The sequence below is a fragment of the Sphaeramia orbicularis genome, chromosome 6 (assembly GCF_902148855.1).
Source record: "Sphaeramia orbicularis chromosome 6, fSphaOr1.1, whole genome shotgun sequence".
NCBI lineage: Eukaryota > Metazoa > Chordata > Actinopteri > Kurtiformes > Apogonidae > Sphaeramia > Sphaeramia orbicularis.
The window spans coordinates 37,760,682-37,832,770 of NC_043962.1; the positions used below are offsets into that span (position 1 = coordinate 37,760,682).

At 36.8% G+C, this 72,089-nt stretch overlaps 1 protein-coding gene and 1 long non-coding RNA gene across 2 annotated transcripts; both read right to left on the minus strand.

The window, feature by feature from the left end:
- Positions 1–17,520: 17,520 nt before the first annotated feature.
- On the minus strand, positions 17,521–36,581 carry LOC115421487 (uncharacterized). Its single transcript, XR_003935687.1, has 2 exons — positions 36,536–36,581; positions 17,521–17,604 (listed from the first exon to the last, which is right to left on the minus strand). It is a non-coding gene; the product is annotated as an uncharacterized LOC115421487 (long non-coding RNA).
- A 20,837-nt stretch (positions 36,582–57,418) lies between these two features.
- On the minus strand, positions 57,419–61,141 carry LOC115420372 (uncharacterized). The gene is made up of 4 exons (XM_030135608.1): positions 61,054–61,141; positions 60,451–60,566; positions 59,683–59,775; positions 57,419–57,739 (listed from the first exon to the last, which is right to left on the minus strand). Exons 1-4 carry the CDS (start codon positions 61,139–61,141, stop codon positions 57,419–57,421), a joined length of 618 nt encoding a protein of 205 aa, XP_029991468.1.
- Between the last annotated feature and the right edge of the window lie 10,948 nt (positions 61,142–72,089).

Consider the following 72,089-nt stretch of genomic DNA (forward strand, 5'->3'; position numbering starts at 1 on the left):
TTTATTTGCATTGACTATCATGTAAACTATTTACTGTAATAACTGTAATGGCAACGTATCTGATGTAAGCAGATGTTTGAAGAAAGGGGCAGGTATTAGAAGTTTTCTTCATCCTGCTCCTTTATCATTTAGATTGGAATGAATGAAGAAAATGAAAATTAAATGTATGAATTATTTTTTGGTCATTTCCACATACATAACAAGATAGTGACAGCAGCAGGTACAGTGAGTCAACCATCTCAGGTCCAATATGGTCTACAGCGGGGGCATGGGCAGTGCCCCCCAAGAACAAGCTCTTCCCTCCTGTGAAATGCCCTGTCCAGCCTTCCAGAGCCGAAAGATTTCTTTGTTGTTGTTTGTTGTTGCTAAGTGTTTATTTGCTTCATCTAATTTTATAAGGTCGAATTTAGCTTTGCGCTTTCATCTCTCCAAACTCACCATGCTGCAAACCAACAAAAAAACATGCAAAACCCTCATTTAAATTAGGTATGTCTCCAACACGTTTGTACCAATTATGCAATCTCAACCCCACATGCAAAATTCTAGATTGGGCATGCAAATTAGGCTGCATTCCAGGCAACCCGTAACTCATATTTTTCCAACCTCCTACTGGTGAAAATCCCCTGGAATGGCAGTTAAACCTGTGACTTCCCACCCACGAACTCGTACTAGATCGATCCGAGCTTTGATGTCACATACACAACAATAGTGGCCCCTATGGATACGGTGTTATGCAAATTGTTTATTACAACAAGGTATTGCTCTGACGTTATTTATCAGCAAATGTTCTGCATCATCAGCAGCTTGTTGAGCCGCATTATGTAATAAATTCCCATTATGTAACAAAAGTTCAAAATGTAATAAGAATGTCACGTCATCTTGCAATAAAGCCGCATTATGTAATAAGCTGAAGCATTTTGTAATAAACTACGTCAACATATTATATAGTACATTTTTTCACGTTATGTAGCAAGTTATTACAATTTGAGAAATTTATTACAAAATGCACTTGACACATTGTTATTTAAAAAAAAATAATAATAACATGGTTCATTATGTAATAACAATCTAAATTAATATAATTTCAGAGCAATTTAGAAGAAATTAGTCACAGGAGCTACAGGTAATGGAATCAGAACTTTAACCACACAGTTTAAAGATTAATTTAGCACATTACATTTTCCTGAAAATAAAAATGTGTCAAGTGCATTTTGTAATAAATTTCTCAAATTGTAATAACTTACTACATAATGCGAAAAAATTTGCTACATAATGCATTGAGGTAATTTATTACAAAATGTGTCAGTTTATTACATAATGCGGCTTTATTACAAGATGATGTGACATTCTTATCACATTTTGAACTTTTATTACATAATGTGAATTTATTACATAATGCGGCTCAACACGCTGCTCCAGCGTTTGCTAGTTTTCAGTCCATTGAGTGCAAGAATAAATCAATACCAAATACGTATCCAAATATACAACTAACGGAACATAAAAGGGATAATAGCTTCTATTGCCTTATGCACTATTTTTACTCCTCTGTTTCCCTCAAATAAATAAAGAGCAAACACCTTTGGCGATAGAAATGATTGTAAATGAGCATAACATACGGCCCACCATTCCAGTTTGTTTACATCTAACTACCACAATTCCTTGCACTCAGGCAGTTCAGTGTGATTTGCCTGGAACGTTACAGAGTCGTGGCTTGAAGTCTTGATGTACAAGCTCAAAAACCTGCCTGGAACGCAGCATTAGTACACGCAAATTGGGATCTTAGTAGATCTGGCCCTGAGGCTGAAATTTTGTATTTCCCTATAAAGGGTTAAGTACGTACAGCCTTGTGTTCAGCATTTACATAGAAGGATGGAAACCAAAATAGATGTCACCAGTAACTGTCTAAATACACATAGACAGTGCAGCTGCCAACAGTTTCAGACAGTAATTTCCCCTTTGTTGCAGTTCAGCAGTGGAGTGTTGTGGCTGACTCGCTGCCAAACAGATACAGACAAAGATCCCCGCTGACCAATGTTTCTTCTGGAGGAAAAAACACAAAGCTGTACATGTTACCCAGGGAGCGTGGCTGACTGTGGAGCCTCTTGAATTTTTTGTCTCCATTTACTGTAAAGTGACCACAGCGTTCACGTCCAACACCAGAGGTCAGTGACATGGTAGGGATTTTTGACAATGTCTGCCAGCTGTGCAGAAAAAAGGCTGTAGGACAGACAGGAAAACAGGTACGAAAGAACACTGGACAGTCAGGCAACAGCTTCCACAACAGCTTCTTCCCAGCCACAGTCAGACTCGTGGCACAAGACATTAAGGAGGGAAGGAAGTACCCCAGGACACGTGTCCCCCACACCATCACAGACACTTAACAAATACCATACTTTTAACTGAATGTGCAATAACCTGCTCTACATCCCAGTACTTTTAATTCAAATGTGCAATAACTTGTTTGTTACCTCTCAGGACTCTTACAGTTTTTCTCAACTGCTAAAACACATTTCATTAAATTTTCCCCCATTTTTCCAAAACTCTAAACACAGCACACTTTTCTAAAGCTACATCAACAAAACTACACCTTCTCTCTTCAAAATTCAAACTTTCACTCCAAAACAGTTGCTCAAAACCTGCAAAAAATTTAAACACTATACACATCATTACACACTACAAAAAAAAAAAAAAACAACTGAAAACACAGTGTTCAGTGTGTGAGAATGTTCTTTTTTTCCACAACTGCCAAAGCATATTTTTAGAAACCTTACAGCATCTGTTCTCAGAATATATCACTGTAAAGTACTGGGCCTTCATAGATGTGTGTGTCATATGAACAGTATGGAAATCTACAGAAAATACAGTATGTACACTACTGTACTATATCACAACTCTTTGCAAACACTACAGAGGATCCAGTACACACAACAATACTCATTGAAAACAATGTTCAGGGTGTGATGTTTTTACCTCCTGGTGGAGGTAAAAATTGTGATCGCTTTGCTTTGTGTGCGTGCATGCATGTTTGTTTGTTAGCAAGATAACTCAAGAAGTTATGGACGAATTTTCATGAAATTTTCAGGAAATGTTGATACTAGCACAAGGAAGAAATGATTACATTTTGGTGGTGATCAGGGATGGGGGGGGTCCACGGGGGGTCAATTGTGTCTTCATGTGAAATGTGTTTATGGTTTTGGCAAACGGGGGCTACTTTTATTAAATGTGTTTAGAGGACTGGTCATTTGGTTTAGAGAATTGGCTTTTGTGTTTTAGCAACTGGGAAAAACTGTAATATTGATACTATTACTCTTTTTTATAATACTCTATTTTACAAATGTGTATCTGAGCTGTGTGTGCAATAACAGTTTTTTTTTTTTTTTTTGTATGTTTTAGCTGTGTTTATGTTTTGTATCTGTCTGTTTTTGTCATATCTTTACTTTTTCATCAAACTCACTTAATAGGTGCAAGTGTGATAGTATAGGTGTAATAACAGTTTTTGAAGTATAAGTGGTATTGAAAAGTCATGGCCAGATAATTTCATCCTGAATGGGCCTTATTACTTTGTGGCTTACTGCACAATAATACAATACAATAAGACATGTAGGCTACATTCCATAATGTACTAATAATGTTCCGTACTGTACATAATGAAAGCTCGGCCCTGCAAAATGATACGACATACAGTATTAAGTAGTGAATATGTGCGAAACAGTTGCACAATGTCACCAATTTTATAGCAGAAACTGCAACTTAAAAATGTATAGATATGCGAAAAGCTTAAATCTTACCTTTTCAAATCAAACCTTGACTGTTTGTACTGCTGCGGAGAATAAGTCGCAGAGGTCGAATTGCAATACACTCTGCACTGCCTCTGTAGCAGCTTCAACAGCCTGTTGAATAACAGTGTCATGGCGTCAAGGCTCTTCCAGATGGATCTCTGAAATGACATTTATTTAAGTACACTGCTGCACATAAAGATGGAAAAAAAAAATATAGATATTTTTACATCTACTCATGAAATAGTTGTGGCAATGTGATTTATTCTTGATGGATAAAGTGTAACTGAGACTCAGCATGTAATCATTGTACCTGGTCAAAGGTGATTACTGATGTGTGTAAATAGGAATAAAAAGAGCAATATGTCTGAAAACAACATTTTACAACTTTATGGGCAATGGTGTGGTTAAATTTAGAACACTCAGAAACACATAGTTAGAGTAAAATAATGAACAGAGCATGATTTAAAACAAAAAAAGATGTCATTTAAAAAATACACACAGTGTGTTTGGTGACATTTTATTTTTTATTTTATTTTATTTTATTTTTTAAATAGGGACAGTGCATATTAATGAACATCTACAACAATTGCAGCTGTAAATATGCCAGATTGTAGCAGCAGTGCTAATTTCCATCTGTAGTCCCTAGGCAGGTGACAAGAAAGACAGCTGACAAAAAGGCAAAATATTGTAAAAGACATCATAAAAAGACAGTAGACAGAAATGCAAAACATCCTATAAACACACAGAACAACACAGTGAGAATGATCTACTGATGGTCACAGGCTTGGCTTTCCTTCATCCAATGTTCAAGTTGTGATTTGAAGGAGGCATATGATTGTGAGTCTCTTATGCTCAGCGGTAAACTGTTCCAATATTCAGTCCCAGTGACTGAAAGTGTAGTTTGTCCAAATGTAGTGCACCTACGTGGCACCTCACAGTCTCCTCGAGCTGTGGCCCTGGTGACCATCCCACTGACAGAGCGGGATTTGATAAAATCTGTCAAGGGAGGAGGGGCAAGTCCATGCAAGACTTTATATATCAGGCAAGCATTTTTAAAATTCACAAAATTATTAAAATTAAGAAATTTATATTTAAACCAAACCAGGATCTTCTGACCCTAGTTTAACCAATAAAGACCCAGTGCTACTTTTGTGGCAGTTCCCAAATATTTTCTCCATATTTAACCTTCTAAAGTAATTTATCACCATTTATTGTAATACCATCCTCTTTATTTTGCTTTTTTGCAGTGAAAACCAGGTATTTTTCTATATTTAATTCACTGATCACGTAGATGTTCATAAAAGCTTAAAGTAAATTCAAAGGTTATTATATCAGAAACAGAGAAAACTGAAGAAAAAGTGACTTTTTCAGCAAAATATATCATTAACTGATCATAAACCAAGTGTGTCCATCCCAGTGGTGGCTGCTCGTCTTTCAGAGAGGGGAAGCTCATTGTCGGCTTACATAAAAAAAAAAAAGTCAAGTTATTTAAACATAAATTCAGCCCTCTGTTCCTTTTTAAGAAAATGGTCAGTGACCTTATCGTACCAACTAAACAAGAAAACGTTGAAATTACGTTAAATTGAAACAAGGAAGTACAATGAGTGTGTTTTATTTACAGTGCAAGAAATGAACAAATAATTTCATCGTGGTTTCTCTCTTGATTTCACAGCAGAATGCACGATGGTATTAAACTATCAAGTGAAGGAGTAGATCTCAAAATAGCTGTCAATCAAATGGGATTCAGCCTTTCGACTGATCCTCCAATCAGCACGTGGAATCCTAGCGTCTAGCCCAGCTGAGCTCCGCCCACAGCTCCATTCACCCCCAGAGACGCCTGGCGTCTGGGGGTGGGACATCATGGCATTTATCCAATTACCGTCCAGTTTTGAGGCAATGAAAAAAACTGTTCCACTCAGTCCCATTGAAGTGCATGGACGCTGAGCGTCTACAGGCAAATGCACTGAGCAGAGATCGTATGAGAAAACAGCGCAACGGGAATGTATGAGAAGTGAACAACATCGAGTCCGCTGATTTGTGATAAAGCTGATTCTGAACAAACTCGTCTGTGAGATGAAGGTGTTCTAACATATTCGTAGTCAATGAAATGTCAACACAACCGTACATATTTAACCATTTAATTTTTGTAATTTTAGGGGAAGCTGAGCTTCCCTTGCAGTCTATGAGAAATCGCCACTGGTCCATCCACTGTGATTTATCCAACTCCATGGGTTTTACTGGTGAATTAATGTTGTAGAAGATGACAGTGTTTCCATGTTCAGTACGGAGCCTCTGAACGTCCAAATGGGTCATATCTGATGACCACGAAAGGATGACCAACTATATTTTACACCAATTACTTACATGGATTGATAGGATTAGTGGATCAACAGGCATTACACATGTTAAATGAGCACATGGTTTTGGTTGATAGTGGATGCTTGGCTCTTTATGGGTTCAACTTCAAAACCTCAGGATGAGCTTAGATGAAACTCCGCTGTCTGGAGGAACATACTGGGTGTAATATATCTACTCCTGCCAGTTGAGGAAAACTTTCCTGACTCACTGGGATTTTCATGATGCTGTGGCGAATCATCACTCTCCTCCTTTCCTTTTCTGAATGTTGTCAGTTTGACATTGCCCCCACAATGTGAAAGAACCTTTGAGCTGCATCTACACCCTGACAAAGCCCAGTCTTGACAAACACCAATGTCTTTTTATTCTGTTTTCTTTTATATACCAACAGTGATTTGTTTCCTTGGATACGTTCCGTCAAACAGCTTCTTTCCCAACACTATTTTTCAAAGTTTCTGCCAAAGCATCCTGTGCTCAGCGCCACCCAAGAACTATCCAAACAAACCAGACACCTTTCAACCCTGTTCAAGAATGTTTGTGTAATTTGTAATTCATGTTTTTCAGGGACACAATAATACATTAACCTCAAAACCAGGAAAGATTAGTGCAGGTTTCCAGCCCTATCTACTGCAAGATAGCGTGAAGATCAGTCTGGCTGTGCAAGAATACAGGAAAAATAGATTGTAATGAAAAGTTCTGTTCTGATTATACGTATCTGGGGTTTGAGGAAACATTCAGTTTAGTTGGTGCAGAATGCTTACACTTAGATAAATACATTACTGTTTTTGCAGTTTTGTTTATATGTATGTTTTAACATCTGTGTGGAGTTTACATTCTCCTCATTTCCTTCATTTTAAACAATTTTTCTGTGGTATTTTTAAATATTACTTTCCTTTTGTTTTGCTGTTGGATGTGCAATGTGTTAACCCTTTACAGGGCACTCATACAAATACTCTGAAATTCAAAATGTCAACCTTAGTGTGTTATTGGAGAACATAACATGATTTTATGACGTTTGTGAAATTCTGCAAACTTTTTTATTGTTGTGTAAAAATCTAGGACAGTGAAGTTACCATATTTGGTTCCTTACGCATAAGTGGAAAAAACATCCAAGAATATAAAAAAAACAAAAAAAACAATAAGAAAAACACACGTAAGGTGAAATGAACATGTGTTTTAGAACATTAGAACATCACTTTTAGAACATCAGACAAACATAAGTGCTGATCCGGACCCCTGTCCACATCCACATTATCCCTTTGAACATCATTCCTTACATTAGTACCATTCCTTCATGGTACCTAACAAAGCAGTAATGCTGTGTTTCCACTACATGATACTGGTTTGACTCTACTGAACTTGGCCTTTTTGTGTTTCCATTATGTAAAAGAAACTGGAGTCTGGAACCCGTTACTAGTTTTTTGGTATCTGCTGGGCTGAGGTTCCAAAACTGGCAGACAAGTGATTGGTCAGAGAGTTGTCTCGGCATCATTGCATCATCAATGTACAACCTGCCATTTTTAAAAAAAAACAAAAAAAAACAGATTCTGAAGTTTATAGAAAATATACTGGTAGGTTAATCCACATGATGACAGCCCGTAAAACTACACCGTGATCAGTGTCGAGGAGGTTCAGACATTTCTGTCCTTGGTGGCCAACAAAAAAATTCAGCATGAGCTTGACGGGGCAACACGCAATGAGCGAGTTTATCAACAACTCTGAGCAGACGTCAAGGAAGTTACGTGCCATGTCGGTATGATCTCCAGGTACTCTAAAGTCAGTAGTATCCTGTAATGGAAAGGGCCTCCAGGTGTCACCACTGAACACAGAAGTGAGAACCCAAACGCAAGACCCGGAGTCAGATTTAAAGATCCCAAAAAATAATTTAATAATGAACCCAGAAAAAGATGAGTCAACGGCGGTCGTCAGCAAAACCATTATCTGTGTTAGAAATCCACCGACGCAGGTGAGGTGCAGACGTGTGGTAGATTACCAGACAGACAGGTTCAAACTGGGTTTCTGAGCAGAGGCACCGACCAGGGACAGGCAGAGTTCAGATAGGAGGCAGGCTGGGTCATACACAGACAAGCAGGGAATCAGACTGAGGCACATATGAGGGACAGGCAGAAAACAGAGTACTGTAGTAGGCTTGGGTCGATCACAGGGATGACAAAATAAAACAGGAAATGACAGGACAACACAAAAACACTACTGTCTGGTAGGGCTGTGCATTGGCAAGAATGTGGCGATGCAATACAAATCACGATACTAGGATAACGATACGATATATCACAATATATCATGATACTGTTAAAAAGGAAATTTTTTGTTTGTTTCTTTTTTAAAATGATTATTTCCTTGAAGAATTAAATTACCCCAGAAATATGCACAAATACTAAACACATTTTTATTTGATCACAACAGGATCTAATACTATATCACAAAATGTTCCTGTGTTCAAACTTGAATTATGTTTTACAGACATTGCAGTTTAAGATCCTGTTCAAATGTTCATATTCTATTAGTTCAGAACTAACATCAGAACATTATTTTTGTGCAATCCCAACAAAGGAACTAACATTATTTAATAAAAGAGTGTTAAATAATAATAAATAAAATATTAACAAAAAAAGAAAACCTAAAAACTAAAATGAACCTCCACAATATCTGCATTTAAATAAATACCAAAAAATATCGATACAGTACTTTTTAATATTGATACAGTATTGTGAAATGAAATATCGTGATATATTGCAGAACCGATATTTTCTTCCACCCCTACTGTCTGGGAGCAGATGTGACACCAGGAATAGTACCTGGTACCTGAGTTGAGTCAAGTCAAGCCGGTTCCATGTCGTGGAAACGCAGCATTACACTCCCTGTTCATGCAGAGGTGGACCTTACAGACCCTGTCGACCACACTGGGCCTGTAGATTGTCACCTCACTGTCCTCACTGTAACTGCTGCTGTCACTGTCTTGTAATGTATGTGGAAATGATCAAAAATAGTCACTTGTCTGACAAAGGGTTAAGTAGTAGGCTTCACAGATTAGCCGTTAGCTTTGTCACACTTGAATATTCTAGAATAGGGGTGTCAAACTCATTTTCTTCTGGGGGCCACATTCAGCCCAATTTAATCGGAAGTGGGCCGGACCAGTAAAATAATAGAATGATAGCCAATAAATAATGACAACTCCAAATTGTTTTAGCACAAAAAATAACATTCATTTATGCCAGTATTTACATTTACAAACTATTCAAACAAAAAGGAAGTGAATAACCTGAAAAAAGTGGAATTTGTTAAGAAATATAAGTACAATTTTATATATTACTCATATACAGGGTGGGGAAGCAAAATTTACAATGAACATTTAGTTGTTTTTTCTCAGCAGACACTACGTCAATTGTTTTGAAACCAAACATATATTGATGTCATAATCATACCTAACACTATTATCCATACCTTTTCAGAAACTTTTGCCCATATGAGTAATCAGGAAAGCAAACGTCAAAGAGTGTGTGATTTGCTGAATGCACTCGTCACACCAAAGGAGATTTCAAAAATAGTTGGAGTGTCCATAAAGACTGTTTATAATGGAAAGAAGAGAATGACTATGAGCAAAACTATTACGAGAAAGTCTGGAAGATACTATTAAAGAAGAATGGGAGAAGTTGTCACCCGAATATTTGAGGAACACTTGTGCAAGTTTCAGGAAGAGTGTGAAGGCAGTTATTGAGAAAGAAGGAGGACACATAGAATAAAAACATTTTCTATTATGTCCATTTTCTTGTGGCAAATAAATTCTCATGACTTTCAATAAACTAATTGGTCATACACTGTCTTTCAATCCCTGCCTCAAAATATTGTAAATTTTGCTTCCCCACCCTGTGTGTATATATATATATATATATATATATATATATATATATATATATATATATATATATATATATATATATATATATATGTATATATATATATATATATAAATAAAATATTCTGCCTCAACTTATCATTTATACATACGCATTACAGATCAGATCTACAAAGGCACAAAACATTTAGTAACAGGCAGACTATTGTTAAAATTGCACTTAATTTTCTAAAGACATTTCAGGTTGATATTTGTTCAAGTTATTCACACTTAAAAGGATAGTTTGTAAATGTAAACATTTTCATAACTTAATGTTTTTCGCACTAAATCAAAGAGAAAAATTGGTGTTGTCATTATTTATAGGTTACTATGATATTATTTTTGAGTTTGATGCCCTAACTTGCACTTTGCAAATTCATCCTGCAGGCTGGATTGGAACCTTTGGCGGGCCGGTTTTGGCCCCCGGGCCGCATGTTTGACACCTGTGTTCTAGAATATGATTTGTAATAACAAAAGCCTTATACATTCAGTTGTATTTGAATGCATATAAAGATAATGTCTTTGCCTCAACAAATAAGAGATACTGGGGTTTCTACTGATATTACAATGGCAGGACTTTTTTCTTGGTAACTGAGTGGAGTTGCCATATGGGAATCAGAGACGTGATTGGCTGACATGCTGAACTGTTTAAGTACTGTATATAAGTACTATGTCAGCACAGTCTAGTACACTGTGACGTGGATACGGCTTGTTTCAATGTGAGTTTTCATCTCATGCTCTGACCTCAAAAATGACTAAAAATGATTAGACAACACATTTCTGACTGGAGCTGAGGTGATTACTTGACATGACATGGCCTCACAGCAGTAACGTACGAGGGCCATTCAATAAGTTCATGGCCTCACCCAGAACAGAACAACACAGACTGATAATTTATATTTTATTTTTCAACATAATCTCCATTTACAGCAATGCACTTGGAACATCGATGTTCAAGCATCACTATCCCATCACGAAAGAATGTAACATCCTGTATTATAACAACCAGTATTTCTGGGTGAGGCCATGAACTTATTGAACAGCCCTCGTATAGGCTGGACCGATGCTGCTGACAGTCCAACCATTTCACTGCAGAGGACAGAGATGAGGGTATGTATAAGAGTCAGCCTTCACACACTTCACCCTCCTCCCTTTTCTTCCTCTTCTGCTGATCCGCTGCAGATGCCAGCCTAGTTTCTAGTAAAGTGGGGCTGTGGACGGTTTCATTCTCTGAGGCTTCCAAAAATGCACCAGTGGGAAGTTCACAGTCTGCTTTAAATCTGTGCCAGCCAGAAACATCACAGAACATTAGCATAGAGTTTTATGTAAGTGTTAGAATACCATCTGTGTCGCGGATGAGGATCCAGTTTTAAAACCATTATTACAAAAACCCGTAACTCTCTAAACAGCTGCTAATTATACATAATGACTGTTCCCTTGTTCGTCTTTATACTCGTCACATTTCAAAACCTCCCAAATAAAATTTGACAGATGAATACGTGAAATTCACAATCGGTGATCATACTGCTTTACATGCAAACTGGCCTATATGAATTACCCACTTCAAAAACAGAAGAGAAAACAGAAAAGTGAAAACTAGAGGCAGTCGAGTCTATCCCTACTCAGATCTTTTGCCCAAATTCATGATTCATAATGATCCTCATTTCCACATTCATTATATCTTATTTGCCGTATATAAGGTCTGTTATTATTTAAGGCCATTGTTCATGTTCTTTGTTTATTGTTCTTAGTTTTTTTTCTTTTATAGAATAGTATTAATTACCAAGATCCACTGAAAGGATGGAAAACCTTTTGTGGAGATGTAAACATCCATGATACTTCTTACAAGGTAAATGTATTTTATTAATTTCATTAAACATAAAAATGATCTTGAGAGTAGGTTGTTAATATCCCAAAGGTGATGAAAGGCCCAATCCCAATTCACCCCTCGGCCCTCCCCCTTACCCCTCCATTTTGCATGTTCACGTGAAGGGATAGGGGTTTCCCAATTCCCAATGAGTCAGAGGGGAAGGGCTAAGGGGCTCTAGAAACAGAGATTTTTCAGGACCACTCTACAAATGGAGGGGTAGGAGAAATCTCCCGTAATTCTGTTTGAATCATTGGCAAGATGGAGGTAAAATCAGTAAAAAAAAGTGCAGCAGTGTGATGAAAGAAACACACAAATGTACGTATTTTCTTTGTGTAGCATGGGGGGCGGAAGATGGAGTATGGCAGTACTTCATTTTCCTAAACAAAAGATTGACAACGCCACCTGGGGAGAAGGCCCCGGGACCTGTATCAGTTTACCAAATGGCTGCGTAGGTGAAAGCAGAATAAGTCAGAGGATGTGATTAATTACAAACGATAATCTTTATTTTATAATAACACTTTTAAAAATAGACCTATTTATTTTTTAGCAAAATTAAAATTCAATTATCAAAACAGGACAGTCAGAGAATAATAAACCAATAGACAACACAACAACATAACAGTAAGCAAAGCAACACCAAATATTTCAAGCAAATAAATCACAGCAACATGCACAGCAAAATTAAACAGCAAAATACGATAAACTAAGCAAATAAAGAAACATGCAAAGCAACAACAGTAAAATCACACAAAGCAAATTAAGCAACAAATAACACACACATGCAACCTCACTCACCCTGAACATAGAATAAATCCAACTAAAAAAAAAAAGACAAAAGGAATTAATTAACCTCTGATGTTGCTTCAACACACGCACGCCGGCTGTAGCGCAACGGCATGTACGCGCACCTGACGCACAGTTGCAAAGACTGGGGTCCAAAAGATGGCACTCAGTGTAGGGACCCCATTGACGTGCAGATGGGCAAAACAACGGCACCTCTTGAGGAAGGCAGAGGCAGCGGGTATGAGCCAGGCCAAGCGCTGCAGGTCCTGTTGGCGAAAGCACGTGCACGCGTGGGCTGCAGAAGGAGGGGGAACGCCGCACGAAACCACGGCTTAATCCCAGCAACAGCCGGAGAGGGAGTTGTGGCGACACGAAGCCGGCCAGACACACACCGGCCGGAGAGCGAGGAGGAGGGGGTGCGTGGTAGCCACCCGGTAGTTGCACAAACAGCTCTGGCTGGAGATCAGGTACCCAGTGAGGGAGTGATAAAGCCCCAACAATAACTGGTTCGTACGCGCTGCTTCTCCGAAACCCACCTGAGACTGAATGAATGCGTGGACTACCCACTACGCCTTATAGGCTCTGTTGGTGCCACCCACTAATCACCTAGCAGGTGCGCACCAACATGCCACATTTGTAAACAACTTAATAATTTGATCGACATTTAATGCTGTTTTAATGTGTTATAGACCACATTTCTGTGGTTTATAGTTGATAGCTGCAAAAAGATGACCAAAGCCCATGGAACAGAGACGGTTACAGCTACTGACGGCATGGGGAATACTTTCGGGAACAAAGTTGTCGCATCTTTTTATAGTAGCATCGATGACTGCTGATAACAGGTCTGGAAGGGTTGTCCCATTTCAGCTCTGTTTCAAGGGGTAGTGGTGTGACAGGTTAAAATGCCTTATTTTTTTTGTAACTTAAAAAGCACGTTATTTCTTTGAGATGTTCTTAATGGGTTATTAAGACATCTGGTTGTTCTCAGGTATTACTATAGATTTGTATGTATTGCTACTGAAGTGCATGGGTGCAGTATAGTTACATTTCTGTTTAGTTAATGAGGGAAAATATGGGTTTATATAAATTTAATATTACATTTAAAACTGTAGTTATTAAAATCATTACATATTTTGTTTAAAAAAAAAAAAACTAATGCATTTACAAATGTTTTATGTGAAATAAGCGCTACACTGTTTTGTTCAGTGTTTCATGCCTGATCGGTTCATACTGTCTAGGAGGAAGTTGCTGTGTGCATGTGTGTCGTTGAGTTGAGTTGAGTGTTGTAATGGCGGCTGTTGAATAAATCACGGACGAGTGAGGACACATAGCGAGGCCGTGGTCATTTCAATCACACATACAATGCAGCCATCTTCTTCGAACGTCCGGGCGGAGAGCGCAACAGTGGCAAGTGCAAGGGCCAAGGGGGAGGGCCAAGGGGTGAATTGGGATTGGACCAAAGTCTTCACTCTTCTACTCTTCTATTAAACATATCGTCCATGCCCTCGGTGTCTTTTAGTGGCCTGTGAATTGCTCTGACAGGTCATGAAACAACATTGTCTCTTCTATCTTTTGTCAGTGCAGTTTATATTTCTTGATTTTTTTTTTTTTTTTATTGAAACTTTTAACCCTCTGAGTCTTAAACAGCCACCGGCATCCAAAAGCCACCATCAATGTTTAATAACTGTTGAACCATTACTCATATCAGTACATTTAAATCATGTAATAAAATGCAGTTTCTCAGATGTGTATTTCTTGACGTTCAGAGGCTCTGTAGTGGACAGAATGTTCTGCAATATTGATTTACTGACAAAACTCATTAAGTTTGATGGATGTCACTGCTTGTCTTTTCATTCAGTTAGTGATTTTTTCTGAAAAAAAGTCACTTTTTCTCCAGTTTTCTCCATTTTGATATCATTATCTTTATGAACATCTACATGATCAGTAAATTAAATATAACAAAATACCTTACTTTAACTGAAAAACAGAAAATTTAGTGAATAATATTATAATACATGGTGATGAATCACTTGGGAAAAGTTAAATATAGAGGGGGAAAAAATCATTGGCCTGAATAAACACAATTAAAGTGAGTAGTCCTTGAGGGTTAAATAAGGCAGTTAACTCAGATATTGATTTTAGATTATATTTGGCACTGCTGAGCTATGTTGTGGGAGCTAAATAAGCAGATATTACAGTTCTAAAATTGATTGACCTAAAGGTGATTTATTTTTAATAAACAGCCACATATCTAATAGCAGAGGTGTCAAACTCATTTTTAGTTGAGGGCCCACTTTCAGTCCAATTGGACCTCAAGTGGGCTGGAGCAGTAAAATAATAACAGTGAAAAAAAGTCAGACTACATCATGAAAATGTTTACATTTGCAAAGTACCCTTTAAAGAAAAATAAGTGCAATTTCAACAGCGTTATGCCTCAGTTTATCATGTACACATGTACAGTACAACTTACAGATCACAGTGGATCTACAGATACACAAAACATTTAGTAACAGGCAGAATATTGTTTAAATTGCACTTACTTCTATTAAAGAAGTGATATTTTGCTTTTTTAAATAGAATTCTGCATTTTCAAACATTTCCCTGTGGTCTACATAAACTGTAAATGCTCTGCTTGGGTCTGAATTCTTCATTAATTCAACTCCACAGGTCCATCTTCAACCCTATTTCTGAGTAATGACACCAGAAAGGTCATTTTGAGCGCTGGCCCTTTAAATGCAAATGAGCCACTTCACACCCCACCCCCTCCAGGTTGTTGACTGTGCTGCTCTGTCCCATTCAGCCACTTGTGTTCATTAATACAACCCACAACTGAACAGTTTAGGTAATTGGCTCAAAGTTTGGACATATTTTCAGTATGGACTACAACCGCTGCTGCTGATAAACAATTATGTCGTATTCGGAGAAATGTTCGTCTGAAGTCTTGACCTTATATGTGCAAATGTGACGTAACTAGTTATAGACATAAATTATGTAGGAATTCAAATAGGTTGTAATAATCCACTTGATTTTAACCCAAATGAATATAAAGATAGTTTTGCAGCACCTGGAGCTGCTGTTGCCTTAGCTAGAACATTCTTATAAAAGATATTTTTAATGTCAACAAGCATTTCTCCTCATTAAATAAAGGTTAATGAAACATGTACTAATGGGAATCTTCAGTAAATAAATAAATAAATAAACACACAATTAATTAACCTGCCCCCCCAAAGGGGAGGCAAGGGTTATTGTTTTTGATTGGGTTTGTTTCTTTGTTTGTTAACACTCTAGTAACAGAACTATTAATTGAATTCAAAACAAATAGAGTTTATAGATTACCAGTGACCCAGAGTAGACATGGTTATATTTTGGGAAAAGTAGGTCAAAGTTCCAATTTTTTATGAATTTTTAAAATCTTTTTTTCAATCTTTTTTTTCTCCCATTTACTTAGAATGGGTGAAATTTCAAATGTCTATAAAAACATCAATTTTGTTTCAATTTACTTCAAACTTGGCACATATAGAGGCAATTGATGTGCTGACATCAGCACACGAATAGACTTGATGACAACAGCTGGATCGATGCCAAAATAAGCTACAATAGATGTGAGGGGTGGGGTTTGTTGTGCCTGGAACCACTTGTTTGTAATGACATGGCTCATGGCCTATGACAAAGAAACAAGAAAGACCAAACTTTAACTGAAAAGTGTAAAAAACTAATGTGTGAAACCTCAAAATAACACTTTCATGCATAAATTATGAGAGCCTTAATCAATCCCCCCCCCCCCCCCCCCCCCCCCCCCCCCGAGTGCTTTTATCCCTCTTTAGGCATGAAAAAAAAAAAAAATGCGGTAGACATTTTCTTATGAACCTATTTTTCATGGAGTTGCAAATATGTCCACTCAGCTGGACATCATGCATTTAATTTTTGAAGCAAACAAACATGTATTTACTGATATACTGTGTGAAATCTATGAAATAAAAACCTATGTAATGCTGCTAACTTGACAGCCTCCCATTTTAACATACTCTAATACTGGTTATGACTTACTTCATGGAGATAATATGCAAAAAAAAAAAAGTTCATTATAGTCTAATAACAATACCAAGCAATTGTTTTACAGTCAAACATGTTACTGCAGATCAGGTTTATCAAGAACAGTAAAGTTACAGTAATGGTATGAATTACAGTGTATGGGATGGTGCATAAGCGTCCACTGTGTTGGCTGATATGGAACTAAAACAACAAAACCCATGAATATACAAGAACTGTCCACTGGAGTGACCACTATGCATGAAAGGGTTAAGTTAACAATGTGGGGTTTGTAAATCAGTGTTATTTATCTGTGTGTCTGTTGTTGAATGAGTGTTAACTGATGGAAGATAGTTGGGTTTTATACACTCTTAGAACCTGCAAGACAATGCACACAGGAAAACACATCCAGCAGGTCCTACCAGAACAACACACGTATTAATATACAGCAGACACTAGTCGCTTTTTCATTGGACATCTGTGCAAAACTTTTCCAATATTTACTAAATGTCAAAAAAACAGAAGTACGTAATGTCGTTTTTTTTCCATTAAATCACAAATGTGATTTGTTTATTTATTATCATGAGATGACACGAGAAGTCATTCCATAAACACGGCGATGAATGTAAATATGGTGTTGATTTACAGATATATTCATTATTATTATATATTACCCCTCTATCTCATACTAAATTAAAAATGTTTGGGTTTCCTGGTGTGTCCACACATACCGCACCATGTTTCTTCTTCTTCTTCGCTTGTTGTAATGTCTGTCAACATCCGATTTGTTAATTCACCTGACTCAAGTTGGAAAAAAAGGTCTTTCCTTTGCAGGTTTGCATGATACACCATTTGCACCACGCCCGAAAAACCATCTCTTTTAAAACTTTTAATCGAAGAATGAGACTTTTGGCGAAATAGTTGTTTTTTTTCAAAAATATAAGTAAGAACTAACATATTTTAACACAGGTTAGGTAACAAAAAGTCAAAAATTATAATGAAATTGTTTAGGAGACTTATTTGGAGCTGTTATGAATTGCCAAGAGAATCTGATGTGGAGAAGGTAAGAAGATTGCTAACGGCTTGATGTGTAAGAGAAAGTGTCAGTATAACAAAGAAAAAAGTAGTCGCTTTTTCATTGACCCTCAAATTGCGCAAATATAACTTGCGCATAAAAATTTACCTAATGGAAAAACAACAATTTTGCCAAAAGTCTCATTTTTCGATTTAAAGTTTTTGCGCTGGCAAGAGGTGGTTTTTCGGGTGTAGCGCAAATGGCATACCACACAAAACTGCAATGGAAAGAACTTTTTTCGCAACTAGAGTCAGGTGAATTAAAAAATGGAAGTTGACAGACATTACAACAAGTGAATAAGAAGAAGAAACATGTCGCGGTATGTGTGGACACACCAGGAAACCCAATCATTTTTTAAATTTAGTACGAGATAGAGGAGTAATATATAATAATAATGAATATATCTGTAAATCAACACCATATTTACGTTCAGCATCATGTTTATGGAATGACTTCTCATGTCATCTCGCGATAATAAATAAACAAATCTCCGCATTTGTGATTTAATGGAAAAACCGACATTACGCACTTTTTTTTTTTTCAACATTTAGTAAATATCTGTAAAGTTTTGCGCAGATGTCCGATGGAAAAGTGACTACTGACAAAATGCCTGACTCCTACAGCGGCCAAACACTGTTTCAGCTGCGTATTCCTCTGGAGGCTGAAACCACTTCACCTCATTTTCACCAACATTGTCTTAACTAAACATATCTGAATTTCACCTACAGCCAAACTTATCACTAACACGCATTAAACACACTTTGCTAAAGGTTTTGCATCATTATCCTATGAATACGTTTTATTCTCTGCTCAATGACAGCCTACAGTTCAAATGCAGCACTTTCTCTCTTTTCCACCTGTTTCTTTTGTAGCTCCGTGGACACCATGTTATTACCATTTTACACGCTATTTCAAGTTTTATAGAAAAAGAGCTCAGTTTTTGGCAATTAAACACCAGGTTGGAAAAAGAGCAAAAGCTGTGTTTACAGATGAAGACGTTCCCTGATGTGTCTTATTGTTTTGCTTTTCTCCCGGAAGCACTTTGTAAGTTGGTGGAGAAAAATGCTACAAAGAAGTGTGTTAAAATATCAAAGACAAAAAATGACAATCGTAACAACACATCACATGAAAAACTAAGATTAAACGAGAGAAATTATCCACACTTTACTCGGGGTTAGTCTCTGTGACTGAATAGTGGAAAACGATGGAAATAGCTGCCCAATTAGAACTGAATAAATTATTTCACAAGCATCTACATTATACTGTCCTCACATTCTTTCTTATGTAATACTTTTTTGGGTTCAGTTTTAATGTGTAGGCTGTGTGATTGAATAGTTATGCAATGAGAATATTAATACTTTCAGTTTATTATCATTTTCATTTTATCATCCAACAATGACAAGTTACTTATTTGCACATTACAAAGCTGCATGAAGAAGATAAAATGCAGAACAGCAGATACATTAGATACAGTAATCTATGCCTCTATGTCAGTGACTTGTATGGTGATGCAAGGTTCTGAGGAAACTTAATGGGTTAGAGACCGTTAGTGGGTCAGTGACATTCATTAGTGTTAGTAATCTTTGCCTCTCTCTTGATGTGAGGTCAATTAGGCTACCGGTTAAAAGTTTTAGAATACTCCAATTTTTCTAGTTTTGTATTGAAATTCAAGCAGTTCAAGTCCAATGAACAACTTGAAATGGTACAAAGGTAAGTGGTGAACTGCCAGAGATAAAAAAGGTAAGGTTAAACAAAACTGAAAAATAATGCACATTTCAAGGTCAAGGTTACTTTATTTATACCCGTAGGTAGATTTGTTTTGCAGTGTAGGTGATTGCCTTGGCATTACAACAACACATACATTAAAAATGCAAGACAGGTACTTGATCACGCTTACAGACAGGACAAAAAGACAGGACAAAAAGTGCTCAGTGTTCCACCATTCATCGGTATAGCAGTATGGATAAGTAAATAAAATAAGTAAGATCAAATAAATAAAAACAAGATGCAATAAAACACAATAAAAAAACAGAAAAGATAAAAACAATCCAGGATAAAAACCAGAAAAAGAACATACAATTAAAAAAATTAAAAAAATTTGAAGTCACAATAATAATAAATAGAGCAAAGAAATGGAATAAATGACTAAATAAGTTAGTAAAGTGCAATGTCACCATTTCTTATTGAGCTCAGTGACGGCGACAGGAACAAAGCTATTTTTATAACGCTGTGTCCTGCACCTTGGGACTAAGAACCTCCGTCCAGAGGAAAGGAGTTGAAATTCACCTCGTAAAGGATGGGAGTCATTGTTAAGAACTGATGAAGCCATCCTCTGTACCTGTTTAGTGTACAGGGATAATTTCAGAATTATACAAAAAGGCAAACAAGAAATGGGTTAACAACTTAAAGCAGTTCTGCAGCAATGGAGGTTGATCAAGCCTCAAAAGTTGGTGCTACCAATTCCTACAGGTGTCCCAATGTTTGTGAATTCCTTCCAACCCCCCCTGTCTGCATAAAAGTAGTGTTGGAACACACTTTGGTACCATAGTGTTGTGAGCATTATTTGAACAGTATTGTACTGCAGAAAGTAGTGTGTTATTATAAAAATGGAAAAGAGGAAAAGGCAATTAATGATAGAAGAGACAGACCATCATAACACTGAAATACGTAGGTTTGTCCTGCAGAGAAATTGCCAGAAAGTCCAGGTGTCAGTAAGTCCAGTTTCCTTCACCATCCAAAGGCCCTCAGAAACTGGGGGAAATGCTGACAGGAAGAGGTCTGGCAGAGCCAAAGACACAACAGAATCAGAAGACAAGTTTATGACAGTCAACAGCTGGAGTGAGAGGAGACTCACAGGACAACAGCTTCAAGCACAGTGAAGATAGTGGTCGTAGTAAGCAAGTCTGAGTTTCAACTGTGAAGAGAAGACTTCCAGGTGCAGGTTTGATCAGTCCATAACACCTTCTTCCAGTCTTCAGTAGTCCACTGGCGGGGTTTCATGGCCTAGGCAAGCCTCTGTTTTTTTATTCTGAAGTCTCACCAGTGGCTTTCTTGCTGCAACTCGACCAATCAAACCTGTAACTCCATTCCAGACAAAATTGGAAAAATTGGGGTGTTCTAAAACTTTTGACTGGTAGTGTATGTCGCAAAGTTGAGCCATGATTTTTTTTCTTTGTAAGGATGCCCAGGCTACTGCTTGGCTAATTCATACTAGTTGGCTTTTTACACTTCTAATTTGTGTAAAAGATTGTCAGTTGTATCATTTAGGCTACGTTTAGACCAAGGTTATTATCGTTAACGAAAACTAACAAAATGATGAACACTAGAATTGTAAAAACCTTTTCGTTAGCTGAAATAAGTAAAATAAAAACTATAATTAAAAGAAAAAAAATGATAACTGAAACTGTATTGTGTGCTTACAAAACTAACTAAAATGGATAAAAATGATGGACAAAATTCCCTTTGGTTTTGTCAATGTCAGATTGACATGAAATCAATTTATTTCCCTCAGGCAATTTTAGCTGGCGACACCATACAACACTTAACGGTCCGTCACTTCTCGTCACTTGTGGTTTAGAGTTGTCTTCTGGTCCCCACTTTACCTGGAAACATGGAGACTGAAGTTGGGAGGAAACAGCAGAGTCCTGTCTGGGATTTATGTGAATACAACAGTGAAGAAGATAAAAGATATAAAAAAAAATAAAACTAAGCATTTAGAAAATAATGAAAACTAAGAAAAACTAGCAAACCTGCTCTAAAAACTAATCAAAACTTACTGAAAAAGAGAGAAAAAAAGTCAACACTAAATAAAATTAAACTACAATGAAAAATCCAAAACTATTATAACCTTAGTTCAGACAGCAGGTCTTGATGCACAATTCAGATTTTTTTTTTTTGAAATCTGATTTTTTTGTGTGCTTGTTCACAAACTACATGCGACTTCTCTCAGTTCTCAGTATGAACTGAATGCGACCCTGAGGTGACCCACATGCGCAAAAGAGGCCCTGACGTAATATGTTACCACACAGCACGCACTGTGTTTACGGAAGTAAATATGGAGGCATCTCGTATCTGCGTGTGTATGACACTGATAAAGTTTCTCTACAACTGAAGTCAGCGCCATTACAGTCAAATAATAGAAAAGTAGAAGATTTAAAAAAGGAGAGCCAGGTTTTTTGCTCTGGCCTTTTGTGGTGCAATGGCTGCTGTGTCTGTACAACAGAGTATTTGGATGTGGAGTCAGAGGCTGGAGTGGTGGGATAGTGATGTTAGCGGCTTCACTGACACTGACTTCATTCATTGAAATACTTTTGAAGATGGCACGGTTTCGATATGATCCCTCGAGTTTTACCTGCAAAGAACTGTCACCCCAAATATTTAATAATTCCAAGACCTCCCTCTCCCTCTCCCTCTCCCTCTCCCTCTCCCTCCACTCCCCACTTTCCATTCCATCCTCCACCATGGCTGTTGTTTTTCGCGCTGCTGCTCCTCCTGGGATGAAGAATTGTGACATTTGTTGCATTTCAATGACGTAAGGGTCGGATAAATGCAACCTGGCCGTTCAGACTGATGTCGCATTGCAAAATATCCGATATGTATCAGATTTAGGACCACATATGAAAGTGGCCTGGGTCGGATTTGAAAAAATGGGATCTGTGCTGTTCAAACTGTCTTTACCAGGTCAGATACAGGTCAAATAGTGGCAAAAAATTGGATTTGGGCCTGAACGTAGCCTTAGTTTATCTACAGGATAATTTACAATCCAACTCAATTTCTAAGAATTACAAAAAAAAAAAAAGCATTTACCTTGTTTCTCTAGTCCAGAGAGTATTTCAAAATCTGTAGGCCAGGGGTGTCCAATACACGGATCGTGATTATACACCAGGCATTAAAAATTACCTAAAGTTAGCATAGGTAAAATTATATAAATTAGACTCCGACTGGGATTCAAACCCCATCGACAGTCAGTAGTGTTACCTACTGAGCCATCCAACCATTGATCTACAAATGTAGAAATATTACCTAATGAGCTGTTTGCTGATATATGTATTATTATTATTATTATTATTATTATTATTATTATTATTATTATTATTATTATTATTATATCATGACGGTAGATCATTTTGTCTTGGTCATTTTAAAAGTCACTCACAAGCTGAAAAAGCATGGGCAAGTTTATCAAGTTTAGAGTAGTAAGAGTTTTGTTTTACACTGAGGGAGGTGGAGCTGAGCTCTGGTGTGCTCTGACCCAATTTAACCTATATATCGATGGCCAGAATACAAAACCTCCTATTTGAAAAAATCACTTTTTTCAGGAAACAAACAAAAAAAAAAACGTTTAGTTTTATTATAGTATGGTCTTTGTTAAAGATATCCAAGCATATTCTACTGTTCTCAGACTCTCTTTCTATATTATGTGTTAACAATATCATCCTTGTTCTCACCATTTAATGTGAAAACTCAAAATCTAAAAATTTGCAGATAGGAGGTTTTGTTTTTTGGCCATCGATATGACTGTACCCAGGGTAAAAAGAATCTTACAAACCCAGCAGGTTTACAGACAGGAAAATAAGTTTTATTTCTCAGACAAAAATGTGTGATAATAACTGTACATATATTAGGGCTGTCAAAATTAACACATTAGCACAGATTAATCCATCATCATGATTAATCTGATTGAAAATTTTAACACAGTTAGCCCATCTGCAGCACAGAATGACTCTGAACGTCTCTGCCAATGCATTTGGGTCAGTTTGTCCAAATAGAGTTAGCATCACACATGAACAAATGGGCAGTTGATCTGGTAGTGACAGGCAGCAGAACCAGCACATAAAGATGGAAGACACTAAACAGCACGTTGGTCCTCTGGATGGAAATATGAGGACAAAAAAAACAAAGACAGAACAGTTGACCGACATAAAATATTATACACACTCTGCAAGGAGTTTTTTTTTTTTACACTGAAGCACTTCCAGCTAAAAATACCACATTAACGTGAAGCATACGTTAGTCTGGGATTCTGCTAGCACTTCGGCTAACCCAGCTTGTGACAAACACGTTAAGTGCATAAATATTCGCTTCTTTCTTGAGTCTGTTTGCTCATGCAAAATGAAACTCGATTAATATAAAGGCAATGATATTTAATTGTGATTAATCGAAATTAATCCACACAACCCTGTGATTAATCTGATCAAAAATTTTGATCGTTTGACATCACTAATATATCTATAATAATGAAATAATTATTGACATTTACCTAATTTTTTGTTACCTCTTTCCTATACTTTAATGACCAGCTGAGGTTTCACATACTTCAGGCTTCCATTTTCTGTATTTACATCAACACAAAGAACCTGATGTGAGATGACAGTTCAATACAAGCTCTACTGACTCACCATGTTCCTCTGTTTCCAGTTTCTTTTTTTTTTTTTTTTTTTAAGTGAGACTGCAGAAAGTGCCCGCCTGGTGGAAAAATGCTGAAGTGAATTTAAAGTTTTGTTATTGAAAAGCTGCAGGATGTATCTCTTTTCAGGATGATGTTTCATTTTAACTCTGTTCCAGTTTATACAAACTTATCAATTGTGTTTATATCCATAGAGAACTACACTTCCACAGCAGACTATGAGCATGAACACCGTGAATATTTTAGCCCGGGAGCTGAAATGCAACACAGCCTATAATCCTGTAGAAACCCATTATTCTGTCTGCCTTTTGTGATTTTCTACCCAAATGCTGCTAGAAAGTCTGATGAAAATAGCAGAAATCTTGTACACAATTCTGGGCAAAAGTGAATGAGGTCTCCAGGTAAGACACCAGGGTAGTGTTGGAGACTTTATGGAACTCATGATCATTATCATATCTTTTGTAATTGTCACGTCATCAGAAACTATTGGCAGGAGATTCACAAACACATCAACAATGAATCTGGAAATATTTTGGAAAACTTTTAAATGTGAAATGTTGTATATGGGTGATATAGTGTTTACAAACTGTAATAGTTATGAAAAGATATTGCTGAATGTACTATTGGCAGCAAGTAAAAAAAAAAAACAAAAAAAAAACAAAAAAACATTACAATAAAATAGTTAAAAGTAGACCCCCCCCACCATCAATGAATTACGGTGGCCCAGAGGTGCAACAGGCCAAAAAATTATCCACTAGACGAAAAAAATTATCTACTACAAGAAAAAAAAGAGAACAACCTAAAAAAATTATCCACGAGATGAAAAAAATTATCTACTATAAGAAAAAAAAAGAGAACAGCCTAAAAAAATTATCCACGAGATGAAAAAAATTATCTACTACAAGAAAAAAAAAAGAAGAGAAAAACAGCCCAAAAAAATTATCTACTGCAAGAAAAAAAGAGAACAGCCTAAAAAAATTATCCACTATAAGAAAAAAAAAGAGAACAGCCCAAAAAAAATTATCCACTAGATGAAAAAAAAAATCCCCTATAAGAAAGAAAAGAAACCAGCCAAAAAAATTATCCACTTAAAGAAAAAAAAAGAGAACAGGCAAAAAAAATTATCTACTAGCCCAAAAAATTATTCACTATAAGAAAAAAAAAAAAGAACAGGTGAAAAAAATTATCTACTATGAGAAAAAAAAAGAGAGCAGCCCAAAAAAAATATCCACTATAAGAAAAAAAAACATCATTCACCTTTTCAATTACGGGGGCGCTGTTTACCCGAAAGGTGCCTTGCTTTAAAATTAAGACCACCACAAAAAATAAAGGATAGGCTGAAAAATTTTAAGGCTTTCGGCTAATGTGGCTAATGCTAAGGAAGTACCCCACCGGAAGTGGAGGTCGTGCGCTAAAAAATAAAGTTATTTTAAAATATAGATATTTCCATTAATATAGTTTGCAAAGCAGTTAAATGATTAAATACGGTTCCAGTGTCTGCTCAAGGTTAGGCATGGGCGTTAAATGGTTAAGGTTAGGGTTAGGGTATGGTTGGGGTTAGTTTTCAGTGGTAAATGGCCCTTGTGTGCACTGTGTGAAGGTTCGTTGCTAAGCTAATGCTAACGCGAAAAGTTGACGGCAACTTTGTGAACTACCAGTGCGAGTAAACAATTGTGTGATTACGGTGTTGAATTGTTCAACTGCCTGACATTCAATATCATTTTTGATGAATATTCACTACAAGAAGTTCTAAAATTATTTTATTTTGAGAGGAGGAGAAGAGGAGCTTCCTGTGGAGCTCCACTATCATGGCATCGCCCATTTGTTGAGAGACAGCAAGTGCATATTGCGGCACCGACACCTGGTGCCGTGGCACCTCGGCTGGTGCCGCGAGGTACCGTGGCACCTCGGCTGGTGCGGCACCACGGTTGATGCCGCGAGGTGCCGTGGCACCTCGGCTGGTGCCGCGACGTACCGCGGTACCACGGCTCGGTGCCAGGTACCCCAGCACGGCACTGCGTACCATGGCTCGGTACCACAGCTCAGCTCGTTGCCAGGTGCCGAGGCACTGCGGTACCACGGCACACATCTTTATCTCCACAAAATGTCCTTCTTGATCTAGTGTTAGTGAAGACACTCCGTTTGAGTTGAGGAGGAGAGGTCTACCTGCAAACAAATGGGCAATGCCATGATAGTGGAGCTCCACAGGAAGCTCCTCTTCTCCTCCTCTCAAAATAAAATAACACAAAGTTGCCGTCAACTTTTCGCGTTAGCATTAGCTTAGCAACGAACCTTCACACAGTGCACACAAGGGCCATTTACCACTGAAAACTAACCCCAACCATACCCTCACCCTAACCTTAACCATTTAACGCCCATGCCTAACCTTGAGCAGACACTGGAACCGTATTTAATCATTTAACTGCTTTGCAAACTATATTAATGGAAATATCTATATTTTAAAATAACTTTATTTTTTAGCGCACGACCTCCACTTCCGGTGGGGTACTTCCTTAGCATTAGCCACATTAGCCGAAAGCCTTAAATTTTTCAGCCTATCCTTTTATTTTTGTGGTGGTCTTAATTTTAAAGCAAGACACCTTTCGGGTAAACAGCGCCCCCGTAATTGAAAAGGTGGATGATGTTTTTTTTTTTCTTATAGTGGATATTTTTTTGGGCTGCTCTCTTTTTTTTCTCATAGTAGATACATTTTTTCACCTGTTCTTTTTTTTTTTTCTTATAGTGAATAATTTTTTGGGCTAGTAGATAATTTTTTTTGCCTGTTCTCTTTTTTTTTCTTTTAGTGGATACTTTTTTTTGGCTGGTCTCTTTTTTTCTTATAGGGGATTTTTTTTTTCATCTAGTGGATAATTTATTTTAGGCTGTTCTTTTTTTTTTTCTTACAGTGGATAATTTTTTTTGGGCTGTTCTCTTTTTTTTCTTGTAGTAGATAATTTTTTTCTTATAGTGGATAATTTTTTTAGGCTGTTCTCTTTTTTTTCTTGAAGTAGATAATTTTTTTCATCTAGTGGATAATTTTTTTAGGCTGTTCTCTTTTTTTTCTTATAGTGGATAATTTTTTTAGGCTGTTCGCTTTTTTTTTTTCTTATACTGGATAATTTTTTTGGGCTGTTCTCTTTTTTTTCTTGTAGTAGATAATTTTTTTTCATCTAGTGGATAATTTTTTTAGGCTGTTCTCTTTTTTTTTCTTGTAGTAGATAATTTTTTTCGTCTAGTGGATAATTTTTTGGCCTGTTGCACCTCTGGGCCACCGTAATGAATGGTCAGACATCGTATGTGAGATTTACATCATGGAAAAGTTCTCCTTTTCTGTCAGAATGAAAAAGAGAAATTTTACAAGATTTGGACTCAATGGACTGAATCTGAATTCATTTGAGTGTATCTATAATTCTTGGGGTTTTTTTGTTTGTTTTTTTGTTTTTACCTGGATGTACTTTTATTTTTAATTTTAATTATTTAATTATTTATTTATTTGTCTTTTGAGTGTTATTACTATGTAAAAACACTGGAAAAGTATCTTGTAAATGCTTTTACAGAAGCTGATGCAAGTATATTTATATTAATTTTCTCAATAAAAAGATAATTTAAAAGAAAAAGTGAATGAGGTGTAGTTTACTTATTTTTACTTGCTACAAATGAATAGAAGCGATGACCTGTATACATGAAAACAAAATGCAACAGTGAGCAGACTCCAAACTCCAAAACCTGTAACAAATTAAATCCAACCCTCTAATAGACTGTTAAAAGTAATAAAATACGGTCCAAGTATACATTTGGGAACACTGAGGGGGTTAAAATAGTCATATAACACCTAAAACCATAGTACAATTCTAAAATAAGATCAAACAAATGGTCAAACACTTGGATTAAGACACGTCATATTCACGTGTTGGTTGTAGTCTAATTTTAGTGCACTGCTTGTTGAAGAAACTGCAAAAAATCATTCTTGTAATTATTTCTCCCTCTTTTTTCAGGGGCGTAACAATGTCATGTTAGCTGTTACGAATTCTCCATCACTTCCCATTCTCCACAGTTCCATCACTTGATCGCAGCTTTACGGTTTGTGGACCAGCTATAATAATTCACGAGACGTCAGTGGCATGGAAAAAGATCTGAATCTGCACCTGAAGAGTCAAAATGAGCTCAAAATGTTGAACAAATCTGGAGAAATAAGGTTGGAATTGTGTTAAAGGAGAAGCTGAGGCTTCCTGAAACTATTAAGATTATAGAGTAGATTTCATCTTCAGAAATTGCTTCTGCCTTTTCCATACATCACCAGTGCTATCAGCCTGATCACAATCAAGGTGTACAAGTATATTTGCATCAGTCATTAATCAGTATTGCAAAAAGATACCCCCAAAACCATTCCCAAAATGTTTCTTTGGCCGTCTTATTACTAGATCTTGCAATCCTCCAAATTTGAAGAAAATTGGATAAAAACTGATAAAATGGCGACCCAATGAGTGTGAAAATGTGCACAATTTTATTGTTATAAGAGAGCAAAATTATTGAACATAATTTTTTTGTAACACAATAAATAATTACTACTCAACTCCTGTGTCTTTTTTTATTACAAAATACACACATCACATTGCTTTTCATTTATTGATCATTTTTGTTGAACAGCTGTTTGATTATCAATTCTTATTTTCAGTATTAAGACAATCAACCATTTAGTTCTGAAAACCCTTCTTTTACAGCCCTTTAATTGTAATAATAGAATGGGAACCTGTTATTTAAGTATTATTATGACTAAATATGCACAACTAGACAGATTTTGGTCTGCTCCCTGGCTGCAGAAAATTTGGTAACAATGTGGCAAACGGATGTTTACGTCCAACCGCATGTTTTCAATGGTGCGTTGTTCACCAAAATTCATGTAGTGTCCGTACACCAATATACTTCCATCAATAATATCACATATATGCCTTATAGATATATTGTTATAACTTGTTCACAAATGTTTATTTACTCCTGTACCAGGAAGACTTAGTTACAGATCTAACAGATGCGACCATGTGGTAAGCCAGATTTCCATTCCAATCTTGTAGAGTCCATACACCAAGTAGTGTCCGTACACCATATTCAAAATATGTGGGTCTAATTTTATTGCTTCTGTCAATATATGGAATTTTTCAGCACGCATGCTTTGGACACGACAGCTATGCAATAAACAATGCATGATTATCCTGAGTGCTGAAACAGTTGTATATCTTTGTAGGCATTAAATATGGAGGCTATTAGGCTGGAGTGTCCGTACACCCAATAATTTCAGATTTGACAGGGGTACAAGCCTGTGAAATTTTTAGTAGACACTATAATACAAAAATATTTTGGACTTTAAAAGAGAAATATCAGACAAATAAAATGGCCTGTCTGATTTTTTGATAGAGCATTATTATTTTTTATCTATACGTGCACCCTTTCTGGTACCCTTGACTGTGATCAGGCCATGTAACTTCATTTCCAGGCTGGTGTCAGCGCCCTTTGTGGGGAGGGGTCTTTTTCTCATCTACAGTGAGGTCAGAGGTCATTTAAGAACAGGGACCCTGCAGTAAGAAGCGATTGAATGCATATAACAGTCGGTTGAGGTTTGACCCCAGATCCTGATGGTGTCCGTGGCCCGCACAGACTCCCTGAGGCGTAAACATCCTCACCGTTCCGGCTTGTGAACCCTTAAAATGTGGAAATATCTATTCACTCTTCAAATGTAAAGCTCTAAGAGTAGATGACAATTGTGTGAGGTTCAACAAAAAATAAACTTTCTCACTGAGAGAGTTTGATTTAAACATTTTTAGAGGCAAGGGAAGGGAAGAGAAGGGTTTCTGCTGTTTCACCTGATCAAAAAAACATCCTATCCTGTCACTCATCCTGTGTTTAGACCTCCAGGTTGGGAACTTATTTGACTCTGTTGATCTAAATGCAACTGAATCTAAAATAGCATCTGAATCCAATAATAATAATAATAATAATAATAATAATAATAATAATAATAATAATAATAATAATAATAATAACAATAATAAAAAACATGTTAAAATAGAACCTTAACATGTAACAGTGCAGTTTCCTTGTCACTTTCTTTTTATCTTATTTATCTGATTAAAACATTGAATTTCCCCCTGGGCATGAGTAAAGTTCATCTGTATCTGGGAGTTTCCCTGCCCAAACTGGCCCACTTTTTCCATGGAGGAGGAATTTGAATAAATAAAACAGCAGCTAGCTCTTCCACTGCCTTTTTAATGGGTTATAAGTTCAGGTATATGTTGGTAAGTTAACAGTAAACACTTCACTTTAATAATGTTTAATTCAAATTTAAATCAGATAAAGATTTATAAGGTAAAAAAAATATTATAAAGATGAAAATATATTTACGAGGGCCGTTCAATAAGTTCATGGCCTCACCCAGAACAGAACAACACAGACTGATAATTTATATTTTATTTTTCAACATAATCTCCATTTACAGCAATGCACTTGGTCCATCGATGTTCAAGCATCACTATCCCATCACAAAAGAATGTAACATCCTGTATTATAACAACCAGTATTTCTGGGTGAGGCCATGAACTTATTGAACAGCCCTCGTACCATTGTACAGGAGCAATAAATTGAAATGAAAATCATTTGAAATTGCATGTTTCTTCCCAACAGAGAGGTGTTCTATTGTTATGTAGTGGCAGATCCAGGAAGAAAATGAAGGGGAGGGGGCTATATATACTGTACATACATATGATGTCCTTCTCTGAATTGTCATATTCCTGCGCTACGGTCATATTTCACAACACAATACAGTGGTCCATCATTTATCATGGGGGTTACGTTCTAAAAATAACCCACAATAGGCGAAATCCGCGAAGTAGTCAGCTTTATTTTTTACAGTTATTGTATATGTTTTAAGGCTGTAAAACCCCTCACCACACACTTTATACACTTTTCTCAGACAGGCATTAATATTTTCTCACATGCCTCTCTTGTTGAAACACTCAAAGTTCAAACCTTCATACCTTTGTCGGGGAGAAAGCTTGCAAACATACAGCACTTCAGAGTCACACTGCTAGCAATCGAACATTTATGTAAATTTGACAAGCCAAACGCATTCTGTACTGTACAGGAGACAGGGCACGGAGGAGACTGATTGACAATGGTCTACAGTCCCTTAGCCAATCAGGACGTAGAATACAATGCACGTTCATACGCTGTAAAAAAAAAAAAAAAAAAAAACATTCAAAATTGCACTAAAAAAAAATCTGCGAAACAGCGAGGCTGCGATAGGTGAACCGCGTTATAGTGAGGGACAACTGTACACACTTTAATCTGATTTAACCCTGAAGTTTAAATATAAACGTCAGAGTCTGAAAAGTACCAGGACAATCAGGTCCGCCTGTGGCCAATGGAGATTTAGCTCAACAGGTAGCAGGATCAGACTCCCCCCGGAAGACCATGATTTGAATCTCAGCAATTTTTTCCTGCAGATTTTCAAAGGGGGGGCGGGGGGGCAGCACTGAGGGCACTGGAAGGTAAATCTGCCAGGTTTACACTAGGGATGTAACAATATGAAAATTTCATATCACAGTTATTGTGACCAAAATTATCACAGTTATCATTATTATCATGGTATTGTTGAAATTGTGCTAAAAATGTTCAAAAAATACTTATACACACACTGAAATAATTTAACCAAGTTGTATTTTGAAAAAAAACAAACAAAAAAAAAAAACATAAAATAATTGGCACAATGTACTTTCTGTTGCAGAAACATTCAAGTATTAACCCTTAGTGGTCTGGGCCTATTTTGTCCGTTTTTCAGTACTTTTGATTTTGCCTTTATATACTATATAAACAAATGTTTACTATTGCCATGTTTGGGATCTTTTTTTTTCAGCACAACTTCATCTATCTCATCTGTCTATTACTTTTTCACTTTAACCTACTATAAAAACATTAAAGGACAAAAAACACACAGAAATATATAAAATCCGATCTGAAAAATGTATGTAATTTATTGCCAGTCCAGAATGACAGGAGCCGGTCCATCGGGAATCCTCCTGAATCTCCCAGTCAGCTACTCCACCATTGTCTGTATCTGTAGCTGTATGACAGAGGATAAACCTGTGACATTGGACCTGGGATGTGAAAAACAGTACTGACACATCTGTCATCTGGATTATACAAACCAGGATACTAAAAAGGTCCGAAGTTTTCCTCAGTCTTAAATAGCACTAGTTGAAATGATCAAAGATGTAATCAAACTTTTGTGTGATGTGTAAAAAAAAACTCCAAAAACATCCCTATAACATCTACTGACACAAAGCGAACTGAATGAAAGTTAATCCTTTGCAAGAACACTCATTTGTTAGATCATAAAACACAGCAGTGAGTTGTAAGAAAATGAAAGACAGATGAGCAGCTCCACATGTAATATTTAACCAACATCAATTTCTAATGATGCCTCCAAGGTAAGGATGTCAGCGCTGTTCTCAGCTCCCAAAACTGTTTGGAGGGGTAAGGAGTCAAGGTGAGAACCCGAGGAGCTATGATGAGAAAAGTGGATGATGCAGCAGAAAGTATCAGGATGTAGAATGAAATGGCAAGAAGAAAACACGTTACCATCCGTCAACACAAAAGGAACATGGGTCACTAACATTATGAACTGGGGAAAGCAAGGAGAGTGGTCTAGAGTTTAACCTTACTTTTCTTTTATTACCTCCGCTAAGGAGGTAATGTTTTTGTCGCCGTTGGTTTGTCTGTCTGTCTGTTTGTTTGTGTGCAAGATAACTCAAAAAGTTATGGACAGATTTGAATGAAAATTTCAGGAAATGTTGATACTGGCACAAGGAACAAATGATTAAATTTTGGTGGTGACTGGGTGGGGACTGGCACTGATCTGCCTTGGAGGAGGTCTGCTCTCTATGAGTACTTTTCTAGAAAAGACAGCGCAGCCCTCCGCCTTGGCAGATCAGTGGCCCCCCCACCCCCGATCACCACCAAAATGTAATCATTTGTTCCTTGTGCCAGTATTAACATTTCCTGAAATTTTCATCCAAATCCAGGGCACTGATCTGCCTTGGCGGAGGTCTGCGCTCTCCAAGTGCTTTTAGTTATCATCATATTATCACTGTGTTCTATGGTATCCCATGACACGTTCATATGTCTTGGGCCCGCATGGTATTCTTGTTCTGAGACTCCATTCCATTCCAGTAATATTTTATTCCCTGAAATACCTCCGTTTGACTTCATTTGTTACATGATAGGATAATGAAAATAAAAATTTGATCGCAAAAAAGAGACTGCTCTATAGTTTAGCAGAGTTCTTTAACTAAAATGGCAATAACAAAATAGAAACACAAAATCTTCCAGAAATATTTCATGATAATTGTTGAGATTGTGTTAAATTTTAAGGTTCTGAAGAACTTTTCAGTCATCTTACTGTACACACTACACTGTATACATAAAAAACTCCAAAATGTTACCAGTAAATTCTCCAATAAATGAAAGACTCTTAAATAAACAAAATTAAAATGAATTCAATAAAGTGGACATGAGAAGGAAGGATTTTGAAGACCTCTTGGTCGTACTCCTCGGTTCAACTGGACTGGTTTAAGCTCTTTTGAAAACATTCCTTCTTCAGTTCGATGACCTGGGCAAATGAGAACCTGCACAGACATCTAGTGAAACAGTTTGGGACGGACACCCTACGACTGGTACAGGAACAGAACTGAAGAAGATGAGAGATGAAACGTTTTCAAAAGAGCTAAACCAGTCCAGGAGAACCAAGAACTACCAAGAAGAACGATGACCTGAGCCAATGAGAACCTACACAAGGTGAGGTCACAGATGGACAGCCCACTACTTTTTGATTCATAATTTTTGAACCAGACAAGTTTAAGACAAATATTACGTAGACCACGGGGAAATGTTTTAAAATGCATAATTCCATTTAAAAAAGCAAAATATCACTCCTTTAATTGGAGGAAGACGGAGAAAAGAGAGAAAATCAAAGTGACCAGGTGAGGAAATCATGACAGACAGACAGACAGCTGTTTCAAACACCCATCTGTGCATGGCATTGAGAGTGCATACACATAGGAATGTCTACAGCTGATAAAAAAGAATACCAGACAAAAGAGATGACCGGCTGCAAAGTAGTGAATCGAAAACATTCTAAAGACAGTGTGCACTAAAACCACTATGGTGGCTAAAGTACATTACTATCCACACAATGGTGCAGTCTGTTGCGTTGACCTACCATCTTCTATTGATACAGTACATCATATAAACCTGCTTCAAAAATCCATGCCCTCACTTAAAAAGGGACAAAGGAGTACAGAGTTATTATTTCCTAACAAAGGAAGTCATAAATGTGTGGTGGAACAGCCAGCTTTAGAGAAGTTTTAATTGACAGTCTGGAAATATTTTTTATTCAACTGGCACTTTCATTTTTAAGGTGAGAAAAACAATCCAAAGCAGCCTTACATAGCTGTCAAACTACAGTATTTAAGCTTTGAGAGTTTATGTGTGATTCATTCTCTCTTTTCATCCCACGTTGTCACATTTGGTTACTAAGTGCTAATTGCATCAGATAGGTTGAAATATCACCTCCATTCTGATCGCCTCTGATGACCCTCCCCTTCTCTACCCCCCAGGGTGCCCGTCAGCGGCCAATCCGCTGGGTCCTAGTGGTCTTTTCTGGCTCTGTGTGGTTAGACATCCAGCTTTGGGGGTGGGCGACTGAATCAAAGAAGCTGGATAATCTCTGACATGAAGCCTCTTTTGATCCGTGCTCTGCTTCCATCACAACTACGTCAGACTCTGTTACACAATTTAAGACTTTTGATTGATGTTTCTGCATCAGTTCAGTCCTCTGAGGTGAAGATGGTGAGTCATATGTGAGTGTTGAGTACGTTAAAGTGTGGAAGCTGCTACCTTCCTGTTTATCAGGTGAGAACTTCCCTGACCAAATCTAAAATGATCAGACTAATGAAATTATAAAAACCTTCAGATGCCCTGAGGCAAAGCACTAAAAACCCTCCACAAATTTAATCCCCATAACCTGATTTCCTCTCATTCCTTTTTTAAAGTATCCCAAATTAACAAACGTTGAGACAAGAAAGCAACAGCATTAGAGTTTACACTGACTTATACTTCATTGTAGTCATTAAATTTTGTCCTGTCATGTCAGTAGTCGCTTTTCCATGGGACATCTGCGCAAAACTTTACCGATATTTACTATATGTAGAAAAAAAAAAAACAGAAGTGCGTAATGTCGGTTTTTCCATTAAATCACAAATGCGATGATCTGTTTATTTATTATCGGAAGATGACACGAAAAGTCATTCCATAAACTTGGCGACGAATGTAAATATGGTGTTGATTTACAGATATGTTCATTATTATTATATATTACCCCTCTATCTCGTACTGAATTAAAAAATGACTGGGTTTCCTGGTGTGTCCACACATATTGGGACATGTTTCTTCTTCTTCGCTTTTTGTAACGTACATCAACATCGGTTTTTTTAATTCACCTGACTCTAGTTGCGAAAAAAGGTCTTTCCATTGCAGTTTTGATATACCATTTGTGTAATGGTCAGAGTACTGGAACTGAACCCAATTGCAAGACATAAAAATTCACTGTGTTTATTAAACACAATAATAAATGACAATTCATAGATAATACTAATAAGCAGATCCTTGAAGGCAATGGCTCTTCACAGGATCCAGAGACAGGACCGGAGATCGGGCTTCACAGCCGGTAACACGCATTGGTAACCCGACAAGGGGAAAACAGAGAATTGTCAGAGTTCAAACCAGGTCATACATGGGTAAGCAAACAGATAGGCAACAGGACATTAGGAACAGGCAGGCTCACGTACCAGTAAATCAGGCAAAGGGTCGAACACACGTGGAATCAGTTGGAGGCAGAGGCACAGACAAGGGTTGAGCAAAAGGCAGGAGTCAAAAAGGCAATCCAGGTCAAAAAACTGGCAAACAGACACACAGGATCCAAAAACACTGGTAAGTATCACACAAAGGTAGAATACGAACTGGCACAGGACAAAGGGAAACACAGGGCTTAAATACACAAGAGGGAGGGGAGAAAATGAGATACAGGTGTAGCGAATCAGGGCGGGGAAAGGTAATCACACAGGTGGGAGTAATGGGGAACAGGAAGCAAAGACACCAGACATGACACATGAGGAGGACTTAACAAAATAAAACAGGAAATGACAGACAAGACAGACAAAACCAGGCTAACATCTGGAGGCTGATGTGACAATTTGTGCTACACCCGAAAAACCACCTCTTGCCAGTGCAAAAACTTTTGATCAAAAAATGAGACTTTTGGCAAAATTGTCGTTTCTCCATTAGGTAAATTTTTATGCGCAAGTTATATTTGCGCAATTTGAGGGTCGATGGAAAAGCGACTATTGGTCATTTTGCATCTACTCCTGACATTCATTTTGCAATATATTTGGATAAAGTTGGAATAGAGGTAATTTAGCGCTAACGATGAGTGAAAACAGTTGAACATGCTTTGGAACAAGAGCAGCTCTGAGTAAAAGTCATTTAGGAGCAGAACTAGATGGAAGATTACCGGTTGTGTGACAACATGAATGAACATTCCTCAAGGAAAGACATGAGTTTTTGACATGTCCCTGTGGTGTAAAACAGTTAACATTCTAGTTCATCTGCATGTATTTCAGCGTGTGACGGGGCCTACGCTGTAGCCGATCGCATGGCTCAGCTGTACTGTTGAGTAATACAATATAGAGCAGTGGTTCTCAACCTTTTTTGAACAAACGCCCTTTTACATCATCATGAGCCTCCTGCAACTACATAAAACAAATAACACAAAGGCAGGTCAGTTCTTGTCTCAGTGTCAGGTGTCTTTAAATATGACATTACTATACATTATTTTTGTCTCTCCAGGGAATAAAGACTGGCTCCACTTGGATACACTGTAGTGTCTCTGTGAAGGAGTCTAGACTGAACCAGATGAGGATAAGTAACCTTCAGAAAGAAAAATGCATCTTGGGAAATGGTTCTTTATCTGTTAAAGGTCCTGTACAGACTTTCTGCATGATCTTAAAAAAGTCTAATTTTTATTTACAGGGTGTCCCAAAAAAATGTATACACACTTTAAATAATTGTAAAGTAGGAGTTTATTAAAATTCATTTAATTTTCAAAATGTAACAGACTTTACAAACATCATTTTATTGTTTTGTCACCGCCTGTTCTCAAACTGATGTTCGTTCTGGTCTAGACTCTGCTGACAACGCCAAGCAGTGGAATCGCACACATCACCAAACAATTCCCTTAGTATCTGTGTGCATTTACGTTCAATGGCTGCTCTCAATTCAGCGACTTTTGCAGGTCTCATAGAGTAGATTTTGTCTTTTAGATATCCCCATAAAAAAGTCTAGTGGTGTGAGGTCTAGTGAACGTGGAGGGTATTGAACGAAATTCCTCCGTCCAGTCCACCTGTTTGGCAAGTTCACCTTTTACATCATCATGAGCCTCCTGCAACTATGTAAAACAAAGAACATAAAGGCAGGTCCGTTCTTGTCTCATACAGAATGTAGAATAGAATAGAATCGAATGGAGTCAAATAGAATAGAATAGAATAGAATAGAATAGAATAGAATAGAACACTAGTTGTGCAATGAAATCGCAGTTTGTTTTTCGGTGAATCTTTAAATATAAAATGCTACAATATACCTGAGACACCTCATCACTTAGTCCTCATTTGTCCCTTACTGTCTTACATGCTGTTAAAAATGCAAACTTATAAATGACTTACTGTTCAAATGTTTTTAGAAAATATTGCAAAAATCCAGTGTTCATTGTATGTTCTGTTGCGTTGTTCCCTGTGTGGTACAGGGCAAAGATAATTGACTAGTCACAGCTGTCAGCTTGAATTTGAACATTAATTGAACATCCAACATTTGTGTGATTTGTGGTTGTTGACCCTCTAATTCAGTGGTTCCCAACCTTTTTCAGCTCATGATCCCATTTTAACATCACAAATTCCTTGTGACCCCAGACATTCAAAACAGAGAAATTTTTCTCTTGGAGATGTCTTAGCGGGACCAGGAAGGTGAAGAAATCTTTCCATTCTCTGTTTGGTCTGGTTTTCTGACTATGACTGTTTGGGCAGATTGAAGTGTAATCATGCATGCTATCACGTGATTGGGTCAGTCAAGATATATCCTGCATTTTATTTGTACTTGATTTTTATCAGGAAAAATGTGTGGTGTTTTAATTAAAATGAAATATTTTCTTAGCGCCGTTAAAATTGCACAGGTCAGAATAATATGTATATTTGGAGATATATTAAATAAACTGGTTTGAGGTTACCTTCATATTAAAGAGGGAAGCATTGGTGATTAAAGAAGGAACTGTGGACAAATTGTGACCAACTTAACATGTTTATTCAGTCACTGAATACAGGTACTCAATATGACGACGCCAGTGGCGGCTGCTCGTCTTTCAGAGAAGGGAAGCTCATTGTCGGCTTCCATCAAAAAAATGGTCCAGTTATTTAAACATAAATTCAGCCCTCCGTTCCTTTTTAAAAAAAATGGTCAGTGACCTTATCGTACCAAGTAAACAAAAAAATGTTGAAATTATGTTAAATTGAAACAACAAAGTACAATGAGTGTGTTTTATTTACAGTGCAAGAAATGAACAAGTAATTTCGTAGTGGTTTCTCTCTTGATTTCACAGCAGAATGCACGACGGTATTAAACTGAACTGTGTCAGTGAAGGAGTAGATCTGAAAATAGCTGTCAATCAAACGGGATTCAGCCTTTTGACTGATCGTCCAATCAGCACGTGGAAGCTCAGCGTCCAGCCCAGCCGAGCTCCGCCCACAGCTCCATTCATCTCCAGAGACACTGAGCATGCGGGGGCGGGACAACATCATGGCATTTATCCAATTACCATCCAGTTTTGAGGCAATGAAAAAAACTGTTCCACTCAGTCCCATTGAAGTGCATGGACGCTGAGCGTCTATGGGCAAATGCACTGAGCAGAGATTGTATGAGGAAACAGTGCAACGGAAATGTATGAGAAGTGAACAACATCGAGTCTGTTGATTTGTGATAAAGCTGATTCTGAACGAACTCGTCTGTGAGATGAACGTGTTCTAACACATTTGTAGTCAATGAAATGTCAACACAACCGTACATATTTAACCATTTAATTTTCATAATTTGAAGGGAAGCTGAGCTTCCCTTGCAGTCTATGAGAAATCGCCACTGGACGATGCATGGAACTGACAAATCCTGTCCTGAGGGATCCAATCTGATCCAGTCTGGCACTGATCTGGCACTCAGACGACTGATTGTGCTGCGATGACAGCGCAGACAGCGAGCGACTTCTCCACGGCTCAGACTTGTTTGTAACATGCCAAAGGTACGTTCTCTCTGTTGTATCATAAGTCGTGGCATTTTGAGCTGGCAAAAACATTTCGGTGTTTTCTATGCTGCCTTCATACAGGGTGTATAAAAAAAAAACTATATTTTGGAAAAAAAAAAAAACAGTTCTGCATTTGATAATTTTTGGAATTTTCTTTTATGGACGTTGGTAGGAAGGGGATTGGTGGATATTTGTTCAGATTTACAGACCCAGGTTTTCATGCATGAGTGAGCAGGGGCAAATTGCAAAATCCAAGCTAAAACTGGTTTGTGCAAAGTAACGGGAGGATTTAAATCCAATCAAAGGTCATGGGAGGGGACAATGGGCATCCATCTTGTTTTCCACAAAATTGCCAGGTTACAGCATTAACACTTTGGCCACCATGTCAGCTTCATTTCTTTACCCATAGCAGCTGTTCCTGCCTTTCAAAGTTAATTCAACTTGTTTAGGCGTGGACATGTCACTGAGGACAGGCCAGGTTAGTGCTAACTTGGCCTTGGCCTAAATCCCACCGCTACTTTGCACAAACCAGTTTTAACTTGGATTATACAATTTGCCCCTGCTCCCTCATGCACGAAACCTGGGTCTGTAAATTTGGACAAATATCCACCAATCCCCTACCTACCGACGTCCATAAAAGAAAATTCCAAAAATTCTAAAATGCGGAACTGGGGGTAATTTCAAAATGTATATATATTTTTTTGATACACGCTGTATAGGCTACTGACCATACCTAAAGTTACCAGTCAAGGGTGACTCTGTACAAGAGATTCGACTCAATGTTGGACATCAAGGGATTAGTCCAAATGTCGATGTTGTGCATGTCAGGAATACAAAAAATACAGCTGTTAACTGTGTTACTCATCTCACATACAAAACAGGCACCTGAGCAAATAATTTTCTGGAAATTACCCCACATGTTCGGACCATGTGTTTTTAATGGCGCTAAGTATATATTGAGTCATTAAGAAATATTTTTATTAGTACTTTTTTTATCAATAACTAGAAATTTCTGGCGACACCATTTGTATTCCAGGTGACTAGACATGGGCTCATGACCTCAAGGTTGACAAACACTGCTCTAACACCTCCATGTTTTCAGCTCCTTTTGCAGTTTTAATCTTTTACTGCAGCGCCCTGGTCACCTCATTTCTTTATTATTATTATTATTTTTTTTTTTTTTTACTTTATTTATAGAACTTTTCAACATTTACAGAACCTTTCATTTAACAAACATATCATACATAACTTCAAACAATGTACTCATTATATGTAAATAGCGATAAAAATGAGGATTAGTTAAAGAATATTTTTTTGAAAATTGTTCAAAACTAGCAAATGTATTATCTATGTACAGGTCTTTGATTCTGTGAATGCCCTATCATGCCAAGTCTGGAAGCCTTTATCCATCCAGGATGGTTGAAAAAGGTGGTTATTCATAATAGGGGAATGAATAGACGCAGTCTGGATACCAAGATGTTTTTTAAACTGTTTTATAGTGACTGGGTTACCATCACATTTCCATGAACACTATTAACTGTTAATGGTAAAGGTGTACAGAGCAGCGAAGGCAGTTAATATGGATTACTTGTGGCCATTTCAATCAGAAGCCATGCAGGGTCATTTCATTATTTTGAGTTAGATTTGGAGTAACTTTCCTGCGTCTCTGTTCTGTTCTCTTATTACCACCACAACAGTCCAACCCTGTCAAACAACAAGCAGCAGGTGAGTTGTTTGTCATGTTCACGATTCAGTTTCTCTCTCAACTGTTGATCAGGGCTCCAAAATTTTCACAGTGCGACGAGTCAGATACACAAAGACAGTCCTCCGTCATCAACATCCACCCTGCTGTCTCTGTAATAGTTTTGCTTTCATTTACAGATGTGATTTACATACAATTAAGAGATGTTTTGTTTATACCCTGGCTGACCTTCAAGTTCTAAATATTCATGTAAAGTATGTATTCCAGTGTTTACCTGGTAATAAATGATGTAGTTTGGTACAGGTGTCTTTAAATAACCTTCAGAAAGAAAAAATGCATCTTGGGAAATGGTTGTTTATCTGTTAAGTCTGAGAGGATTAGTACATTATCATTGTTTGATGTATGTTTTGGTTCAGACTTCAAGATTCACTTTATTGTCAATCAAACACAATACCAACATGGATACAGTGCAGAACGAAATTACGTTTCATCGACTTTTATCATAGACGTAAGAAATATAAAAACACCTCAGCAGCCAAAACCATGTTGCAACAGCTTACAGAAACAATAGATAAAATAATAAAGCATAAAAGGGCAATAGATTAAAACCACAATATAAATATAAATACAGGGTGTCCCATAAGTCTCCATACATAGGAAAAATAAACGTTTCTTGACATAAACCATTTTTATTTATATAACATGCTCTATATGACTGCCATTTTGTCGGGAACACATTTCAATGTATGTCCTCCACTGCTGAAGAACTATAAAGAAGAAATATAAAGAAATACATGTTAGAACCATGGAATGTATTATGTCTCCTATGTATGGAGACTTATGGGACACCCTGTATAACATTTTTATGTGATATACACTTCTGTGATATACACACTACAAACAAAAAGTTAAGGATATTTTTAATTTTTGGGCTCTTTTTTCCAGTTGGGATTCTTGCACAGTGCTTTTTACTTTTTTGTGTGTCAGTTGAATTTAAATACATTTTTTTAATGACCAGACATAGTTTTATTTACAAATGGCAAAAATAACAAAAGAAAAAGAAATATCCTTAACTTTTTGATTGTTGTTGACCTTTTATGGTTATGTTTAGACACTGACAGCACTTAGTTGTAGTCAAGGAAAGATAAGAAAACAGAGATTATGGAAAAAGATGCAGAAAAAGTCTGCAAGGACAAAACAAATACATAATACAAGCAGTATGGAGACCCCAACCAAAGAGACACAAATCCATGTAGGTCACGTATTACTCCACTGAGCTCTCAAAATGCTGTTACTTCATGTTTTAAAAGAGGAAAAATCCAAAATCTAATTACTCTAATTACACTATTTATGCACAACCAGCACCTCTTTGCTACCACTGTGAAGTAGACAACAAGGTATATTCTGATTTTCCACAAAATGAAAGGTCCTGTGAGGATAAATAACACACTGTGATAGAGCTGCACAATATATCGTTTGAGCATCATCATCGCGATGTACGTGTACGCAGTAGTCACATCACAGATCCCGCAATGTAGGAGGCAAATGAACTTAACATGGTCTCATCTAATTTCAAGGGTATGTGACACACACTGTGCACAGCAATCCACCAATCACAATCGTTCTTAATCAGTTTGGAGTGAGTCGCTGGTAACAACATTGAAAAATGAGCAACGAACCACAGAAAATCACCGTAAATGAAGACTTGGTGCCAAAAAGAAAAGCAACGTCAGTTATCTGGAATTATTTTAGCTACAGGAAGGATGATACTGAAACACGTGTTCTGTGTCAACAGTGCTGTTGCCACAAATGAGAGGAAACACAACTAATTTGTTCGACCATTTACGTCGGCACCTCACAGCTATTATATACTCCTCAGTATTTTTTTTAATATTGCAATATATATCGCAGAGTTAAAAAAAAATCACAATGTTAGTTTTTTCCAATATCATGCAGCCCTATGCTGTGATATCTAATTCGATGAGGAGAAATACTACAAAAACCTCAGTCTAGTGTAGTTTCATTGTACTCACTCCACACATGGGTCTTCTGCCACTGAATAACACATTAAAGTTACTGAATATATTTACAAACTTCCCCCAAATTATGGAAAAATCTTTTTTCCAAACAAAGATTCAGAACTCAAAATTCAGGAACAAATATTATCTCATTTGTTATTCATTATTCACTTATAATTATTAAGTTTATACTTCTTCCTACTCCTTTTCGACCATGCAATAGTCAGACTTGTATGTGCTTGAAGACAGATTCTGTCCATTTAAATGTTATTTTGTTTTAATTTGCTTTGTTTTATTTCTTTGCATGTTCAAAATAAATAAATAAAATTATTTGTTATTTATTTCTTTGGATTTTTGTTGCACTGAGCTTTAGATTTCAAGGCTTTAACTCTATAATGCCAAACGTAACATATTTGATACATCAGTGTGATATATTTTTTCTTGAAAAACCTGATGTATACAATTAGATACATGCAATACACAGATAATCCACCAGGGGGGAGGAATTTGTTCACCCGAGGCCTTTCCAGTAACACTACAGGACTGTCATTAATGAGGAAGGAGGCAGAACTTTGCCAATTTTGAAAAGGAATTACCAATTTGTTAATCATGTTTGTGTTATATTATGTTTTTGTTTGTTCAAAAATAATAATATTTGAGCATCGAGACCTGATGTATCAAATATGATACACAATTGAAACTCATACATGTTGAATGTTTTGGTTGTTCAGAAGGACCAATAAAGGCTCTAGTTTCAAAGAACTGGAATTTTCTGTCAATGATTTAATGGTTCAGGCTTTACAGGGTTAATGTTGGTGTTTTATAAAGGTGGCCATGATTTATATGCACTAAAGAAGGTCAGATGACAGAATGCCTCCATCCATCCATCGTCTTTTTTTTTGTTTTTCATCCATCGTCTTCTGCTTCGTATGACATGGACAGCAGCCTAAGCAGGAAGACGTCCTGACTGTCCTCTCTCCTCCAACTCCCACGGGAGGGGCACAGACATTCCCACACTACCCACATATCCTGAGCAGGTAAGGGTAGGAATGTAGAAGAACTTTGACTTTTGGCAAATCTTCTTCTTCATCAATGGAAATTAACCCCATGTGACAGGTGAAATCAAGAGCGATTTAGAGGATGGATAGATGAAACTTACTTTTGCGGGGATTTGGGAGACTTGCCATGCACATGGGGGTCGGGTTCTGCTGTCATGGTGAGAAGAATCCATGAGATCCAATAGGATTTTCACAACCAGTGTTAAGTACCAAAGTCATAATATTGTGATAAGCGACATAACTGAATGAAACAGACAGCTTTTTGAAATCTTGACATCAAAACTGCATATTGAAATACTTTTTTTTTTTTTTTTAAACTGGCACCTAAAGGGTTATTTAAAGGTTTCATAATGTGCAAAGCCTTTTATTTCTTGTTTATTATGAAGTATTTAAACATTGAAAGAATACCAACATAAAGCTGTTTTGCATGCAATTCTATTTTGCACTAGTTTGTGTTGCATTTTTGTCTCATTGAGATAGATAGATAGATAGATAGATAGATAGATAGATAGATAGATAGATAGATAGATAGATAGATAGATAGATAGATAGATAGATAGATAGATAGATAGAATTATTTATTTATTTATTTAATTACATATGTTATTTATTATTATTTTATCTTTCCCCAAGGGTAGGGAACAGGTTGGGGTGGGTGGGTATGATGGGATGGGTATTTTTGTTTATTATGTAAAAAATAAAATAAAAAAAATCATTTAACAAAACTTAAAAGGTGTCAAAGATAATGCAAAGTCAAAGCCCATGAATCTTTATCATTACCTGGTGAAAAATTTCATGTGCAAATAAACCTTTAAGCCTTGTATCAAAGCTCAATAGCACTAATAATACTAATAATACTGTTCAATAAAAGGAAGAACAATAAAGAAAGAACATGAACAATGGCCTTAAATGATAACAGACCTTATATACAGCATATAAGATGTAATGAATGTGGAAATGAGGATCACTGTGAATCACTGATCTAGATAGATAGATAGATAGATAGATAGATAGATAGATAGATAGATAGATAGATAGATAGATAGATAGAATTATTTATTTATTTATTTAATTACATATGTTATTTATTATTATTTTATCTTTCCCCAAGGGTGGGGAACAGGTTGGGGTGGGTGGGTATGATGGGATGGGTATTTTTGTTTATTATGTAAGAAATAAAATAAAAAAAATCATTTAACAAAACTTAAAAGGTGTCAAAGATAATGCAAAGTCAAAGCCCATGAATCTTTATCATTACCTGGTGAAAAATTTCATGTGCAAATAAACCTTTAAGCCTTGTATCAAAGCTCAATAGCACTAATAATACTAATAATACTGTTCAATAAAAGGAAGAACAATAAAGAAAGAACATGAACAATGGCCTTAAATGATAACAGCTTATACACCTTATATACAGCATATAAGATGTAATGAATGTGGAAATGAGGATCACTGTGAATCACTGATCTAGATAGATAGATAGATAGATAGATAGATAGATAGATAGATAGATAGATAGATAGATAGATAGATAGATAGATAGATAGATGAGCAGCATGACACAATGAAAATAGAACACAACAAATATTATACATTATGCATAATAAAGGAGCATAAAAGTATACAAAAAAAGATCTGGGTAAAAGACACCTGGATAATAACTGTAATGTGCCCAAATAAAACTGTAGGGTGCAAAACAAACTGTGATATTCAGAATGAGAATGTGCAAAATGACATTTAAATACAAATAAGTTTATGGTCAGAGACATCAGATGGATTTAATATATTCTTTTTCTTATGCCCACACTGGGGTTCTATGAAGCCAAGATGACATTAAATGGATAAACTCCCCGATCCAAGTAATAACAGAGTATATTCACATACTTTTGGGCATTTGCTTGTTGCCTTTAAGCTACTATCTCACTTCAGATGCTCAAAGTACCCATTATGTTCTCTTTTATAAAGTTAAAATCACAATTTTGTAATTAGAACACATGTATATTCTGCGTTTCAGCTGTAGATTAGATTAACACAGAAAAGAGCTGTGCTGCATCTATAATTAAATACACTGTAAACTAAATGAGACTGATCGGAGAGAAGTTAGTGAAAGAACTTTAAATAACACTTCAAACTACATTTTTCTACTTAAGCTCACATCAGCTCACATCCGAGGGAAACGCATGTATAGGCAAAGCCCTCAACACTATAATTTTCATGAAATCACAGGTTTGGGTTCGTTTCAATGTTAGCGACGTTAATGGACTGAAGCTGTATTGTATAGTGCTTCAGTGAGTCACCACCAAAACCATATGAGACTGTGAGTGAGGAAATTCACCCTGCTCTTTGCTGTGTGAACCCTGAAACCTGCAAATTAAACCTGTCTATTATGCTGCTGGAAGAGGGATTTTATGTGACACTATTCTGTGAGTTAATACCATCAACCCTGTGAAAAAGGAGGCGCTGCAGGAACACACAAAAAGGAGATAATAATGAGATCATCCTTAATGGGTCTTGACAACCTAGTAATTATTTCAGATTTCTGCAGATATTATTGGTTGATATAATGGCAGAAGGTTCAGCAAGCTCTCCGACAGTTGTCCTTTCTAGACTATTCATTAAGTTTGGGCATTTTTATTACTTTGTATTTTTATTCAGTCTTCCCGTTTTTGATATGTATTTATTTGTTACTTGTAGTACATTCATGGGTTTGCCCTTGCAGACATGAAGAATGCTCTAAGGCAGTGTTTCCCAACCAAGTGTGTCATGAAAACGCAGGGTTACTAGCGACTCCCAGAAATATTACAAAGAAAATGGGGGACACAGCCTTTACTAACTATGCACCAAAGTTATGGAATACAATTCCAAAAGACATTAGAGAAGCCAGTTCACTGAATATATTTAAAACCAAATTACAAACATTTTTATTCTCATCAGCCTTTGAAAGGAGATAAAAATGGGGTCACAATTCAGGAACCAGGAATGTGCGCTGGTTTTATTTTTATTTTATTTTATTGTATTTCTGTTTTTATTTTTTATTTTATTGTATTTCAAATTTCATTTTATTTTTTGCACTTCAAAAATTCTATGTATAATCAAATATTTTAATGTGCGCTGTTTTTATTTTTTATTTTTATTTTATTGTATTTCTCTCAAATTTCATTTTATTTCTTGATGTATAATCAAATCTTAATGTATTTTAATATTGTATTTTTTCAATCAATGTGAAGCACTTTGGGCTACAATTTCTGTATGAAAGGTGCTATACAAACAAGTTTATTATTATTATTATTATTATTATTATTATTATTATGAGAAATCATCAGTTTTGCTGTGGAGGATTATCCAGTTTCACCTGATTTGTATTGTAAGCCAGTGGTGACGACTGCACATGTTAATGATCTACTCAATCAACTTTTTAGTAATATTTGCCAAATTTCACATCCATTGCACTAAATTTGCACACCAGCATTCAAACTAGGCCTGTAACGGTACACAAAATTTTCGGTTCGGTACATTTTCGGTTTTCAAAGCCACAGTTCGTTTTTTTTCAGTTCGGTACGGGAAGAAAGAAAACCCCTCAAGATGTCTTCAATACATTTATGAATTTTTTAACATTTTTCCCCCAATTTTTGAACACAATAGAATATAGAAAAACAGGAATAATATAATTCTGTTGCTATAAATCAAATAGAGAATAAAATAAATTATTAATATTACTAAATGTATTTTAAACACTAGTATTGCACTTTTTCCTGGCAGGTAGTTTTGAACAAACAACAAAAATCTAATCACAGTGCTGTCAGTTCACATTCTGCATAAAAATATCAACAAAAAAATTCTGCATGAAGCGCAACATTAAAGGGAGGGTAAACTGGTATTCTGTTTAAACAAACTGCAGAGAAACATTGACAACAAACTTAACCAAATTATTTATTTTAGGACAGAAAACAAACTGTTTAGGAAACTTTGTGTACGTGTGTGTGTGTGCGTGTGCGCATGCATGCGATTTGTCTGGGGGATGGTTTGTTGGTTGTTTTTTTGGTCGGGGCCCGGGGGGGGGGGTGCAGTCCGGTCCTTAACTAACATAACTAACGCTAGCGTGAAACGAAAGTGAAACTTTATTTTTATATACTTTCAATGGCCAACTCCGAGTTCTATTCCTCTGTTATACAGCGTGTGTGAGAGAGAGACACACACAGAGCTAGTGTCAGTGTTTTAGAACTACCGTAGTTCCTAGGGGCCAAACAACGTTCGTCTTATCACCGTCTCTTTCCTCGTTGTTGTCTTTCACCGGGACCGGAACTGATCCAAACTGGACTGTACTGATGGTGGAGGGTCTTCCATCTCTTCCTTCCAGGTTCACATCATATTTGTTGATTTTTTTTTTTTTTACCTTATATCAGCTGCTATTTCATATTTCGGGTCAATGTGTGCGTCCTCCAATATGTCCGTGTGAAACTTGCATGGATTTAAAGTTCCGCATCAAACAACGTCTTTTGTTCCTTTTTCTTTTTCTCATCATACTGTGCCGTTTCGGTACAGCTGTGTACTGAACCGAACAGGTGCGTACCGAAACGGTTCGGTTCGGTACATGCACCGTTACAGGCCTAATTCAAACATTATTGTTTTTAACCCTTTCATGCATAGTGGTCACTACAGTGGACAGCTATTCAAAGCTTTTCTCTTGTATATTCATGGGTTTTGTGGTTTTAGTTCCATATCAGCCAACACAGTGGACACTTATGCATCATGTAACTTTGCTGTTCTTGATAAACCTGATCTGCAGTAATATGTTTGAGTGTAAATCAATTGTTATTTAACTGTAATTATCATTCTTTCTTTCACAAAATGTTTTTTTTTTTTGTATATTATCTCCATGAAGTGAGTAACAACTAGTATTAGAGTAGGTTTAAATATGAGAAAACATCAGATTAACAGCATTAAAAGTGTTTATATTTCATAGTTTTCACTGTATATCAGTAAATACACGTTTCTTGGCTTCAAAAATTAAATGCATCATATCCATTTGAGTGGACATTTTTGCAACTCCATGAAAAATCGGTTCATAAAAAGCTGTCAATTGCATTTTTTTTTCTTGCCTAAAGAGGAATAAAAACAGGGTGGAAAATCATGATTAAGGTTCTCATAATTCATGCATGAAAGGGTTAAAGCCCTTTTTCCAATTATTTAGAGAATTTAAAGAACATTATAAACTCTGAAGCAAATAAATAAATAAATAAATAAATAAATAAAAACTATCAAGTATATAATCTTGTTAATTTGTATAATTTCAATTTTATACCTCAAGCTTTTTTTAAAAAAAAATTTATTTATTTTTACTTACTTTAGTTTCTATGTATTTAAAATGTAAAATATATTCTGAAATGTGAATTTTTCTATCCTACTTTAATGTATACTATTATGTACATATACTGTTCAATTGTTCATTTTTCAATTAAAAAAAAAAAGAAAAAAAAAAGATCCACTCTACAACAACAGTTTCCCTTTGCAAAGTGAAAATGAAAGTGAACTGGCCCCAGTGTGGTGCGTTCTGTTGATAAACCCCACCACCACCACTCTAGTGATGCCCAAACCCACTGATCAGGTTGGGGTGGGGGGCGTATGACTTTATTATACAGATCTCAATCCGGACGCTGGGGTTCTGTTCGAGGGGTCGCTGATGCACCCCTCTCAACTTTCTTGTTCCAAATGTCCTGCGTCATTCTTTGTGTTCAACTAAACAGGCCCAGGTTTCACACTGAGTAAGTAAATTGAGACTAGATTTGCATTATATTTAAGTAAATATACTTTTTGTGACATTTTTTTTTTGGTGGTGTGCATTGTGATTTTTCTAATGCAGTGGTTCTTAACCTGGGTTTGATCGAACCCTAGGGGTTCGGTGAGTCCGTCTCAGGGGTTCGGCCGAGGTCAAGACACACACTCGACAACAGCAGAAGTCACACTGATTTGCAGTAAATATTCATTATTATTGCAGCCTGATGGAAATAAGGTGATGGGTGTGTGTTAAAATGTTAAAAATGATAAATAGCATAAATACAATAAGTTCATTATTGGAATACATAAGGTTAAAAATTAAAACTATTTCAGTGTGGTAGTATTAAAAAAGGTCATGTCTTTGTGAAAAGGTATGTAATTTGTTGTGAGTTCATGCACGGTTTTGTTCTTTGAACACAGTGATGTTAATGCACGGTTCATTTTGCGCACCAGTGTCTTGAATTTGAAAAAAATCATATTTTATTTTTTAATAAAGAAGGGTTCGGTGAATGCGCATGTGAAACTGGTGGGGTTCAGTACCTCCAACAAGGTTAAGAACCACTGTTCTAATGTAAAATATGTGCCATGGCTCGAAAAGGTTGAGAAACACTGGTCTAAGGCACAGGTGTCAAACATACGGCCCATGGGCCAAAACTGGCCCTCCAAAGGTTCCAATCCGGCCTGTGGCATGATTCTGCAAAGTGCAAAAATTGCACTGAAGATATTAACAGTCAAGGGTGTTGAACTCATTTTAGCTCCACATTCAGACCAATGTGATCTCAACTAAAACAAGTGGTGCCAGGCACAACAAACCCCACCCCTCGCACATATTGTAGCCTATTTTGGCATCGATTCAGCTGATGTCATCATGTCTATGCATGTGTTGATGTCAGTATGTCGATTGCCTCTAAATATGTGCCAAGTTTGAAGTAAATTGAAACAAAATGGATGTTTTCATAGACATTTGAAATTTTGCCCATTGTAAGTACATGGGAGAGAAAAAAGATTGAAAAAATTAATAAAAAATGTGAACTTTGACCTACTTTTCCCAAAATGTAATCAGTTCTATTCTGGGTCACTGGTAATCTATAAACCCAGTTTGGTATGAATTCAATTAATAGTTTTGCTACTAAAGACATTTGAAATTTCGCCCATTATAAGTAAATGGGGGGAAAAAAACAAAATATGAAAATTCATAAAAAATGTGAACTTTGATCTACTTTTCCCAAAATGTAATGACATCTATTCTGGGTTGCTGGCAATCTATAAACCCAGTCTGGTATGAATTCAACAAATAGTTTTACTGCTAGAGTGTTAACAAACAAAGAAACAAACAAACCCAATCCAAAAACAATACCCCTTGCCCCCCCCCCCCCCCATTCAGGGGCCAGGGTAATAATAGCATAATAACACTGGTCTACAATTTTTTAGAAATTATTTGCTTCAGAGATTAAATGTGCTAAATGTTACGTATTTTAATAAGATTAATTAGAAAATAAATGACAAAAGTGCCGGTTTGCTGATGTTTTCAAGCTATATGATTAAGTGTTATTACACATATATATTGGTTTATGAACCTGTAAAGTGAATGTATTGTAATGTGCAGACAGTGTTTTGAAGTAGATCTTGTAGCTCTGAGACAAATATTCCTTTTGAGTCAAACCCATTCTCTCGTTAATTCTTGAATTTCACATTTTGACCCAAGGCTGTATCTTGGAAAGTTCCGCCAACCAGCATTTTTGACTTGATTTTTCTTTATCAGTGACTCTCATGTGGTAAAATTTCATTACTTTTATTCTGGAAGCATTTTCCTTGTAGACCAGTGTAATCCTTTAACAATAAAATGTGAGTGAGTAAAGTGTGTACTGTTAGAACGCTGGACAAGACAAGTAGGAAAAAAAAAAAAAAAAAAAAAGGAGTGTGAGATACTTCCTGGTAAAATGTCCAAATAAAAGAGGATACACAAGCAAAGGTGTTAGAAAAATGGGCAATGATGACTGGGAGTACAGTTGGTGTCGGCTGCTGCCTTATCGGTACAGACAGCTGCCTGTCAGCCAGCTGAGCCCAATTTAAAAACAAAAACTAAAAAAAACAAACAATAAAATGTGAACAACCAGAAAATTAATTGCAATTTTAACAATATTCTTACTGTTACTACATGTTTTGTACATTTGTAGATCCGATCTGCAAGTTGTGTTAATAATGAGATGATACATAATACTGTAGAAATGACTCTTATTTTAGCTCCAAATTTCAAAATATTAGTAATATTACGGCTGTTACCAAATGTTTCTGTAACATTGTGTGTAATACATTTGTACAAAAGATAAGCTGAGGCATAATATCGATAAAATTGCACTAAAATTGCAGGACATTTCCTTTTTTTTCTGGTTATTCACATCTTTTTTGTGAAAAGATAGTTTGTCAATGAAATGGACATATGTTAGACTATGAATAAAAACAATAATGATGGCCAGAATACAAAACCTCCTATCTGAAAGAAATCACTTTTTTCAGGAAACAAACAAACAAAAAAAAAAACATTTAGTTTTATTATAGTATGGTCTTTGTTAAAGATATCCAAGCATATTCTACTGTTCTTAGACTCTCTTTCTATATTATGAGTTAACATATCATCCTTGTTCTCACCATTTAATGTGAAAACTCAAATCTAAAAATTTGCAGATAGGAGGTTTTGTTTTTTGGCCATTGATAAGTAAACAGATATTCTGCAGTCCAGTGATGTTGACTGTAGTTAATAAGCAATTCTAGAGAGTCAGGCAACAGATTACTATTTTTCCTGTTTTGCATTATTTATGCCTTTGCAGATATTTCTGTGTTGCATTTTTTAAATAAATGGCAACATTATGGTTTTAAATATTTTGTGTCTTAAAGCTATACCTGCCGATGTGGCATTTCTCACAGCACTTAGTAAAAGTTTGAACATGAACAACCCGCCTCCCTCCAAAGCCCCGCCCCATTCCCTCTGCCTGAGCACTGAGGCTCCTCCTCCTCTCTCCTCCTCTCATCTGATGCGCGATGGAAACGGAGGAGGAAGCAGAGGCGGAGGTCTGGTCCGTTTTGGCGTGTCCGCGGACCCCTCCCTCAGTAATCAGATGCATCATCCACCTGCCGCGGGCCCGCAGCTCCTGTTCCATCAGTAGACCTGGTCTGTGCAGTACTGGGTCAGTGTCTTCACTGTAGCGCCCAGGGGATGGGCACGCGCACCATGAACTCCTCCGCAAATTTTCCGTGGACATTTGAAGTTTCATAGTCCATATAATTATCATCCTACATCATCTTACATTGTGTGACACCATGTACATGTACCTGTATGAGTCCCTCTGTCATAAAAGCTGAGCTTTATGCAGACCTGTTCAGTCCAGTACAGCTGACTTCCGGACTTTTATCTCCATCCTTCATTCATCAGACTCCCGTTTGTGCCCCTCAGTTGTTGTTTCTGTTCATAAATCAGTTTTTTCCCTTCCACACGTGCATGTCAGTTCTGTCCAAACACATCCTAGACAGTAGACTGTGGTCAGTGACAGGAGAAGCAGCACCAGTGAAGCGTCAGATTCAGAGGGACACATACCGGATGTGAGACGGCGATAATGGATCGGATGCTGGACGGCCGTAGTGGATGATTGACAGGAGGCTCAGTCAGGTTCGGCCAATTATTTTATTCGGACCGACTAAAATGATTGGTCAGACTTTTATCAGAAATATATGAGAATTAAACATTTTTGAGTTTCAATACCTGGTGGATTTCTTTTACATTTTAGTTTGACACACACTTATTAGGAGCATTTTAAGATGACAAAAGAAAAGTGTAAAAATGCCACATCATGCGGTATAGCTTTAAGTTTATTTTTGTATGTGGATAAAGCAGATTGATAAATCCTGTTTTGCCTTTTCTTTAAAACGGCTTGGTGTGTACTTTGTGAATGGCAGTTGTTCCATTTTCTTTTTTTTTTGTCTTGTTTTGTTTTTTCATCCTAAGTTTTGTATTATGATTGCATCTGAAATAAACTAAACTAATGACAAAATGAATGAAAAAACATACACACTGATGTAAACTTTGTTATCTGCACCCTGTTTGTATCCTACAAAGGGTGATTTTGCTGCTCTGACACAGCTGCCGTGCACCACTGAAGTTGTCTTTTAATCAATAAAATAATTTTGACGGCAATTTTGCAGAATTATTGATATATTTCATAAGTAGCTATGTAATTAGCAAGACAGTGCACAGTAAGATGGTTATTATTGTGAAATAAATGCCAAAACTTTGAGTAAGTGGTGAGTATTTGAAAAAGAAGTGGAAGAAGTAACTGAAAGCAATGAAAAAAAAAAAAAAATTAGATGTTATTAGAAACACAGACTTGTATCCACAGGTGTTCGATTCCTCTGAGGTCTCAGCCACTTACTTCTGCAAACCACATCTTCAAGCACCAGAAATCACTGGAATTTACCCTATATTTTCTGAATTATTCTTGCATCAGCTTAGTACAGGGGTCTGCAAGCTTTACAATCTGAAGAGCCATTTTTGACTCAAAAACGAAGAAAAAATGTGACTGGAGCCATGAAAAATTTTTTTTTAACCCATATACATTTTACCATGAGGTGGCTGTTCTTCTGTAGCCTATTTGTGATTAGTTTGTGATTTAACTTTGTAATTCCACTACAATAATACAATGTTTGGTGCATTTATGAAATTATACAGCTACAATAAAGAAAACATTCAAGATTTATGATTTTTTTTTAGTGATGTACACTATTTTCAAAACAAAACTACATTGTTTAATGGATAAATAGGTACATTTTCATGTATATGGGCTGACTTTTAAACAGACAAACTACTGACAAATGCAAATTGAGTATCTTGTATTAAATTTGGCAAGAAAATAATATAGTGTGACATACATTTTTGTTTTTACACTGTCGAAAAAGTATTTTATTCTGTGTATAGCCTGCACATTTTTGCAGATGGACAATGTTAGAATTGATTTAAGTCTATAACAATGTTAAAAAGTAATGATTAATTCAGATAATTTCAAAATGCTCCTCATGTTTTTGGCAAGGGGAGCCATAATACACTGTAAAAAGAGTTTAGTTGAACCAACTTAAAAAAGTGTTTCAATTGGTAACAACTAATAAAATAAGTATTTTCAACTTATATTTTTTGGTTGAACCAAACTTATATTTTTAGTCAGATTAAAGCTAAATATTCATTCAATGTTTACTAATGTATTACTGTCTTTTAACTTAAAAAGATATATAAAATCTAATTAACATTTTCAGAAAGTTATACTTATAACTCAGCTGTATTCTAAAGTTAAATTTTACACAAAAACAACTTAGTATTTTGGACTTTTTTCTAACAAAACCATTGTACATTCTAATGTGCATTTATACTTTAGTTCAACTTAATATTTTGCAATTTCCCCACTCTACATTCTAATTTAAACTTTTACATTAGATCACCTTGTTTTTTAACATTCATCTGCCAAATATACAATAGATAAGTTTATATACCATTTCCTACTAAATAATAGTATTTACAGAAAATAAGCATGAAAAGTGCTCTAAACCAGTGGTTCTCAAACTCTGGTACGTGTGCCACTAGTGGTATTTGGGCTTCTTCAGGTGGTACTTTGAGTCATTTCCATTTTGGACCATTATTTTGAAATTTTTGGGCATTCTGATTTATTTTGATCTAGCACCAAAAAAAAGATTGTACTTGGTGTGGAGTTTGAGAACCACAGTTCTAAACAGTATAAACTTGTTTGTAAGTGTACTAATCATGTGAAGACGTAAGATAAAGGTCGTAGCTGCTGCAAATTGTTTATTTGTAACAGTAACGTCAAATTATCTCACAACAGAACATTACAGTTGTACAGCCTCCATGACTATAATCACATGCAAGAGTTGCTGTTCAGTTCAGATTGCCCTGTGCCAGCAATAAACGATCCAATCTAAAGAGAAAAAAAAACCAGGAGACTTCTGTCCTGTTACGCTCTGGAGGATTACAAAGTGCTTCTTTTTTCAAACTTTTTAAACATTTTCAGCTTTATCAAACTTTTAAAACACTGAATGCACCAAGATGTAGACAAGCTTAAGATGAACCATTAATCTGCATTTAGCAATTTCTAAAGAGGATATGCACTTTTGAGGGCATTTTATAACTAGAAGCACTCGGAGAGCGCAGACCTCCGCCAAGGCTGATCAGTGCCGCCGCCGCCGCCCCCCCCCCCCCCCCCCCCCCCCGTCTGTTTGTCTGTCCGTTAGTGTGCAACATAACTCAAAAAGTTATGGACAGATTTTGATGAAATTTTCGGGGTTTGTTGGAAATGGGATAAGGAAGAAATGATTCAATTTTGGTGGTGATCGGGGGTCACTGATCAGCCTTGGCGGAGGTCTGCGCCCCCCCCGTGGGCCCCCCCACCCCCGATCACCACCAAAATTTAATCATTTCTTCCTTATCCCATTTCCAACAAATCCTGAAAATTTCATCCAAATCTGTCCATAACTTTTTGAGTTATGTTGCACACTAACGGACAGACCAACAGACAGACAAACCCTGGCAAAAACATAACCTCCTTGGCGGAGGTAAAAATCTAGCTCCATAAACACTGAAAGCACAGTTCCAGCAGGTAGCAAAAAGAAAAAAAAAAACAAAAAAAAAAAACAAAAAAACTGGAAATTTTTATTCTGTTATGTTCTGAAGGATTATAAAGTGCTTCTTTTTACCTCCGCCAAGGAGGTTATGTTTTTGCCACTGTCTGTCTGTCTGTCTGTCTGTCTGTCTGTCTGTGCAACATAACTCAAAAAGTTATGGACAGATTTGGATGAAATTTTCAGGGTTTGTTGGAAATGGGATAAGGAAGAAATGATTAAATTTTGGTGGTGATCGGGGGTGGGGGGGCCCACGGACCAGAAAATTTCATCAAAATCTGTCCATAACTTTTTGAGTTATGTTGCACACTAACGGACAGACAAACAGACAGACAGACAAACAAACAAACAAACCCTGGCAAAAACATAACCTCCTTGGCGTGGGGGGGCCCACGGGGGGGGGGCCACTGATCAGCCTTGGCGGAGGTCTGCGCTCTCCAAGTGCTTTTCTAGTCTCAAACTTTTTAAACACTGTCAACTTTATAAAACATTTTTTAACACTGAATGCAAAAATATGTACATAGGCTTAAGATGACCATTAATCTGCACTTTGCAGTTTTCCTAAGAGTGTATGAACTTTTGGGGACATTTTCTGAGAATCTAGCTCCATAACAACTTTCTGGAAAACCTCGAAAGTGTAACGGAGGCTTTTAGGGTAGGCAAGATTGAGAATGTAGATCAAGCCGAGCAGCAGGGCACAAGCAGATGGGACAGAGCTGAGTTCATTTAAGACTGTTACGCCTTCGATAACGATACCAATGTCCTCCGGAGGAAGTTCGACACATCCTTCTTGTCGAATGGAAAATACCGCCATGGTCACCTGCTCCAAATCAACCTGAAGGTCGTCTTCCCGACTGTCCTATAGAGAGCAGAAAACAATAGTGTTAGTCTTATGACATGCATTGGTATCCTACCAGTTGGAATTTAAACTTAACCCCTAAGTTTACATTGGGTCAATGCTTTTGAAAAAAATAACACTTTGGAGAAAAGAAAAAGTTACACGCTGTCATTGCTCCCAACCTCACCCTCCACCTGGACACTAGGTGTCCCTGTGTTTCTCTCTTTTTTTTTTTTTTTTTTTTTTTAAATGGGACAAAGCAGAGGTGGGTACATTTATGCTTTTTCAAAGTATTAATACTTTCAATACTTTTGCATTCATGTTTTTTTTTTTTTAAAGGAACAGTTACACAGCACTGAGTTCCATTTTGTGTTAATGCACTTTTCAGTCTCAACACTTAAATAAATGTCAAATGGCATTTGGTTTATGAATTTCGACATAGCTGTTTGCTTTTAACACATTTTAAGGTACATATATTACTTTTTATTGTAACTTGCTGTATCGGCCCCTGGACATTGCAATATGAATCAATTCGTGACAAAACTGTATCGTCCCAGCCCTACTGAATACATGGAGAAATGCTATTACTACAAAAATGAAAACAGTAATTTAAAGTACTACAAAATAGATATTTAAAAAAAAAACACTATTCTGACTAAAATACTAACACTTACCATCAATACAAGGAATCACCAACAATTACTTTGTCTGACATTATGTGATGTTTGCTCCAGCTTTTGCATGAGTGGATATTAAGATTTAACTTAACTGGCCAGTGACAAGTTGCCCGCCACTTAGGCCACAGCAGTAAGCGTCATTTCCTTTCTAGTGTTTTTTACATTTCTATGGGCACCTTCAGAAACCCCCAGTGTCAAAAGTTTTGTCAAGTGCACTGCACAGAGGCCACACACACGTGGAAAACAAGTCATGAGCGCGCAGATCAGAAGGACACACTAGCACGTCTGTTCTATTGGAGCTTGTATTGAATCTGTTCGTCTGTGTGTGTGTGTGGTTTAAGTGTGTGTGAAAAAACCTCAACTGCTCGTATATACATTTCATTGTAACATTTAACCCTCATTCAAGCGCCATACAAAACGGCCTATTTCTGTTTTTATCCCCTCCCCATTTGTTGTTGCACGTTGAAGCTTCACTTTGAAACCTTGTTAAGATCAATCAATGCACAAAGAACTTTTTCCCTTTTTCCACTGGTCTTAAATGTCTGATTGGAACTTTAGGTTCAAAGCAGGTTTTCCTCTGTTGAAGCTATAATTGATGATTTTTTTTTTTCAATAATTGGTGGAAACACTTTGTTTTTCTCACAAAAGTGCAAAAATGATTATTATATTAAAGTAATAAGTTAAAAAATAAAGTTAGTTTCAGCTGGATCACGCAAGTGATTGGTTCTCCAAAATGTCAATCATTGAGTCAACCTGCTACAAATTGCCGTCGTACGTCCTCATGTCATGTTTGGCATTTTGCGCATGCACACGTTGGTCCAGAAATGGTGCCAGCGCAGCCAGTGCGGTCCCTGAGCGCCGCTATGGTCCCTTGTTGGGTGATACTGTAAAAATAAGTGAGTGAGGTCGGTAACAGAGAAGGTGAACGGAGCTCTGTTTGCTGAGGAAAGCATGAGCACGCGCCTCAGGGCCCATGCACACACGCAGACCCGGAAAAGCAGAGCAGGTAGGAGGGTTCCGAAACAAACTTTATTTTTTAACTTGTTTTTTAAATATAATAATCACTTATGCAATTTTCTAGGTGAGAAAAAAGTGCTGCCACCAGTTTTTGGAAAAAAAAAAAAAAGTAAATTATACCTTTTAACTATTGCAGATAGGAACTAATTCTGTGGCAAAGGCAAGGCAAATTTATTTATAGAGCACAATTCATACATAAGGCAATTCAAAGTGCTGTACAGTTGCATAAAAACACAAGAGGCAGGCTTTGAGGAAAAAAATGTTACATACCACAAACTCCTTGACAAGATCACGAGTATCCTCCCCAAGAACAATGATAAGGGCCTTTAGGAGACATTCTCTCTTCAGATTGATGTCTTTGGCCTGAAGTATAAGAATTAATATCAAGCAGTAATTTGACAATAAGACTACCCTTGGACAAGGGGTCAATTATGATTACAGGGAAGAACTCTTTCTCACATTATGCAATTGTGCTTAAGTGTAATAAAATTTAAAAAAAAAAGTTTTTCCAGTGAAACTCATGGATGGTATTGTGCTGAGGTCTCTGTGGGTCAGTGATATCCATCCTAGACTCCTGTGGCAATTAGTTTGCCACGTAAGTCCAATTAAAGGAAAATTGCTGTTCCACATTATTATGCAATGCACCATTTTCAAGCAATATAGGAAAAAAATGCTGAAAAGCATGAAATAATTTTAAATGGCATTTTAATGCCACTCTAATGTCCAAGTTCAATATTTTTAATGCCAATTTAAAGTTTTGTAACCAATTAGGACACATATTAAATGGTGACTATTTGGATAATGAAAAGTAAATTGGACACAACTGGCAACTTTTGAGCAAAAATGTAAATAAAATTATGGAAATTTGCAAAAACAAACAAACAAAAAAAAAACTGCAAAAGTACCGTTGAAGGTGTTTTGAATCATAAATTTAATATTTTTCACAGAATTTATACTGTAAATAAAGTCAAAGGAAATGGAGATTTAATGCCTGCAGTGTTAAATCAGGACTGAATCAGGACTAAAGCAGCTAATTACCCGATCAAACGTGTGTAGGATGGGAGAGATTTTGTCCCCTGCAGTTCCTCTCTTGGATCTTGCCAATGCCAACAGTCTGCTGGAGTAGTGGTCAAGTTGTTCAAAAAAAACTTGGACTTGAGAGGGAGGGCCACAACCCTGTGGAACTCTTCATTAACCTGAGGCAAAAGGTGTGTTTACATACAAATTTGACAACTGCCAAACTAAGCGGTTATAAAAGAGCTCCGAACTAGCAATAGCTCCGAACTAGCAATAGCACCGAACTAGCAATAGCTCCGAACTAGCAATAGCTCCGAACTCGTAGTAGCTCCGAACTAGCATTAGCTCCGAGTGCCGCAAAACCGTAGCCACCAAAGGTAGCAGTGCCACAAATTTGTTTCACGAGATACATATCGTGCAGCTCTAATTTGAAACCTAAATCAGGTTGGTTTATTGTCTGGGGAGAGCGCCAGCATCGTTAACGCATCGACATAAAATGCATAAAATAAACCAATTTAGAACGCGGTAGCAAGATATCCATTTATCCACACAACCTTTCACAGTGCAAAGAAAACAGCAAGTCGTCTAGAATAAAAGTTATACTATTTTAACAAACTCACCTACGTTGTTTATGTCCAAACTGACTGCTCCGGTAATCGCGTCTCTTCGGCTGCAGAGGGAAGGAATACAGAGGAAAGAGGCGGCAAAACATGGTGCATTATGGGTGTTGGAGTTTTCCAACTCAATGCATGGCCGTTTTAAACGGCAGAATCCTTGAATTAATGCCTAACTTCTTAAAATTATAAATGCGATATCAAAACTCTGTTTTTTTATAACATAAAAGAATGTAGAATTTTGATATGCTAAAGGAAAAACTTACCAAAATATGTAAAAAACCGATGATATTCACAAGTAGGGTTTCAGAGGGCGCGGAGATAATGCGTCACACACTTGGCGCACATTTGACTGCGTGACACCACACGCTCGGAAAGAACTTAATTTTGAACTTTGGATCAAAGTAATAAATCACTTTGGTATTAAGTCAAGCATTTTTAAGTTGTTTGAAACCACATATTACCTTTGCAGTCAGAACATGAGAAATTTACTTTGCCTTTGTGTAAATTTGTACCTTGCTTCAACTGGGGCCTAAATACGCTTTTTACAGTGTAGAGAGGCTAAAGACCCACGGTTGGCCCTGGAGCCATAGGTTGCAGACCCCTGGGTTAGTACCTTCTGGATATGTATGAGCATCAGCAAGATATTCACTTGTTAATTAACACATTCTGGATGCATTTCAACGTAGCGGTGATTTCCTGCTTTCTGTACGTCTGTTACTATCTAAAAAGTCTAGATAAACCGATTTAGAGAGCGTCGCAGCAGGGGTGATAGTGGGTAGAATACTGTATAATTCCACATTCAAATGAGGCGGCTGAGTGTGGGTTGATAGCAGGAAGACGAGGCAGCAGTGGATCGCTGTCTTTTTCAGTGATCACATAGTAGCCAACACATTTCCTGCTTCCTCCTGTCAGCTCTTATCTGCCCATCTGTGTGTGATTACAGAAAAGGAGTCTGAAAGCAGAAGGTTAAACAGAATGTTTGTTTTATGGGCATGACTTCTGCGCTGATAACAGCCAGCCTCAGTCAGTTTTTGCACGGTTAGGGTCCAAGCTCTGTGGACAGGATGTGTTCATTTCCTCTACAAGCTTAAAGTAATTACCTGGACGAGTGTTGTACCGTATGTGCATGATGTGATTGAACTAATTTGGGTTTTCTTTAGCTGATAATATGTTTATCTCCCCAGGGGTGGAGCCAGAGGAGGCTGTTTCTGCAGGTTGTCTGTTTGTTTGACACTTCAGTACTGTGAGGTCTCCGAACAGACCGATATAGAATTAGCTGTGAACAATTATGCTTCCTATAGGATGAATCCTAATGGCTTTCTGTCCAGACCGCTTCCTGCGATTCATTATCAGACATCATTTCCACTTTTCCCCAAGAGAGGAATGGAAATGAAACACCTAATACACAATCCGCAGTGCCATTGAGCTTTGAAACAAGGCTAAAGGTTTATTTGCAGATGAAATTTTTCACCAGGTAATGATAAAGATTCATGGGCTTTGACTTTGCATCATCTTTTACACCTTTTAAATTTTGTTAAATCAGGCTTTTTTTATTTTATTTTTTACATAATAAACAAAAATACCCATCCCATCATACCCACCCACCCCAACCTGTTCCCTACCCTTGGGGAAAGATAAAAAAACAAAAACAAATAATAAATAAGTAAGTAAGTAAGTAAGTAAATAAATAAATAAATAAATAACATATCTAATTAAATAAATAAATAATTCTATCTATCTATCTACAGACATACACATACCTACATAGATACATACATGCATACGCACATACATATAACAGAAAAGACATAATTAAGATAAAATAATACTAATAATCAAAATGACCAGTGTATCAGTGGCGGCTGCTCGTCTTTCAGAGAGGGGAAGCTCATTGTCGGCTTACATAAAAAAAAAAAAATGATGTTATTTAAACATAAATTCGGCCCTCTGTTCCTTAAGAAAATGGTCAGTGACCTTATCGTACCAAGTAAACAAAAAAACATTGAAATTATGTTGAATTGAAACAAGGAAGTACAATGAGTGTGTTTTATTTACAGTGCAAGAAATGAACAAGTAATTTCGTAGTGGTTTCTCTCTCGATTTCACAGCAGAATACACAACGGTATTAAACTGAACTCTGTCAAGTGAAGGAGTAGATCTCAAAATAGCTGTCAATCAAACGGGATGCAGCCTTTCGACTGATCCTCCAATCAGCATGTGGAAGCCCAGCGTCCAGCCCAGCCAAGCTCCGCCCACAGCTTCATTCATCCCCAGAGACATTGAGTGACCGAGGGCGGGACAACATCGTGGCATTTATCCAATTACCATCCAGTTTTGAGGTAATGAAAAAAACTGTTCCACTCAGTCCCGTTGAAGTGCATGGACGCTGAGCATCTACGGGCAAATGCACTGAGCAGAGATCGTATGAGAAAACAGCACAACGGGAATGTATGAGAAGTGAACAACATCGAGTCAGCTGATTTGTGATAAAGCTGATTCTGAACGAACTCGTCTGTGAGATGAACGTGTTCTAACACATTTGTAGTCAATGAAATGTCAACACAACCGAACATATTTAACCATTTAATTTTCGTAATTTTAGGGGAAGCCGAGCTTCCCTTGCAGTCTTTGAGAAATCGCCTCTGCTGTGTATGTGTATATACATACATACATGCTTAAATTTGCATACATACAGGGTGGGGAAGCAAAATTTACAATGAACATTTAGTTGTTTTTTCTCAGCAGGCACTACGTCAATTGTTTTGAAACCAAACATATATTGATGTCATAATCATACCTAACACTATTATCCATACCTTTTCAGAAACTTTTGCCCATATGAGTAATCAGGAAAGCAAACGTCAAAGAGTGTGTGATTTGCTGAATGCACTCGTCACACCAAAGGAGATTTCAAAAATAGTTGGAGTGTCCATAAAGACTGTTTATAATGGAAAGAAGAGAATGACTATGAGCAAAACTATTACGAGAAAGTCTGGAAGATACTATTAAAGAAGAATGGGAGAAGTTGTCACCCGAATATTTGAGGAACACTTGCACAAGTTTCAGGAAGCGTGTGAAGGCAGTTATTGAGAAAGAAGGAGGACACATAGAATAAAAACATTTTCTATTATGTAAATTTTCTTGTGGCAAATAAATAATCATGACTTTCAATAAACTAATTGGTCATACACTGTCTTTCAACCCCTGCCTCAAAATATTGTAAATTTTGCTTCCCCACCCTGTATATATATATATATATATATATATATATATATATATATATATATATATATATATATCCTTTTTTTTTTTTTTAAATGCAGACATGCAACACACACAGAAATGACCCTCTGGATTTAACACTTGTGACAACAGTGACAACAACAGTTCCAGTGAAGACAGTGAGTCACCAATCTCAGGTCCAGTGTGGTCTCCAGGGTTTGTAAGGTCCACCTCTGCATGAACAGTGAGTGTACCTGCTTCATTAGGTACCATGAAGTCAGAGCCACCGGGATGACGTAGGCAAGTTAGGCAGCTGCCTAGGGCCCCCTTACTGAAGAGGGCCCCCGATGGCCGCATGGTCATTTATCTGTACAGCTAATTAAAATCCATCCATCGTAAACAAACCACCACAGTGAGGCAGCGCTAACCCTCTCCTGTAGTGTTTTGTGACTGGGCCCCCCCCCAAACTAGGGGGACTCCCCCTATGCAATGACAAATGCTATGAGGGTCATGTAGAAGTGACAATCGCCCTCGCACACCCCCCACTTGCTGTCAGTGGAGGAACAAACGGTCTGTCCACACTGAGCATGGCGGCGGCCATTTTAAAAGAACAGCAATGATGAAGCGCTCCTACCCTTCAGGGTTTGAAAAAAGACAAAAGAAATAAAGAAGAAGAGGAAAAACGGCAACGACACAGCAGTAAGTATTAAGTAAACCAGTGTTTTCTCCAAATAGGCTACAACTGTGTGATATGTTTGAAAGTGTGCGAACAAAAGCCCTCACATCAGTGACCAAACACACAGACAGATGTTAGCATGAGAGGGAGAGGATTCAGTTCAAGAACTAATCATATACACACAACACAACTGTGTTCTGTTGGAAGAATTTAAGGAGAGAAGAAACACAACTTCTCCATCGCTCTTTTCTACTGTTGTACAGCGTTCCAAAACTTCTTTGGAGTTAAATAATTTGGATGTGGAGGACCGAAGTACGACAGCATTAACAGTATTTAGTCATGAAAAGCCAAAGCTAAGCCTACTGAAGTGTTTTCACTTACTCTGGACAGTTGTCTGCTCCTGCTGCGGTCACCCACACAACTGTATTCCAAACTAAATCGTTTGGTCCTATGAATCCCATCCAGTTTGGACAAATAATCCATCCAGTTCCATGGACATTTTCGGTTAGCTAGCAACTTCCGTTGGTGATCTGTCCATCCCATTAGGAGAAAAATGTCCCTTTCCATTGCGTTTGTCCGTCTCATCCATACATCTGTTCCTTGTGTGTCAGCTGGTTTAGGCACAGAAGAGGACTAGAGTAGGACTGCAGCAAAAGTTTGTATTTTCAAGCCAACATTTGTTAAAGTCCCTCACATCAGCTCTGTGCCCTCACTGCGGAACTGAGTTCTGTTCACGTTCAAGGAGGCACACGTAAACTATACATGAGGCGTTCAGGAACAGTTAGAATAATTAGGAAATTACATCACTTTTCAAAATCGTCAAATATTCAGAATATTCAAATACAACATCAAAAAAAATGAATGGCGGTGTCTGTGAACCATGTCTGTGAACCATGTAATCACAATCCTACATTTTAAACTCTGTAATTATCTATATTTTCCACACTTGCCCATCAACACATCACAATACTTTGCACCATGTGCTCAGGTAGTTTTGCCGATGAGGTCTGACGTTACATTTTGGTGCATTATGGGAAGTGAAGTTCTTCTCCTGCAAAGTTACTATCAGATCCTCCGCAGTTTAATCACATACTTCTAGAATAAGGACAAAAGTAAGCCTACTCACCAAATGCCTTTTTTTTTTTTTGCTTTTTTAGGTGCTTTGCTTAAATTTCTGTCAGCGCCAATTGATAGTGACAATGCCACCTCCTCACAAGCTGAAGGTATTTATCAGGCTACATGGAATTAGTTACATCACAGTCTAGGAAAAAAAAAAATCTTATCATTTTTAAATCTATTACAATCAGTACTAATTGCATATTATTATATAATAAATAGGCCTAATAATAATAATTATTATTTTTCTTCTTCGGTGATTCGACCACCACATCTGCGCGTATTAGGGGCCTCACCTTACTTTCTTGCCTAGGGCCCCCAGATATCTTGAAACGGTCCTGCATGAAGTAATGGTACTATGTAAGGAACAATGTTCGAAGGGATAATGTGGATGTGGACAGGTGTCTGGATCAGCACTAATGTTGGTCTAATGCAGTATTTCTCAAACTGTGGGGCGGGCCTCCTAGGAGGGGCACAAAGGTTTGCCATGGGGGGCATGGGATCAGTCCTGGTTGTTTTTTTTTCTTTTCTTCAAGTTAGAACATGTAGCAGGTGAAACTAATGTTTTAGCATTTGAACACCCTGGACTCATTTAAGGGACGTACAACAAACAAATCTACTGCCATGGTGATCTGTCACTAGACTAGACCAAGAGTTTAGATTTGGAGAGTGGACAAGGACTGAACTGGAAAAGAAAAATGAGCGATGTTTCTGTTTTTGCACAGTTTGTACAGTTTGCACTTTAATGTTCTGAGATGTGCAATGGAAATGGGCTCATTGCAGGAACTGATATTGTTCAAATGTTCGTCTTTGTTACCAACATTTGCTTGTTGTAAAAAAAAAAAAAAAACTAACTTCATTGTCATAGTTGTAAGATAATTGCGGTTTTCCTGTTTTTATTTGGAAAAAATTGTCTCAGGGAGCAGTCTTGAGTTTATTTGTATTATTCAAGCAAAAATCGAAGCTATTTTTAATTTGAACAAAAAATTATTCAAGGAAAATCAAAAAGTATTGTTACGATATTGATGTTTCTTTCATTAAAAGTTATAATTGCACTACTGTTACATTGTTGCTGCGGGATTGAGGGGGTCCTGGAGATTTTTCATCCTCTAAAGGGGGGCCTGACAGATAAAGACTGAGAACCACTGGTCTAATGTTCTAAAATACATGTTCCTTTCACCATACATGTGTTTTTCTTATATTTTTTGTATTTAATTCATGGATTTTTTTTTTTTCTTTTCTTTTTATTTATTTATTTATTTTCCATTTATGGGTAAGGAACCAAATATGATACCTTCACTGACCTTGATTCTCTACATAACAATACAAATTTTTGAAAAAATTCACCAAAGTGATAAAGTCTTGTTATGTCTTCCAATAACACACTAAGGTTGACATTTTGAACATCAGAATATTTCTATAAGGGAACTATAAAGGGTTAACCCATCAGTAACTGAACATGCAGGAACACACCACACACTACAGACTAGGAACAGTGGGCTGCCATGTCAGGCACCCAAGTAAAAGGAGGGTTAAGTGCCTTGCTCAAGGGCACATCTGCCAACTATGTCACTGCTCTTCCAGGGAATTAAAGCAAATTCTCCAACCTTCTAAGCCACGGCAGCCCTTTTTCCCTTCTTTTTTCCATCTATCACTGCTATCCAGGTAACGGCAGTATATTTTCATGATCTATTCAGAACAGATAACTACATAGATGTGGTTTTAAATATGTTTTATGGTTTGCAAAAAGTAATCAGATACTAGACTGTGCAAAAAAGACATTATAATGTTATGAGTTTAGTTGCTGAAAATGAAACCTTACAGAATGAAGCGTATTCTCATTATTTTAAGCCATAAAGACCCAAACATCCACCACTGAACAAAATCATCTGCTGATCATAAGTGTTTAATGCCTGTTGATCCACTAATCCTATCCATCCATGTAAATATTTGGTGTGAAATGCAGTTTGTCGTCATTTCATGGTCATCAGATATGACCCATTTGGCTCTGTATGTTACCATGGAAACACCATCATCTACAACACCACTGATTCACTAGTAAAACCCATAGAGTTGGATCAATGATAGTGGATGGAGACAGTTAGTTTATGCTCAGTTAATGATAGATTTTACTGAAAAAGTCACATTTCTTCTGTTTTCTCTGTTTTTCATATAATAACCCTCAACTTTCATCTGATCTTTTATGAACATCGACAAACAATGAATTAAATATAAGAAAATACAGGATTGATGCTTAAAAATGCAAAATACAGAGGATAATATTAGAATAAATGGTGATAAATCAGTTAAGAAAGGTTAAATAGAGAGAAAAATTCATTTGGGAACTCTCACAAAAGTAACACTGGGTCTTTATGGGTTAATACCTGTTAATCTATTTATTCTATCAATACATGTAATTTGGTGCAAAATACAGTTTGTCATCTTTTCATGGTCATCAGATATGGACCATTTGGACGTTCAGAGGCTCCGTAGTCAACATGGAAACACTGTCATCTTCTACAACATTGATTCACCAGTAAAACCCATGGAGTTGGCTCAATGACAGTGGATGGAGACACTGGGTTTATGTTCCGTTAATGACAGATTTTGCTGAAAAAGTCATTTTTTCTTCAGTTTTCTCTGTTTTTGATATAATAACCCTCAACTTTAATCTGAGCTTTGATGAACATCTACATGATCAGTAAATTAAAAATAGGAAAATAGATCATTTTCATTGAAAAAGTGCAAAATGCAGATGATAATATTATAATAAAATGGTGATAATTCATTTAAGAAAGGTTTAATAGGGAGAAAAATGTATTTGGGAACTGACACAATAGTCGCACTGGGTCTTTATGCGTTAAAAATTCATACTAACCCTTAAGGACAAAGACGTTAAGCATGTACTGATAATGTTTAAGGTAAAGGTGGGAGAATGCATTTTGTTAATATGGGTCCTTTATATAAGTACAGAGGTAAAACAGTGTGTGTGACTCAAGCATTCCCAGCATGCTGTGGTCTTACTGAGCATTAGTGACAGTGGATGGACACACTTGGTTCATATTCAGGTATTGATATGTTTGCAGAAAAAGTCAATTTTCCTTCAGTTTTGTCTGTTTTTGATATAATAACCCTTAACTTTAAACTGAATTTTTACAAACATCTACATGATCAGTAAATTAAAAAAAGGAAAATGCATGATTTTCACTATAAAATGCAAAATACAGAAGGTAAATATTCTAATAAATCATTTTAAAAAAGGTTAAATAGGGAGGAAAAAATCATTTGGGGGCTGTCATTAAAGTAGCACTAGGTCCGTATGGTTTAAGAGTATTAGTTTTATTATTCTTTTGAAAACAGAACAGAATAGACTTTGCACAGCTTTATTATAACATGAAGGTTTTTCAAAGCCTGGAGTTTTAAAATGAAGTTTTAACTTTAACATTGAACTTTAAATTGACTCCAACATTCCCAGTCTGATATCTAAGTCATTATTCAGCGTATGAGGAGAAAGTGTGTCATGTATAATAATCCTAAATTACAGCCTTCATATAGAAATCAGTGAATTATTAACACTAAATCAATTCTCTCATCTTCATGTCATCTTGCTATCTTGGGATCATGATATCACAGGTACAGAACACAGCGTGTGTTTTCACAGACGGACGCTGTAGACTCATGAATGATTCTACCTGCAGAATGCGGTTGGATGTTCTGAAGCTGCTTCAGTGATGAGGCTCATCCTGCTGTGTCAGCCGTAACCGACAGCAACACAACCTTCAAAAGTCCTCTTCTGATCACACATCTCAACTTTCATCAGGACATACATGACATTTTCCCCTTCTTTATCATTTCCTCTCATATTCACATTGCATTTGTGTTACTATTGGATTTTTTTTGCTTCATTAAAAAAGTCCGCGGGGGTCCTGTTCTTCGAGGAGAATCTTAAAGGGGAATTTTTAATTCAAAATACACGCTTTGACCAGAACCAGGGCGTATAATCACAAAAAAGGATTAAAGGGTTTGCAACATTTGTTCTAGTTCAACTCAGGATTTTCAGCATCTTGAAGGTGGTTTGAAAACTCTCAAAGACCTAAACAGCTGCAAGTGACCAAAAACACCTACTGATCTAAAATGTTTAACCCAGAGGTATCAAACATGCAGCCTGGGGGCCAAATCCGGCCCACCAAAGGGTCCGATCCGGACCTTGGAATGAATGTCTGAAATGCAACAATTATACTGATGATATTAACAATCAATGACGTTACAATCATTTTAGGTCAATTCAATCTCAAGTGGGTCAGAGCACTAAAACACTATCATAATAACCTATAAATAATGAAAACTATAAATTTTTCTCTTTGTTGTAGTGTAAAAAAAAAAAGTAAAATTACACAAAAATGTTTACGTTTACAGACTAGCCTTTTGCAAAAAATGTGAATAACCTGAAATTTCTTAAGAGAAGTATGTGGAATTATACCAATATTCTGCCTGTTACTAAATGTTTTGTGTATTTGTAGATCCACTGTGATCTGTAAGTTGTGATGTACATGTATAAATGATAAACTAAGACATAATATTGTTAAAATTGCACTGATTTTTCTTAAGAATGTTCAGGTTCATATTTACCTCCGCCAAGGAGGTTATGTTTTTGCCAGGGTTTGTTTGTTTGTTTGTCTGTCTGTTTGTCTGTCTGTTAGTGTGCAACATAATTAAAAAAGTTATGGACAGATTTTGATGAAATTTTCAGGGTTTGTTGGAAATGGGATAAGGAAGAAATGATTAAATTTTGGTGGTGATCGGGGGTGGGGGGGCCCACGGGGGGGCCCATTTCCAACAAACCCTGAAAATTTCATCAAAATCTGTCTGTAACACTAATTGTAAGAGAGTAGTAATACAGCAATATCTAGAATCCAGATTCTAAGAGGAGGATAGTAAGCAAAACACAACAACAACTCCATACGATAACTGGGTGCATTTATTCACAACCCCCAAAAAAACAACAAAAGCACTTCTTAAAGATAACTGTGCCAATTTGTCCCTCAGTTATTCTCATGAAAAAAAATAATAAACCAAAAAAACACAATATACATTACCTCAACTGAAATTTGTATTTTTTTTCCCCAGAGCTCTGTAAATTCAACACTTAAAGAAAAAAATAAAATAAAATAAAATAAATTGGCAAATCTCAACAATTGTACCTGGGTACCTGAATTGTTAACAGTTTTTTTTCCCCTTTATGGTAAAGTAGGATCCTTTTTTTTTTTATGTCAAAAGTTATTTCAAGTTCAGTTCAGTCAAGTAAAAAGTTTCCTTGTTTTTTTCCCTTAGTCACTTTGGTTCCATGTCCTTCCCTTTTAGTTCAGTCTTAGCTTTTAGTTAATTAGGGGCCCCCTTATAGTTATTTCTCTTTTCTAAATCTTATCTGGAATCCACATGGAAAGCTGATGAATCCAAATCCATGGACTGGCTCTGTGACTCCTCTGCGTGCAGCAGCAGTGATGAGCGGTCTGGTTCCCGCTGACTGGAACACCTCAGATTGCAGTCGTCCTCTTTCAGAAATCGACCATAAAAAAAACCCCAACCTGCATAGCGTACAATTTACCCTCAGTTAAAGTCCAGTATTCTTCACACTATGCAGCATTAGCAGGATCTTAAACACTCATTTCAAACTTATATCAGCTTATTGCTTGCACAAATGCTCAAAATCATAGAACATTAACATGCTGTTAATGTTCTTAAATAAAATTATTCACAAAGCTATCGTTTCTGCTAAGAAAACAGTTGACATATCTTCTCAAAATTCACATATCATGAATTCAACAGTGCTGAGTTTTCTTTTTAAACACCTCACGTTTCTCCGATTGGTTTTGTTAACATAAAATACCATCTGCATTCATGAATCTAGCAAGAGCTAGCATCATTTTCTTTAAGCTAAATGAAAGAAAAGCACACTCACCGGAGAACTGTTATGAAACACACTGAATAGTGGTCCTCCTTAATCCTCTGGTAACAAAAAATATTTAGGA

What these genes read in the sequence shown, in the direction of transcription:
- LOC115420372 (XM_030135608.1), bottom strand. Translation starts at nt 61,141, where the DNA reads ATGTTTTGCCGCCTCTTTCCTCTGTATTCCTTCCCTCTGCAGCCGAAG. An exon ending in TCAGTTTGGACATAAACAAC is followed by an intron (nt 60,567 to 61,053) that starts GTAGGTGAGTTT and finishes CTCCCTCTCAAG; the next exon opens with TCCAAGTTTTTTTTGAACAA. An exon ending in TCCTACACACGTTTGATCGG is followed by an intron (nt 59,776 to 60,450) that starts GTAATTAGCTGC and finishes CTTATACTTCAG; the next exon opens with GCCAAAGACATCAATCTGAA.